The 72,089-nt window shown below is 41.1% G+C and overlaps 1 pseudogene; it reads right to left on the reverse strand.

Annotated features, from left to right (window-relative positions):
• Nucleotides 1-31,937: 31,937 nt before the first annotated feature.
• Nucleotides 31,938-36,813, reverse strand: LOC107531330 (PRELI domain-containing protein 1, mitochondrial pseudogene; annotated as a pseudogene).
• Nucleotides 36,814-72,089: the final 35,276 nt, after the last annotated feature.

A 72,089-nucleotide genomic window follows, 5' to 3' on the forward strand; every position in this document is an offset into this window, starting at 1 on the left:
ATGTGTGTACAAAGCCAATTAGAGTGCAGAGGGCGACATAGTAAGTAATCATATAACTTTTTTTCCGGTCTTTTTATTGTGGTAAAATATACATAACAAAATTTACCATCTGAACCATTTATAAGTGTACATTTCAGTAATACCAAATGCATTCGTAATGTTGCAACCATCACCACCATCCATCTCCATAACTCTTTCCATCTTATAAAACTGAAACTCTGTACCCATTAAATAATAACTACCCATTTCTCCCTCCCCACGCCAGCCCCCAGCAACAACCATCCTACTCTCTGTCCCTACGGCTTTAACTACTCTAAATACCTCACGTAATGAGATCTCACAGTATTTGTCTTTTAGCGACTGGCTCACTTCACTCAGCATAATGTCCTCAAGGTTCATCCGTGTTGTAGTCTATGTCAAAGTTTTCTTTTTAAGGCTGAATTGCATTGCACTCTATATGTCATACTTTGTTTATCAATTCACCTGTCCGTGGACTCTGGGTTGCTTCCATGTTTTAGCTGTGGTGAATTCTGCTGCTGTGCACATGGGGGTACAAATATCTCTTTGAGACTCTGCTTTCAATTTGGGGGGTATATATTCAGAAGTGGAACTGCTGGATCATATGATAGTCTTGTTTTTAATTTTAAAGCACTGTCATACTCGTTTCCACAGAGGCTAAACCCATTCACATCCGCACCAATAATGCTGCACCAAGTTTCCAGTTTCACCACATCCTAGTCGGTTGGATGGTGTTGGTGTGGCCATCATAATGGGCGTGAGGTGGTATCTCACTGTAGTTTTGATTTTGCATTTCCCTGTGATTAGCGATGCTGAGCATCTTTTCATGTGCTATTGACCATTGTATAACTTATCGGAGAAGTGTCTGTTCGAGCCCTTCACCCATTTTTGAATTGGGTTGTTCTGTTGGTTTTTGCTGAGTTTTAGGAGTTCTCCATACGTTCTGGATATTAACCCCTAATCAGATATAGGATTTGTCTAAGCATAGCACCATTATAATTATTCTGTGACTTTTCAAGTTGGACCGTACAGAAAATGTTATGAGGGTGACAATATCTAAAAGTGGTAGTTCTACCTTTACTCAATCCCAATTTCACCTTCCTGTCAAAATCCCAATTTCACCTCCCTGTTGCAATCCCAATTTCACCTCCCTGTCAAAATCCCAAGTCCTTTCTTACAGATACTGGCAGCTGTGGTCCTCGAGAACAGTGGCAACTCGGCTCACATTTTCCTCAAATGCTCTGGGTGAAAGGGTCAGCGCAGGGGTCACGATGGACTCGCAGTCTCTGGGCCAGCCTGTGGGGAGACGCCTCACAAGGGGCACGGTTCCTGGAAGCGCGTGGGCACCCATAAATCAAGCTGAAAGGACTGGGCGGAAACAAACGAAGCCTAGGGAGCAAGGGCCTATGCCCCCAAAGCCACGCTTATTTTGCACTCACTTCTTTATACAAAGAATAGCATATGAACATGCCAGCCCCCCAGCTCTGCCACCCCCGATACCATCGGACTATCTTGCAAAGCGACTGAAAAGGAGCCGTAATCCAGCGACAAGGCCTGAGCAGACTGTACGAGATCCACTGGCTTCTCAGAGCCTGGGGACCAAAGGTACAACACACCCAGGAGCGCTGTGACTGTGTGATGCCCTGGAGCCGGAGGCCAGTAAAACTAATGCTGTGCTACATGGAGAGGAATAAAAAAAGTAAGATGAAATCAAAAGCCATTAAATCCTGGGACTCCACAAGGCTTCTCTCCCAGCGAGCCCACTCTAAGTGTCCACGTGGCAAGTGGGCTTTCCAGCACTAAGCGCTGTGTCGCAACCGATCACCTGCTGTCCGAGGGGAACAGGCTCGGCCAACAAATCCATTATGCCTTTTCCGCTTCCAAAAGTTTCCCCGGTATCAGAAGCCAGAAAACCCTACAAAAGACGACCAGCATCTTATCAGAAGTCTCTGCAAATGACTGGTCTTGGTGTTTTCCCGAGAGCCAGGCAAATCCAAGCGAGGCACACCTGGCCCATAGCCGCCCCCTCCTCACCCACACCATAGCCCCGCTCAGCCGGGGTCTAGCACCCCTGGTTTATTCCCGATTTCCCTGCAAACCGACCGAGGCCCCCAGCTAATTCTCACACGTCACTGGAAAGTTGGCCACAAGGGTACTATGTGCATTACCATCTGAGAGACGGTTCATTCCTAAACCTGGGTATTTATCCAAAGGAGGGGAGGGGGGGAAGCTTCTCACATGAAGCATAAGGGCTGAGGGAGGGAAAATTTGCTTTACTTTTCTTGATTACTTGAAACAAACCAGATCATCTAACCAATATCCAAAAAATGATAAATTTCATAGCCTTTACTTTGATTTGGGAATAATTCCACAGAAGTCTCTTGTTTCATTGTTTCTCAGTCTAGGTTCATTCCCAGCCCAGCTCTCTCTAAGCCCCTCACCACATTTTTTAATTCTCCCTCTGGCGTCCTATAAGCCTGCCCACTCCCTCTGGCCAGAGGGCCCAGACGGAGACCAGCAGGCTGGGGCTGGTGCACCCCCGGAGAGGAGGCAGGAGAGCCTGGCCCTTTGGCTGGTGGCAGCTGATTCAACCTTAGCAGGCAGGTTTGGTAACAGCCTCCTGTCTGAAGCTGGGGCAAAAAACAGTGATTCAAATATTCTCTTCAGCATCAACCGGCTCCATCTCACCTCTCCTTCCGCCCACAGCACTCCTGTCACACTGATTATGGAGGCAGCAGTTGTACAGTAATTAGGATCCTCCTGGGCCAGCCAATCTCCGTGAGAGCAGAATGCCAGCTGCTCCATCGCCAGAAACGTCTCCCTGGCATCCCTTCCTCCTCAGCATTCTTCCTCTCTCCCAGCCTCTATCCTGTCCCCCAGCCACCAGAATCACTCAGTCAGGTTGAGATCACTGGACAACTTCTCTTCTGCCCCAGATAACCCAAAGGTTATTTATTTGCTTAGCTCACTGGGAGCAGCCCCAGCTCAAGACCAGGTGGAAAAGCACTGGGTGTCAGTCATTCTCAGCAACCCTTTTGCCGAGAGTGAGTTTCAGAAATCAGCTGAGCAGGTTTTGCTTCAATTCTCTACCTCTTGACTTTATTGCTCACATAATATCATAGGTCTTCTGGCCTACTGGGCATTTTCAATGTCCACATTTCTCCCAACAATCGTGATCCTGGGGCTGTTTCAACTCCAGGACCCATCAGACTCAGGATTTGGAGACCACGGCCTCCTTGATGGCATTGTCCATGGGACACCTTCCTTTGGGAGGGCACACTCCAGGGATGCCCAGAGTTGCCTCCCTTTCTGCTTCTTCATTACTCCCCCTTTCTCTTTCTGGGATCTTAAAAGACCAATACGCAGGAGATGGCGACAATCCTCCTACATCTGTCTCCCGACGAAAACCAGGGACTCAACTGGCAGCCTGAGAATTTGTCCCTCTTGGTTTCCTGATTCTGAGAGCCAGAAAATAAATGCACTGATGAAGTCTGATTATGCTGAGGGAAGACAGGAGAAAGCCCACTGCCTGGAAGACCACGCTGATCTAACTGCACTGCCCAAGACCCAAGTCTGTTTTCTTTCTAGCCCCACTTCCATTTTCTCTTCTCATTGTTAGTCAGACTTATCAGAATATAACATTTCTGTGTTACCAAGGATAATGGGTATCTTTAAACCCCATTCCCTTCCCTATGACTCAAAATAAGAACAGTACAAGAATATGCCTCCCTACTCCCTCAAGCCAACCCACCCAGCTCCTTGACTCACTCCAGAAAGCCAGACTTGAAGGAAGAAAAATACAGCAACTTCTGTGAGGTCTGTGAGACCCTGAGTCCCAGGCAGAGTGGAGGGTGGAGCAACAGGATTTTCAAAGGCCCCAGCCTTTCCTTCAGAAGATCTTTGAAGTGCCTAAGGCACCACTTTCATCCCAGAGAGATATGCAAAGGAGCTTGGGGAAGCAGAGAAACAGGAAAGGCCCATAAAGAAAGGACTTGATTGTATTTAAGAAACGGTCATTCTAATAGCTCTATGCCTGCAGGCTCTGCCATATTGTCCCTCACTATGGGAGGAAATGACCAGCCCTTTCCACTATGCAGCCCACAGGCATCTACAAATAAGAACAGACCAGTTACAGGAGGCCAGCAGAGCAGACAAGGGGTCCCTGGCAGAAAGATGCCAGAGGCTTCACCTGGCTCTGAGCCTGGGCTAATCAGCATGTGGCAAATGGCAGTACTGGTGATGAAGCCTGGGAAAAGGGAGACTTAGCCAGTTACTAGGTAGGTCACTGCCTGACCAGCCAGCCTTTATACCATGTAATAGGACACTGGAAAAATGTTGGCCCCTATAGCTTCTTGTGAAATAGAAGCAAATTGCTCAGTTTAGGCATGAAAGCCTAGAATTTTTTTTTTCTTTTGTTAATTTTAAAGACTCAGGCTGAGGATGAGACTTGCCCCTAGCCATCCATGGCTTGAAGACTGTATTGATTCCTAAATGAGAGTATTCTGCCCACAGCACCTGTAAATATTTAGGCCTAAATTCATCATTTAATATACCAGTAGAGACTTTGCCACCACTTTTTTCGGAGGACCTTCTCAAGTAATTATTTTCACTATTTTCTCTAGTGCCCGATGATGGAACGACCCCTCACCGCTGCCACCAGCACCGCCACCAGCACCGTGTGTGCCACTTGGACACACGCGCCCCATCTTGGTGTCGCGACTGACTGTCCCTGTATCTACAGTTGCACACAGGGACCCAAAAGAGGCCCCAGCCCTTTTCAGTCTTGCCAAATATCCTAGTCTTACAAAATGGATCCTAAACAGAACATATCCTTTTGGGGTCAGCTTGGAAAAAAGCAACAAAGCAAAACACAACTGAACTTGACATTGGCACTGACTCTCACTTGGCGAATAAGGGAGAAGCCGTTCCACTCCCTGCCTTTGAACCCGCACCCCTTTGCTCGCTCTCTCCCCAGCCTGCTCTTTCCACTGTGCTAGGTTAATAGGTGATAATTTTCACGAAAGCAAACCTGCTCAAAGCTTCCCAAAGCTTGCAAGAAACTGTTACTGCGATTCGATCTTTCAAACTTTGCTGTGTTAATAATCCCTTTAGACTCATAAAGAGCTTCCTGGAACCGGGGTTAAAATTAATTGAATTTGTAGTCTCACCAAACAACTCCGTGATTAGTATTAAGATAATTACGGTAAGTTTTAATATCTTTGCATTCTCTTTATTAAAGAGACAATATCAAATTAAATACAAAGCAGCCCTAACTCTATCCGTATGTCTTCATTCATAGTTCTTCCCGTGACTCACACAAAAGCAGGATATAAACCAGGTATTTATTTAATGTCTATATCTTTGTTATTAATGGCTCTAAACTAGTAACAACAACGTCTTCTTATTCCGTAGTTTATTCTTAGGCATTTTTGTTTCCTATCAGAATTGAGCTCGTTATGGAAAGCTTACTTTTTAAGCCCTAGCTCATTTTATTTAGGAATATTTTCCAACTGAGCTTCCTTTCCAGATTCTAAGTCCTTACGTAGTTTGGCTTCAGAATCTGGTAGAAAGATCTAAATGCTAGGAGATTTCTGCTATGAGAGGTAACAGAATGGACTCAGAGCCGGGAGACCTGAGCTCTTGTCCCAGCTCACCAATAATCACCTATGTGATTCCTCAGCATCATTCCTCCTTTGTTTAAAGATGAAAAAAATAGAACAAGCAGAAGAAGGGTGATTTTTAATATCGCTATCATCTCTCAACTTTTCTAAGCCTCTACCTTTTATGATTATAATTATATGATATTATAAAAGATCTATAAATACCTCTCTCACTAGTGAGTCATAAATAGTTATTTTTTTAAAAAAAAATGTATTGTACTCCTCCTTATTGCTACACGAGGATAAAAAAGACTTTTTTCCCCCACAATTGCTTGTTGTCTAACACAATGCTGTTTGGTAAAAATGTTTGCCTTAGAACCTGAATTTGAGTTTATGTTTGGTGTGTGGGATATAGGTGCCTATGACAAGTTTATATTTATATTTATATTTATATTTATATTTATATTTATATTTATATTTATATTTATATTTATATTTATATTTATATTTATATTTATATTTATATTTATATTTATGTTGGGAGTGGTGATTATAGTGAGGAGAGAAGGAGTACTATTCCCATTTTGTCTAACCACTACTTTCCTGAGTTTCAAGAAATTAAGAAAATATTGAGTAAATACAGTTACATACCTTGAGAAACTATGTTCCATTCTTTCTGGTGTTCCTAGATGGTAAATAACCTCTAAACCAGCTACTTTCAATCTTTTTCATCTCGTGGCACACATAAATTAATTCCTAAAATTCTGCAGCACACCAAAAAATATATTATAGTTCTTGCAGATCTGACCAAAAAAAAAAGTAGGTATAATTTTGATTCATTAACAACGGACAGCTATTGTTGTGTTGGCTGCTGTCATTTTTTTTTATTTGACAATCTAAGGGAAAAGAGGTCAGTGTCCCCGACTAAACAGTCAGGTGTTGAATGTTTTAAATTCGGCAGCACAGCAGCGTGCCTGAGGCAGCACTGGGCCTAGAACGGCTGATTGAAATGAGCCAGCCTTCCCCCTCGCCTCAATCAGGACTCTTAGCGAGCGGCTCCCAGGGATCGGCCTGGGGAGTAGATGTTACATCTGAGTCATAGTCGTTACCCTCAGGAGGTTAACCCTCCCCTTGAGGAGAGAGGAATCATAGAATTTTAGGGTTGGAAAAGTTATCAAAGTTCTTCTGGTCGAAACATTACCCCATGAAATTGTCCTAAAGATTCAGTTCTTTAACTCAAGACAGATCATCTTCGGGTGGAAAACCCGGGCACACTGCACAAGATGTGGCAGATTAGGAAATGGCCATGTATCCCTTTCATCATTCAACACGATCTGTTCCGTGCTCACTGAGGTCTGTAAAAACAAGAAAATATTCACACCATAACCCCACTGAACGTAAAAGACAGGACCGATATGCACTGATAAAACTTTACATTCCCCTACATTTCCACTCCCTTGAAAAGCCAAAGAGAATCAGCTTCTGTGACAGGCTGATTGGCTGTGAAGACCGGGCCAGGAGGCCAGGATGGCCCTGCGGGCGGCAGAGCCCGAGCCCTGGGCCGCGCAATTCCGCGTAGTTGCCCTCCCTCTGGTGGTCAAAGCGGAGATGGCAGGTTCCCGTTCCCGGGAGAGTCCGGGTGGAAAAAGGGAACAGGGGTTACCCCACCCCCAAAGCTTTGCCTGTGTTTCAGAACCTCAGTGCTGTTACAGAACAAGTTGTCTTACAAAGACTTCTTCTTAATTAGAACATCTTGCTTGTTTATAACGATCATGGCACTTACAAAAGACCATATGTCTTTGAGATGCTGCTTGGCAAGACTTTTCCAATGTTTACCAAATCTATTTTGTATCCCATGCTAATAATAGTGCAGCGGGTCCCCAGGCAGAGCATGGGGACTGAGGACTTCTTGTTTCTTCTATTACTCAGTATTCCGCCTTCAGAATATGAAAGACCTCTCAGTTCCTGTGAAGGGACTAAAACAGAGCTCAGAGTTTCCCAAATGCTGTTATTTTGGGAAACGTTTATTTCAAGGACTAAACTGTAATCTTTTGTCAAATCAACATTAAGCAATGCTCTGCACTTCGTTACACACACACTTTAAACTGTCCCTTTTAAAAGAAACTCCATTTCTTCTGGAGTACCCATGTAAGTCCATCCTCTAGAGCCATGGTTAGTTCAGGAAGGAACCGCAGAGGTACACTCCAGTTGTAGAGGGTGGAACTTGTGCCCAGTGTTGGTGATCACTGGTTCAAGGTCACCCAGCCGGACTCTTCCCCCCATAACATCCTGGCTATGCCATGCAATTAAAAAGAAATCTAAAGGGAGTGACTGCACCTACATGATCTATCGCCAACATAACACCACAAAGGACAATTAAGCGGTTTGTTTTATTTTGCTGACATAGCAATAAATAACATGCTCAGTTTACGGTTTCACTCCTCAGGCCCGATTTCGGTCGGCTGGGAGACTCAGCTCCTGTTGCTCGTCTTGGTCAGCTTGGGCCGAGAACGGCTTCTCTTAACGTGAGCCTCTGAAAGCCCATCAGACACTTGCTGTGTGCAGAATGCGTCTGAAGTAAGGCAGACTTCCTTTAGTTACGTTTTTGTGAACAGGTAATGAAGCCTTAAGAGTTTTTCTTTTCTTATTTAGAATAGTTCTGTAGCTCTAGGTGGCATAATCCTTCATTGTAACATTCTTTACGATGGAGGTGCTATTGGAATTGGAATGACTATTAGCAGGTCCTTCTCGCTATTGGGGAGATGAAGACAAGACAGCAACCATTTGGAAAGAGCTCTGAAATAACTCATAGATGAGAAATGACCATTGAAAATAACTGCCCATGTGCCAGCCAGTATTCCAAATGCCTTATCTCTATTAACTCATTTATTCCACACAATAAACTGATGGTGAAACTACCATTGATGTCCCCACTCAACAAAAACGTTCATTTTCATCAAGGTATCTCATTAATTGTGCCCATATTCTTGTGCACCACTGAATGCCTCATTTTTTATTTCCTTTACAACACATTCTATTTTCCTCTTGACACTGTACTGTGTTTTAATTTTTCAATATCTGTTGATGTCTTAGGTTCCTTAGGCAGGGTCTGTGATTTATTTCTGTGGGTTTTCTTGTTATAAATAACTTTATTATGTGCAGTGAGTGGGTTTTATGAATAGAACGTGTTTCTTTATATCTAAATTTACTACTAAAGCTTTATTAATCAGTTGGAAGGGTTTGTGCCCTTATTTCCCAAAGAGGAAAGCAGAATTTCATTGGAAGTTTATGAAATAGCAATTAAATTTAACTCTGAGGCTGTAGAGCTGTTTCCTTCAGCTATAAAATAACTTTGAAATTAGTGGGCACTGAGGGGAAAGAAGTTGGACCAAGTTCTTCTCTGATGTGACTATGTATTCTTTGGAGACCAAAAAAAAAAGTCACAATACATGTGCGGGTGCCAGAAAATTTAACAAGAGTGAACGGTGGTGATGAGTCAGCACCTAAGGGGCGCAGCTGTAACTCTAGGAAATCTGAATCGAAGCCAAATGTAGAGGGGTGATACGAGTCTCAGGTTTCAGAAAACACCAACACAACCTTTCCCAGGGCACAACAGATTTTGCCTAAAATAACAGGCCACACACACTACGAGGCTATTGTTCTTTTTAATCAGTTTGCCAAAACTTCAACTATGTTTCCCCCTAAGCACAGGCCTGCACCTACAAAACACTCTTGTGCTTCTGTATACGTAGGATTTTAACGGTTTATACATTGTGTTTGGGAAGAGGGGAAACTTATTTTGCTTTATAAAGCTGGCTGTAGCTACATCATTTCAAAATCCAGTTGAAAAATGGTGAAAAATTTAATAAATATATCATTCTATTCCAAGGTATATTTGTGTCTTCATCAATAATTTGAGCAACTTCTCTACAAGGGATCTTGGTTGGAAACCACTGAGGAGGCAAAGTCTCACCTCTTGAAATGGGCACAGCCTAGGAATCCTGAGGCACCGTAAGGGTGATGAGCTGCAGCGTGTGGCCACGGCCACGAGGAGCCCTTGTGTGGCTGTGGGAATGCAGAGGAGGGAGAGCGTATCTCCAGCCTCGGAACCCAGGATTCCCTGGAGAGGGTGGACTACCAGCTGCTCCCTGAGGAATGGTGAAAATTTAAATAGGCGGAGCTGGGAGAAGACCTTCTATGTGGAGTTAACCAGTGAGCCAAGGCAGAGAGGAGAATGCTCGGGGCACAGACAGGAAAAACAGTCACGCTCGAAAGAAAGAGGTGAAACATGATCGTCGAAAAGGAGTCAGGCTAAATTTCTCAATCCATTTTCATGGTGTTCTGCAGTCACGGCTGAAAACCTCTAGGAACAAAGTCATAGTGAAAAGCCAGGTTCAGAAAGGATCTGACAGGTGACAGACATTTAAATCATCCTGGGGGTTAGAGGCAGAACATAGAAAAGGGATCCTTTCCAAATAAGTTAAAGTTTGGGGACATGAACACAAACAAGGCAATTAGGACAAACGCTGCTTAAGAGCCTGTCTCTGTCCCTTGAGACGGAGCAGGAAGACTCAGCTAATGATACCAAGTGGAACTCGAAAGAATTGGATGTGGGCGTTTTAAATGAGGACCCTTTCACTCCAGAACCATCTCTAAATGAGCGCAACTTTATTGGTCCTTGGGGCACAAGGTCAAGACCGAAGTCCTCTGCAACTATAATGAGGATGCTTGGGATTTACTCGTGTCATAGATTAATTCTGAGCGAACACCCAGTGGCTGGCAGGATAATGAGAGCATCTTCCACTAATCAAAGAACTACAACATTGGAAGGAGGGTTTCACTCTTTTCCCAGAAAAAGAAAATAGGAGTTTGTTTTTCCCTTGATTTTTAAATGACTTAATCTTGAGAACAACAAAAAAAAAACAAGAAGAAAAAAGCCTAAATGCAAAGTTTGAGTACAATGAGACAAAAACTAAGGAATCCTTGGTTAATTCTTTCATTCCAATGCTCTTTTTTGTAAAAAAAAATATATATATATATCATTTTTTTAAATCTCAAGGGTAGAAAAATTTGCCCGGCCGGGTGTGGCTCAGCGGTTGAGCATCGACCTAGGATCCAGGAGATCGCAGTTCAATTCCTGGTCAGGGCACATGCCAGGTTGTGGGCTCGATCTCCAGCCAGGGGCGTGCAGGAGGCAGCCGATCAATGACTCTCTCATTATTGATGTTTCTATCTCTCTCTCTCCCCCTCTTCCTTCCTCTCTCTGAAATCAATAAAGATACTTTTTTTAAAAAAAAAAAAAGGTAGGAAAATGTAATACGAAGAAAAATAAAAGCTTGACCAAAACACAATGACAAGATTTTGAAGCTGAAGTGTCATTTGAACAGCTACAACCATGATCACTACTAACTTCTATCACATCACATCCAGCTAGCTCTGTTCTCTTCTGGAAGGTTCTCTCTGCATTTCAGAAGAATAAACTGAGTCCATTTGAGATTACTTCCTACACATGGCATTTTGTCACCTGTATACCTCAGTGCCTGGCGGGTCTCAAATGTGGCCTGCAGGTGTGATTCTACACCCCTGCTTTGGTTTCGTACGTGTGTGGTCAGCACCCTCATTCATTTATGAAGCTCCCAGCTACTGAGCACCTACTATGTGCCAGGTATGCAATGTACTTGTTCATTCTTTCTCTATTAGTCTTACAACCCTCAGTTCTTCTGATGTTTCTATTGACGCAATTTGCAATTTAACTTTCAAGTGATCCAAGACTACGTGTTTCACAGTTTGTTCAAAGCAGTACTTTATTGGGGAAAGGCTAGAGAAAAAGTGAGAAGAGACATATACTAAAAGATAAGAAGGACTGCTGTGCCACCCACTTTATACATAAGTGTGTTACTTTTTTAACAGAATTTTCAAAAGCACTGCATTTTACCCCTAGCTCTAGCTTTAAGCAAATAATATTTGGGAGCATCAGTTAAAGTATTCATCTTGTTATGACTTTACATTCAAATAATCTTATGTTGCCAAGGATAATACTGGGTTAGCATGAGCTATCTGCCATCAAGATGGGAGAGAAAGCACCACCTTTTCTGTTTCTACACAGAATGAAGTTAAATAAAAATCCGGCAGTGAGCTGCTTTGTCTGCTGATCCATGTAGAGGACCACATAAGAGAGGTTTCAAGGGAACAGATTCTCTGCACAGATGAAATAAACTGATGACTCCCCATCTGTCCCCTCCACAGTCTCAAAGCTAATATTCATCCTAGCCAGGTTTGTCAGTAAATACATACTCAATGTGTTAACTATACTTACAGTCCAGTTCTTCTAAGCTCTGCTCAGAAAAATTGAGCAAATTTTTTAAAATATTTGCTTACAAAAAACAAAACCAAGAATTATACGTCACTGAGAAAAAATGGATAAGGTTCTCATGGACCAAAAACTGTGGAGCCGGTGATATTTAAATATGTTATTAGTGACTCTTAATAAAGTTATTGAATGCCTACCATATATAGCATGGGGGAAATATTTATCTATTTACTCAGCAATATATATTAACAGCTAATTATGTTTCAGACTCTGTGCTGTGCCAGATGCTGGGGAGATGCGAGACAATCTTTATGTCTGAAAGAACTTCAAGCTGACTGGAGACTCGAATACAGACCACATTTCAATTAACAGAGGAAAGACATAAACAATAAATACTTCAGGGTTTCTGAGCAAGTCTCCCAAGGCTCATAAAGAACAATTATGTTCACAAATGAGACTGGAGCTCAGTGGGTGGGCAAAAGGGACCATGCTCTGCTCTGCCTCCCCCACCTGCTGCGCACTTCACAAAAATGAAATAAGCTCTTCCTGGGACAGAGTTCAAGGTTCTTCTCTAATTGTCCCAACCTCTCTGGCAGGGAGACCTGTGGCCAGCAGAACCATGCTGAGGGGAAAACAAGGGAGAAACTGACCAGCGAGTCAAAAATGGACCAGGAAGCTTTGGGGACCACCACACACACGTATTCGAGCCCATAGATCCCCCGATGAAGAAGAAATGAGTATATAAGCACATCTAAAAGGTCTACAAACCTGTGGCCTGAGGGCAGGAAGAGGCACTTATGCAATTGGGGATTGCAACAAAAGTAAAAATACAAATTACAAAACAATAAAAAATATATAAATTGCAAAACAAAAGGTTGAAATCCCAGTGCAAACTTTCTAACCATAGTGAAGCAAAAATAAATTAAAAGAATTATGAAAGAGACCAAAAAAAAAGACATGGACAAAGTAGATGTTAGATGGCAGACGAAGTCTGAAATGGAGCTTTTAAGAGGAAGCACAGTGAAACCCGTGGGCAGATCTCAACACGAACTCACATGCCTCCCAGCCCCTCTGAGAAACCCACAAGAAAAAGAATCAGCATTTATCGACTTGGAATCTAAAATAAGAATGCTGTGGCCCACTAAGAGGTAAGAAAGCAAAAGCATTTCGGATTTAAAAGGGGCCCAAATCCACCAGAAAGATTTAGAATGAAAAGCAGAGTTAAATAAAAAAGAAAAGTAAGTAGCAAAGCTGGCAGTCACTGTTGACTGAGTGATGCATTTTCAAAGCTTTAAAAATAGCAACATGGGCCCTGGTCGGGTAGCCTAGTTGGTTAGAGTGTTGGCCGGATACACCAAGTTTGTGGGTTCAATCCCCAGTCAGGGAAGACACAAGAATCAACCAAGGAATATGTGAATAAGTGGAAGAGCAAACGGATGTTTCTCTCTCCCTCTCTCCTTTCCTCTGTCTCTACAATCAATCAATCAGTCAACTAATCAATCAATCACTAAAAATAGCAAAGGGAAAAATGTAGTCTCAGAAACTTTTTTAATGGAAGTAAATGTCAACTGAATTCAAAAAGCCAAATTCCAACCCCAAAAAAGAGAAAATGTAACCCACTGATTCAAATGTAATTGATTAAGAAAAGCAAGGTCGCTCTTGAGGCCGGGCAATGCGGATATTCTGCAGAGGGCAGTCACTTTCCGATGGTGGGAGAGGGAACTGCGGGGGCCTGAAGGGACACACGGAGAGGGATCCTTACAACATCGTCAGCCTTCTGTCTCCAGTTCTTATGGAGAGAGAGTGTTTTCATGCTGATTAATTCCCTTTTTCTTTCTCTCACACATACACACCTGATGCTGACCTTTCCCGTTCCTGCAGGTAAATTCACTTATTTTGCCCATTCCCACGCCTGTGCCACCTGATTTGTGTCTAATGGTGACAGTAGAATCTAGTTCACCACAGCGTTCCTGCAAAAGTAATAGATTAGTTCCTTTAAAAACACTCAGGTTCGTACGGTACCTGGGAGGGCCCGTCTTTAAGGTGAAAGGGGGAAATAAAAGAATGTGCGAAGTGTCACCAGCACCTACACGGTGTCAGCCCCTGCCTTCCGCAGCCTTGCTCCTCTGAGCTCCCAGAGCTCCCAGTGCCCCGGGTGTGGCCTTGCTTGGGCCTTCAGCCAGCCCTGCCAGCAGGGTAACCGCTGAAATCAGTCAGCCTGCTGCCGAGTGTCCTACGCTAACTTCTGGCCCCAGAGCAACGGCAGGACTGGAGAACAGTGACATCTGTCTCTGAAACACTGCATTCCCCACTTGCTCGGAGCCCAACCGAGAAGGGCCATGCAGACACCCGCCAGGCCCGCGGGACCCTCGCCCACAGGGCTCAGAGGTGGTCCGCGGCAGGTTTTAAATCCGTGTCTCTCTACCTTTACCTGAGGACTCTCACGCATCGCCCCATTCCACGCTCTACCCTCTTCACCGGCGACACTGCGTATCGCTCTCTCACTGCGCACGCTCGGGTAGCTGTTCCCCTCTGCCTCGGGTGAGCGCTCAGGCGCAGTGTCCGCTCCATGGCCTTGTTGCCCTGTTATACGGGTCTATCGACAGTAGCCATGTGTCGGTTGTATTTTTACCGCTATGAATCCACCTGCCTCCTGGCATATCCAGCTTTTGAGCAATAATTTGCTCGCACTGGTTTCCTTCTGTGAGGTTTATCTCCTAAGTCCTCAGTCATTCCCCTGCTGTTCCCATGGAGAGAATATGCCTCTGTTTCCCTGGCACTGGCTGCACCAAACATGTCCTTACAGATGTGGAGATGCGTCCCCCAGTCCTCGCCCCAAGGAGACACCTTCTTTATATGAACATTCCCTCTTTACCCTCCCCCTAAAAGTCCCTCCCTCATCTGCTGTATGAAGCCTTAATTCCCTTGCCCAACGCTCCACGCTCCTCCATGAAAAGTAAGAGGAAATACTTCAACTACAAGAATAGAAATACATTGCCTGAAATTTTTGCACGGTCTCAGATCAAGTCATCCTCTAAGAGCAGGTTGTGAGGAAAGGAAGGTGAGAGGATAGAAGTCATGTGTTCTTAAAGAGGGGCACGGGTCACTTGCACCTTGCCTGGCACAGAACCACAGTCCCTCAGAGGCACAGCCCCGGACTGGCCTGGGTTCCAGTCTCCTCTGAACAACTATGTGACTTCACCTCTGTCAGCGTCCACTTCCCAATCTGTGAAATGAGGGCTTAGAGAAGATGATCTCTGAGGTCTTTTCCATCACACAAACCTGCAATTCTGCTCATTTTTTAGGGGAAGAGACGAGACATTTTCACAGAGCCTTTGAGGTCACTGTGCAGGAGGAATGCACCGTTTAGTACATGAAGGGAGCAATTTATCTCATTTTATTTACTTATAAGCTTATTTACTTATTATTTTATTCATTTATCTTTTAAAAATTTATTGAAAGATGCCCTGGTAACATTTCCTGGAAGACATAAGAAAGGTCTTCAAATATATGGGAAGCTCTCCCGTGGACACCCTCTTCCTCAAGTAGATTTGTTCTATATAAACCCATGAGGCAGAAATGAAACAGACCAGTAGAAGACAGATTTAAGTTCAATGTAGAAGAAATGTTTTACTCATTTGGGGGATAGTCCAAATATAGAATCAACTAAAAGACTTCCACAAACACACTGCTTTCTCCCAAAAATGCCTGTTGAGAATGGGAGTGCTCGACCGCAGGTATTATCTGGTGGCTGCTCTTGCCCTGACTTTCTGGGAGAAAGCATCCTTCCCAATGCTTCTTACCGCCGCCTGCCTCGGCCAACATCCTGCACAACAGAAGGACTTTTTAGCTCCCAGATCAAAGCCTCCCTGTGTGCAAAGTGCCCATTGTTCATTAGTGAAATGTGACTTGCACCTGCTCGGCTGAGAGGTACCGCTTTCACTGTGTCCCTCTCGGTTTCAGCAGGCTGTAGCGAGATCACAGGGACAGTCACTCTGGTGACGAAGGAAGCCACGCTTTGCCAGTCAAAAGCTGGACCAGCTGTGTTGGTCCTGTGTGAACCAGGTGCCTACTGCTTCCCCAGGAACCTGGTGCCAAGCCTTGGCAGCAGGGTGGACCAGCAGCTGCTCCTCCAGCTTCAGTCTTGTTTCTCTCTTTCCTCCTCGGTCTGAGAATCCAAGAGCAGTGCCCTGGGAGGCCTGTTACGAAGAGGAAGAAAGAGAACTTTGAAAGGAGATGGAAAGGTGATGATTACAAAAGCTTGGCTGGGGGCAAGAAAAGCAAGAAATGCAGTCAAGGCATTTCAGCCAGTCTAAGCGTCTCATATTCTGAATTGCATCACCCTCAAGAGAGGAGAAATTTATTGCAGGAAGGCAGAAATCACAGTGAGAAAATAACCTGTTTATTAATAATATCATTGATATTATTGTTATTGACTATAGATTTCAAATCAATGTCAACATTGATCCAAATAAAACAGTGATCATGATAGAAACTAACAGCCTCAATTTAGATTATCAGGCAACGCCATGTGCCCTGCCAGGCTGCTCATTCGCTTGGTGCCTCATGGATTAGTGTGGAAAATAGCAGCCGGAAATAAGACTACCATTGGTTCCTATGAGATTTCCTGGCTGTATGTTCACTTGGTGTTGTGACTCAGAAAATACTATTAGGCTATAACTAAACTGTATGGATTTGGGTCTTGAATTGTATGTTGCGTGTTCTTTTTCTAGAAGATTTAAACACCACTAAGCCACTCAGTCAATTGTCTATGCCCCTTAAATCTTACCATCTTCTCATTACTCAGCTGCATGGAGCAGGAGTGAACAACCCATTTGCCAAATAAGTTGTTTCCACCCCCAAAAGGCTCTACCTTGCACACTGTCCTTGGAGATGTGGCCAAGGGCTCCTTCCCAAGCAGTAAATCCCCGTTTGGCGGGGGGGGGGGGGGGGATGGAGAGTAAATGACACTGTTGTGCAGTGACTCATCCCCTCGCTGACTTCATTCACTTCTGTGTTTGCAGCCAGTTGGACAGCTGTGCTGGCCATGTGAAGTCACAGAATTTTTTTGTTCCAAAGACAGGAAGATGGGGGAGAAAGCAGATAAAACAGTGGATTCGTGTGTGTGTGTGTGTGTGTGTGTGTGTGTGTTGAGCCATAATTACTGCATGACTTCACTTCTCTGACCAGCCACAGTCACCGCATTAGTCACCAGTGCTCAGAGGATGAGACAGGCCTGGGTGGATTCAACATGAAGTGGGACAGGCCTGGCAATTAGGGCTCAGGTCCGGGAAAGGGCTCCCACTGTGTCACAGTGAGGTGATGGGCAAATGCCTACGGCTAAGGGATATGGTCATTAGCTGGAAACTGAGAAAAATTAGGCCCTTACAAAAAGTAAACAAGGGCCTTGCTCTCAAAACGTCCACAGTCTAGGGGGAAACCTATGATTACTCAGAAATGGAAAAAATGCCCTCAGATCACAGAAGAGAAAGTAACTCAGAATTGCTAGAGGCTTGAAAACCAGTGCAAATGGGGCCACCACCTGCACACTCTTTCTAACGTCAGTTGAACCCTTAGCTCTGCTGGTGCAATTTTCCTCGTCATCAATTCATACTCACTTTCTCCTGTTTCCCACAAAGACTATTCAAAACCTCCAGCATTCACCCTGGAGCCCACACCTCAACCCTCTAAATAATACAGAGTCAAGACCAAATTCAGCCCAGTGGACCCAGGTACTTTCTCTCCTATTCAAGACTGGTCCATCCACTCTAGCCTTGATACCATCCGCTCTTTCTTCCAGGTGTTTGTTTGCATGTCTTTAATCTAAAATCAGAGGATTTATCTTCAGCCCACTTTTTACTGTCAGGGTGAGAGCCTGCTTCTCTGATAGAATTTCTAAACTATCTCTAGCTCTTCCTTCCTGTAGCTTTTGATTTGTAGTTCCAATGGATCCCTAACCTCTGCACCTACATATCCTATGAGAACCACAGAAGTATCGTGTCCAAAACTAAACCAACATCTTTCTCACTAAACCTTCTTCGGATCTTTCTATCTCTGCTGCTAACATCGGCATCTACCTACAAATCAGCAAGTCAACTTTCACCACACACACCCCCTTTGCCTCGTATCATACATTCAACACAACAAAGATGCTATTAAATCTACCTTTTAAATTTGCCCACCTCAAGGAAATGTTCAGTGCTTACTATCCTACCTCCTGCCCTAGTCAGCCCCCTCTCCTCTCACCTGAACGGCAACAGCCCCTTAACCAGGGAACCTCCTGCCTTCTGTTTCATTCTCCATCAGTCCAACCTCCAACCTATTGCTGGAAGGTTCCCATATGTGCAAATCTCAGCATTTAACATTCCTTTTTAAAATCCTTTATTTACTCTGTATGGCCTATAAAATGTTACAAATCCCTTAGCCAAAAATTCTCCATGATGTGATCTATAGCTCTCTCTGCATGCTTTTCTCCTGTGTGTCTGCCCTGCCCTAGGCCTATAATACACCTATAACTTTTTCTAACCCATCGGTTTATGAGGACAAACCAGAAATGCACCCTAGCTATACAGCTCTCACTCTGGACTCCATCCAGACCCCTTAGTTGATCTCTACCTGGCCTTGCTCTAATGGTTCTGTGACTTTGACCTCGATCCCGCTATGGCCTTTTAAGTTTGGTATTGATAGTTGATCTTTCTAGTAAATCTAGACTTTCTTCTAACAGGCTTTGACTTATATTGATGGTCCAGTTCATTGAATCTCTGTTTGCTTTGGGCATAAACACCAAACACCAACTCTTAAAAACTCGTAGGATCCAAGTCTAAGTTGTAACTCAACCAACACCTGACAAGACAAGCCCCAGCACCCAGGATCAAGACATGAAGACACCTTTGTTTTATATATGTTCCTCAGAACCAAATTATTTATAGTCCCTTTAACACCCCCTATGGTGTTTCATGCCCATGCTCTGTATGGAATAATATTTTAACTTGTTCACCTGGATAAATAACACTAGATCTTCTATATTCATCTCAAGTGTCCCCTCACCCATATAACCTGCAGTGTAGTGGAAAGTGTTGACCAGAGGAGAAATATTAGAGCTATCCAGGATGTAGGCAGAGGAGAAGGTATCAAAGCATTAAATTAATAAATTCAGGAGACATTGCAGGACAGCCACACCTTGAGGAGGAGAGAAAAAGAAAATGAGAACTGAAAAAGTCATAACTGTAGAATGGCTCACATGTTTTTAACTTTAAAAACTGAAACTAGCAAAATACCAGAAGGACTCTGACCAAGTAGAGGTAACAAATGAGGTTAAGGGTAAAAGCATTTTCCCTAGCAATAAGATGCAAACCTTATGGTAATGGCATTGTACAGGCAGGCACACCTCAGAGATATTGCAGCTTAGGTTCCAGATCACCGTAATAAAGCAAATACCACAATGAAGCAAGTCATGAATTTTCTTTAGTTTCCCAGTACATATAAAAGTTATGTTCACGCTATACCGTAATCTATTAAGTGTGCAATAGCATTTTGTCTAAAAAACAACATACACACCTTATTTAAAAATACATTATTGTTAAAAAATGTTAACTATCATCTGAACTTTCAGTGAGTAATATCTTTTTGCTGGTGGATGCTCTTGCGTTATTGTTGATGGCTGCTGACTGATCAGAGTGGCAGTTGCTAAAGGTTGGGGTGGCTGTGAAAAGTTCTTAAAATAAGACAACAAGACACCTGGCTGGGTGTGGCTCAGTGGTTGAGCATTGACCTGGGATCCAGGAGATTGCTGTTCAATTCCCGGTCAAGGCGCATGCCCTGGTTGTGGGCTGGATCCTCAGTCAGGGGTGTACAGGAGGCAGCCGATCAATGACTACTCTCTCATCATTGATGTTTCAACTCTCTCCCTTTCTCTCTCTGAAATCAATAAAGATATTTTAAATAATAATAATAATAAGACAACAAGGAAGTTTGCCACATCAGTTGGCTCTGCCTCTCACAAACAATTTCTCTGTAGCACATGATGCTGTTTGATAGCATTTTATTCACAGTAGAACTTCTTTCAAAATTGAAGTCAGTCCTCTCAAACCCTGTCATTGCTTTCTTAACTAAGTTGATGTAATATTTTAAATTCTTTGTTGTCATTTCAACAATCTTCAGAGCACCTTCACCAGGAGTAGTTTCCATCTCAAGAAACCACTTCCTTTACTCATCCATAAGAAGCGATTCCTCAGCCATTAAAATTTTATTATGTGATTGCAGCAAGCAATTCCGTCACTTCTTCAGGCTCTACTACTAGTTCTCTTGCTATTTCCACCTCATCTGTAGTTACTTTGTCCACTGAAGTCTTGAATCCCTCAAAGTCATCCATGATGGTTGGAACCAACTTCTTCCAAACTCTTGTTAATGTTCATATTTTGACTTCTTCCCATGAATCACAAATGTTCTTAATGACTGAGTCCTTTCCAGGAGGTTTTCAACTTACTTTTCCCTTTTCCAAGATTTTTAAGAGGAATCACTATCTATGGCAGTTAAAGCCTTACAAAATGTATTTCTTAAATAAGACTTGAAACTTGAAATTCCTTATTGACCCATTGGCTGCAGAATGGATGTCATGTTAGCAGGCATGAAAACAATATTAATCTCTTGTACATCTCCATTAGAGCTTGTGGGTTACCAGGTACACTGTCAATGAGCAGTAATATTTTGAAAGGAATCTTTTTTTTCAGAGCAGTAGGTCTCAACACTGGGTTTTCAATATTTAATAAACCATGTTGAAAACAGATGTACTGTCATCCAGACTTTGTTGTTCCATTTATAGAACACAGGCAGAATGGATATACATAATTCTCAAGATCTCTAAGATTTTCAGAATGGTAAATGAGCAATGGCTTCAACTTAAAGTCACCAGCTATATTAACCCCTAACAAGAAAGTCAGCCTGTCCTTTGACGATTTGAAGCCAGACACTGGTTTCTCTCCTCTACCTATGAAAGTCCTAGATGGCATCTTCTTCCAATATAAGGCTGTTTTGTCTACATTGAAAATCTGTCATTTCAAAATCTGTAGCCACCTTCATTAGTTATCTTATTTAGACCTTTTGCATAGCTTGCTACTGCTTCTACATCAGCACCTGCTACTTCACCTTGCATTTATATGTTATAGAGATGGCTTCTTTTCTTAAACCTCATGAACTAAACTCTGCCAGTTTCAAACTTTTCTTTTGCAGCTTCCTCACCTCTCTCAGCCTTTATAGAATTGAAGAAAGTTAGGACCTTGATCTGGATTAGGCTTTGGTTTAAGGGAATGTTGCTCGGCTGGTTTGATCTTCTATCCAGACCACTAAAACTTTCTCCATATCAGCAATAGGTTGTTTCACTGGAGTAGGACTTATAATTTCCTTCAAGAACTTTTCCTTTGCACTCACAACTTGGTTAATTGTTTGGTGCAAGAAGCCTAGCCTTTAGCCTAGCTTGGCATTCAACATGCTTTCCTCACTAACCTTAATCATTTCTAGTTTTTTGTTTACAGTAAGAAACATGTAGCTCTTCCTTTTGCTTAAGCACTGTGGGCCATTGTGGGATTATTAATTGACCTAATTTCAATATTATCATACTGCAGGGAACAGGGAAACCCAAGTTGAGGGAGAGAAATGTGGGAAGGGCTGGTCAATGAAGCAGTCAGAACACAAACAACACATCCATTAAGTGCCCCATCTTACATGGGTGCAGCCCGTGAGGCCCCAAAACATTTACAACAGCTACCTCAAAGATCACTGATCACAGGTCACCATAAAATATATTATAATAATGAAAAAGTTTGAAGTGTTGTGAGAATTACCAAATTGTGACACAGAGACACAAAGTGAGCAAATGTTGTTGAAAAAATGGCACCAAAAGACTTGCTCAACACAGAGTTACCACAAACCTTCAACTTGTAAATATTCAATACCTGTGAAGTGCAATAAAGCAAAGCACAGTAAAAATGAGGTATGCCTGTAATAACAAAAAATCAAATGTAAATGAACATAGTGTAACTAAAGGCATCACGTTTTCCATTTAGCTCTACTTTGCAGGAAGATCTGGAGAGAAATTTGTGAGGTGTTTGGAACATAGACAAAGAATACAGAAATAAGAATAACATACATAAAAGAGTTAATTTAAGATTGTATATTCAAGAATCTCTGGTCTGAGCTGTGCTAATTAAAAATTATGAAGAGCCTGGCCGGTGTGTCTCAGTTGTTGAGCATTGACCTATGATCCAGGAGATAGTGATTCAATTCCCCGGGACACATGCCTGGGGTTTCAGGCTGGATCCCCAGGAGTGGGCGTGCAGGAGGCAGCCTTTCAATGACTCTCTCTCATCATTTATGTTTCTGTCTCTCTCTCCCTCCCCCTTTCTCTCTCTGAAATCAGTAAAAAATAAAAAATAATAGTGCAGATGCATATCCTCAATGTCTCATCTTTCTTTCATCATGGTTTGAAAGAAAACCCCAGGTGTCAGGAACCTGGACTGAGAAAAGGGGAATGGTTGGTCTTTGGTTTCCTGTTCACAGTAACCTAGGAAAACTGCTGCTTAGAGTGGCCCTCTCTCCCCTGGCATCTCCTTAAAGTTGGGCCCAGGGACAGAAGGAAAATATGGGTAGAGATGAATTAGACCAGGAATTCACACCTTCCCTACAGACTCCCCACTCAGAAGGAGTTCACTGCCTGTCCTCAACGTACCAAAAGCAACCTCTGATTACTCGGTCATAGCACTTTGCATGTTTTCCTGGTACTCTGTTTGTATCCACTTACCCGTTTCCTCCAAGTATAACATACTATACTAGATTAGGATAGGATTGGATACGATCAAATAGGACGCAATAACAGACTCTGAGATTTCAGCAGCTTAGTGCAAATTTTTTCTCAATCATACAAAGTCTGATGCAAGTCATCAAGAGTTTCCCCATCTGGCAATCATGGGCCCAGACTATCTCCACTGTGTGAAACTGTTAGGTCAACACATCACTCCTGGGTCATGGCAGCATGGAGGAAGAGAGAGGGGGTGGTGCACTGGCTCCTAAATGCTTTTGGCCATGATTTGCATTCTCATCATTTGCATTCACATCTCATGGCTAGAGCCAGTTACACAGCCCATCGCCTGCAAGGGGCTGAATGGTATAACCTCCTGGAAGGAGAGACTTCAGTACAGTAAGCACTGTTTCTACCACTTCGATCTCATTTGTACTTGTGACCCCAAAACCTGGAGAGGGGCAAGTTCGTACTTAGTACTGAGTAAAGATTTGCTGAATCGTGTTGACTCTGCCCGATAAGCTTAAGGGAAGTCTCCACAGAAGATGGTATCAGGAAGTCCCCTTCAAAATCCTAACCCCAGGACAAGGGTCTGAAACAAAAGAGGAACCAAGAGAAAGCATTGCTGAGGGATCCAGATGAATGAATTAAGACAAGAATAGTCAATAGCATCACATGTCACAGAGGAAATAAATAAGAACATGACTGAAAACAGGCCATTCGATTTGACAATTAGGTCATTAATGGCTTTTCTCTGGTGCAGGCCAAATCTCATTATGGTGAGTTTTAAGAGGGAATCCAAGTCACTTCAGTGAGCTAGAGTTTCACAGTAGGAATGTTGCTCAAAACAGATGGCTGTTTGAGATTTGTAGATGTTTTGTTACTCTGAGATTTTTAACCCTAATAAAATGTCTTGCCATGAAATAGCAATAATAAGAATAGCTACCACTCACCACGTACTTGCTATATGTCCAGCACTCTGCAAAGTACTTTATTCACATTATTGCTAATATTTAATAACAATTCTAGAAAGAAAGTGTTGTTATATTCTGATTCCACAGTTAGTACGTATACAGTGAGGATGAGGGCCCAGTTCTGCTTGGTTTCAACATTTGTGCTCTTTCATCTACATCTCAGTCTTGTTCACCAAAACGTGCAGTGGTTAATGCTGTAGATATTAGATCTGGGGCACCCTGTCACAATGGAATGGCTCTTTCATATTGAATTAGGCTATCCTTTTATTTTTAGCCTCAGAATCATTCCATACTGAGGCAGAGTGATTATTATTCTGAATTATCATTCTGAAATTGCCCTCACTTAAAGAGATACATTATGTAATGTATTATGGTATCCAAACTTTCTTCAGTTCTTCCTTGGTTTGCTTACTGTTTATCATTTCAACCTTCCTTTTACTTATGGAAATAATAATTTGATAACCATAAATGATTTTTGACATTGGTTAATCCTCAGATGTTTTCTCTTTGACACAAAATTGTAAACAGTGTGCTATATTTGGATAATGATCTTTTCACAGTAAATTAGCAAAAAAAGTAAAATGTATACTTCTCAAATTTTACAGGGAAGACCGTGTTGAGTGTAGTATATTGGTTTAATTGCAATTAGATTGAGAGATTATCTTTGGAAAATTCTCTTTGGAGTCAGTAGGGAACCAGTAAGGAAAATTTGGAAATGCTCTCTTGGCCATACCAATAGGTAAACAATTCAAAACCATAGTTCATTTAAAGCTGCCAGAGAAAATAACACTGTTCTCACCCTTAATTAATATAGTCCTACAGTTCTATGGTGCTTGATAGTTTAATAATTCCTAAAATGACTGGCCAAATTGCCTTTTTTTAAAAAATATATATATCTTTATTGATTTCAGAGAAAGAAAGAGAGAGGAAGAGAGAGAGAGAAACATCAATGTTGAGAGAGTCATTGATCAGCTGCCTCCTACATGCCCCCTACTGGGGATCAAGCCCGCAACCCAGGCATGTGCCCTGACCAGGAATCTCCTGGATCATAAGTTGATGCTCAACCACTGACCCAAGCTGGCCAGGCCCAAATTGCCTTTTTAAATTAGTACCTGCAATTGAATTTCTACCTGGTTGGTCTATCTAGAATATGACTTATGATCACAGTGTTCCATATACTCTTTCATATATGGCTTTTTATTTTATTGAAAAATTCACTGGACTTTCTGTATGGGGGACACTGAGACACCTATTACACCTTGCCTATTAAATCAGACACGTATGCAAGTTAGCATTTATAAAGTTCATTGTAAATTTTATTCCAAGCTTCACCAGGAATTTCAAGTTTGTATATTACTTTCTCAGAGCCTGAAAACTAAATAATTATTAAAAGTAAGAATTATTTCATGTGGATCTTTAAGGATGAGTGTTGGAAAATAAACATTAAGCAGAATGAAATCTTATAGGTGTGTTTCATTTATTAATTTATCAAATATTTATTGAATGAACACTTGAAGTGGGCAGAGTGCTGGGCTGGATGCAACAGGAAAGATACTCCATATCTTCAGTGTCATATATTGCAGTAAAAGGAAACTAAGTGGATGGATTTGCTTAAGAAACATGCAAAGCAGTATTTCCACAAGTGGAAATAATATAATAATGCTCATTTCCAGTTTTTCACCAAAGTTTCCCCAGACATTGTTTGGTTGACAGGAGTACAACCTCTGATCGTTTCCTTAAAACAAGCTTCTATGAATATTTCCTGGGTTCTTGCACATTCGAAACTGCTTTTCTGTAGCCTCAGACCGGAAAGACATCTTGGCCATAAATGAAGTCTCTGGTTCGTTTTCCCCCCCCCTTAAATATCTTATAATGATTGTTCCATTGTCTTCTGGGATTGATCTATATCTTTAAAAAGTCTGACACTTGCCAACTTTGTTCCACCATTGGTGACTTGATATTTTTACCTGCTGGCTCAAAATATTTTATAATTTATTCTAATCACTTTAGGTTATGTCTTGATGTTGCCTTTTCTTGATCAATTTCCCCAGAAGCATGGTAAGTCCTTTAAATATATAGATTCATCCCATATTTTTATTTGTAGAAATGTTTCCTTGGATTCTATTTTTAAGTATGTATTCTGTGGTCTTCCTCTTCGGAGATTCCATATATATGTTTCCTTGGTTTTATGCCTATAAGTTTTACTCTATTTCTTTTCATCTCTGTATTTTATTCATTTTATTCACTTTTATTAAATAAACTTCATCCCTGCTGTGCTTTCAGTGATGTCTGTTCTTCTTGTGTTCTATCTAACTTGGTCTTTTTCTTTCCTTCATGATTCTGACAAATCCCATTGCTCTGCCTCCTTTAACTTATCTGTCATCCGTTATCCAGGCCCGAGTCATTGTATTTCTGCTTCGTATACCTTCATTAGTCATTGTTGTTACACTATTAACAATTTTTATATGTGGAGTGCTTTTACAGTTTTTATCTGCTTCTTGGCAATAGTTCTCTGGTGCATTTCATTCATCTACAGAAAAATTGTCCTGTCCTCCGTAGTTAATAGTATCCCCATATACGTGCTCTTCCAGCTCCTTTGTTCTTGCTGTTGTGACTCATATTTGAATGAGTTTAGTCTTCCTGGACCAGCTATTTGCAAAGGTTCCTAGCAGGCAGAGAAGGGCTGAGGAGCTACAGCCTGCCAGGCTGCACAGAGTCTGTGGCAACACACTGTTCCCTTTGCCTGGAAGGTTCTAAGCGGCTTCTACCAATGTGATTCTCCAGTTTCTTCACCAGCCGCTGCCACCAAGAACACATCTCTTACCTTTCAAGATAGTAGCCCCACTTTTTGTTGGTGCATCTTGCCTTGTACTTTCTGTAGTCTGCCATCTGTGTGGCCCCCAAGCCCTTTGCATCTCCCCACAATGCCACACCCTGTCCCGTCTCGTCTAGGGTAAATAGACCTCAGTTTTTCCAGGGTCAAGGAGGTTCCTAGGGCATGGGACATACGGTGCTAAAGCTAGGAAAGGGCTAGGCGAATTTCGACAAGTTGACCACCCTGAGTTCATTCTTGCTCACTGCAGCTTCCATTGAAGATGAGGTCTACCCCCTGCTGGAAGTCACTACTTACTGTGTTTTCTGTAACTCACCATGGCGGATGCTCTCGCCTCACCATTCTTCTCATTGCCTATCACCACTCACCATGCAGCTCCTTGCTGGCTTCTGCTAGCCTCAGTTGCTTTTGGCAGTGTGTGTGTGTGTGTGTGTGTGTGTGTGTGGTAGTTTAAGGCATTTCTAGGTCTCCTGGTTTCACTGAAAATGGAATTTGTGGATTTTTTTTTTCCATTCAACTTCTTGTTCTATATAATTCCCAAGAGAAGTAGAAAAATGCAGACAAAGCCTCTACCATGTTTCCTTGGAGCTCAATAGATATTTTCTGTTGTCTTTGTAGAGTCCCAGGTTGAAAAGCCCCACTTTGTGGCAATTGAATTTCTTGACCAAGTGAACACTGCAGGTAAGAAGGCCGGGAAGCTCAGAACAAGATGATCATGTAAGCAACACCCCATGCAGAGCAGTGAGCCTACAAGATGAATTTCAGGCTGTGTATGCTACACATTACAAGAACACATTAAGGCACATAAAAACACAAAAGCACATTGTAAACATCAAGTGCTATATGGATAAATAGTAATAATAAAAATAGTATAGGAGACACCTAAGAAATCCCAATGGGAGTCACTAGCCTACAGAAAGTGTACGTAGAATACAGAACTAAGTTTTAAATAATCCCTCTTTAAATAAGAAATTCCTGTTTCTTGATTATGACCAAATACATAAACAAAAGGGGGAAAAATAGGCAGAATGATTTGCTACATGCAAATCATTGTGGCAGATGCTGTTGCATGGGTTATTTTATTGAATCCTAACAACTCTTCAAGGTAAGTGTCGTGGCATTAAGTGTCAGAAAAGTTAAAATATCCAAGATCATGCAGCTAACAAAAGCTAGAGCTAGGATTTAAACCTGGGTGTCTCTGGGACCAATGCCCTTCTTGCTATACCACCCCACCTCTTTTCAATCCAAGAAAGAAATTGATGGAAGTTCAATGCATGGAAGAGAAGACTTGAGGGAGGTGATAACTTAAAGCAGGGGAGTGGAAAGGGCATCATTGAATTCTAATCAGATGTGACAAAAGCTCAAGTATAAATAGTGTAACTGCAACAGGAACACAGAGGGAGCAAGAAAGTCAGCAACCATATTTATTAAGATTTTTAATGCAATTGCTTCAACAAGCTGGAAAGACATTTAAGACTTGAACAACTTGGTGCATCTGGTTTCATCCCCTGACAGAAGCCATTTTGACGAAGTGGGAATTAAATTCACAAATGTAAGAAACTAGAATAGTTTATCAAATTTCTTCCTGCTGTTATGAAAAATAATGTTGTGATAGGGAATGAGATTAAATCTCTCAAAAATCAAATTTAGTTTTAAAAAAGAGACAGAATGGCAGGTTAACTGGTCTACCAGAGGGAACAGAAGTATGAGGTCTAATTCTTAGAAAATGATTTGCAGAAAGAAAGTCTGATTCTTCATGTCACTGAAAAGCTATTAAAATTAGATAAGCTCCGAGTATTTGAAAATGCTTAGCCTACAGTCCCTTCCCAAATTACAGGCATGCAGAAACTCTACTGTTCAGGTTGACATCATTGCAATCATCTTTGTCTTCAGTCAACCCGCCTAGAGACTCCAATGGGAGCAAAACCCTGTACATGTTTGACCATGGCTTCTACATAGTGCCCCCATGAACAGGAAGAAATTTGGGGCTGTGAGCTTTTAGCTGATAGGAGGAAAGTACACTATGTAGGAAGCTAAGTGATTTGAGGAGCTTATATAGCCTTGACCAGAAACCTCCTTACAATGCCATATATCTTATTTTGTTAATTTCCAGTTATTCCTGTAAGTTATTCAATAAGGAAATAAAACATTAATTCGTCATCTCCAGACACTGGTGCATGTGGATTCCATTCATCTTTCTCTAACTGCTCCAGCACATACTGACCTCTTCTTTCTCTGAAAATTAGTCCTATGGCTGATGTGATAGAGTTGACCCTTAATTGCTTTTTTTGTGATTGTTTATGTAGGGAAACTTTGACTTAAACTAGAGGATAAGTTCTGTAATCATTAGTTGTAAACATTGGGATAAGCAAGAGCAGACACTTAACATCTATTAATTCACTGAGCACAAGGGAAAGGGAATGTTAATGGAAGGATTGAAGGGAAGGAAACAATGAAATGCAAAGCATGAAGCTTGTTGAGGAAGGGGAAGCCTTCATGAAGCATTACAACACTGAATACTGGGCAGCCAAAAATTTACAAGGAATTCTGGACACCTGGGAGAAGTGAGGGCAGAAGTACCAATAAACAGAAGAAAGCATGAGAAACGTTGACTGCTGCATCTATTTGTATTCACTTAACTAAACAACGAATTGAAAGTCATCGTCTTCAATATCCTCATGCACAGCTTCAGGAGGAAGAAATATAGCCATCAAAGAAAAGCACAGAGTCAACCACAGGGATCAATGTAATGACAGTTGCCAAAGGCAACTTACTCTTTTATCCCAGAAAGGAGTATAGGAATATACCAAAGACAAATACAATTTGTCCAAGAAAGTAGAAAGCAAGCCCTGGTTATATCTTTAGGCCACAGAATTGAATATGCTGTCTTTTCCTCATTCAACTTACTCCACCCTCATCCTTCATTGCAGCCTCTAGTTACCAGGTTTAAGAAATAAAATTAACATTTACAAGTGGTACAATGTGAAATTTCATTACACGCGCACACAGGCTCTGGCACACAACAGGTTCTCAAATAACATCGTTTCTTTTAACAACAGTTCGTTATAACATTGATAAGAGGCTGTAGGAACTTAAGTCTTTATATCAATTAGCTTATGGTAAAATTGGTTTCATTATATGTCATTTCGAATAAAGTCACAGGACCGAACAACAACATTAAGTGAGGACTTACTGTGTATGTGTGTATAGCAAATCATTCTCCATTTTCATGATTTTTTAATTACACAACATTAATAACACTTTGGTTAAATGAGCAGAAATGCTAAGGAGCAGACAAGTCAGACCATATGGAAAACAATTTTCGTTCATAAAAAGCTTAATCGTTACAAGGAAAACATTAGAAGATGGATGTGTTATAAAAGATCCAGATGACTCTAATTTGTCTCTTTATTTATTTTGTGCTCTCTAAGCCACCTATTGGCTTTCGGAGGGGAAAGTCAATCCATGATAAGGCTTTTAAAGCTGAATCACACTAAAGTCTGTTTGACAACGTGATGCTTGATGCTTAGAAATTCTGAGTTGCAATGTTGAAAGGCAGTAGAAAGACAAATAGGAAGCAGCCAATCGAAGGTAAGTAACAGGCAAGGCTTTTTTCTTTTATTCAGTTTCACCAGTGTCTCTAGATTTTTTCTAATTTTTTGAAAAGTATCTGACTGGTTAGCCTGGAGCTGGGGAGAGATGAGAAAGGGACCTGTGATCAACTAAGCCGCACTGGGGGAAATGAAAGCTGGCCTCTCTACCCTCCAAAACGGTGCCTTTTTGTTCACTTTTTCTCCTATTCATTCAATCAATATAAAATTTATTGCATATCTGACCTGGATAATGTCATCTGAGTCACTCAATGATAATTAAGACACTGCACTTGAACTTAAAGGAACTTATAATCAGATAAAGGAGAGATTCTACCAATAATCATAATGTAATTGAAGGTGGTAAACACAGGAAGAGCAAGGCAAGAACAGTACTGAGTATAATTTGAGAATGTACAATCCAGGGCTCCAGACTCAAGTTCCAGTATATGTTCCACTGTATGGGTTGCACTTAAGTGAATTATTTGGGAGCTGGCTTGCAGTTTTTTCTCTTGACCCTAAATTCTGCTGTCATCATGAGTGACTTTATTATCTTCAAAGCCAATCCAACTTCATGACTTTGGAAACTTCCTCTTCTGTTTTGTTTTGGCTACCCCCTCCCATAACTGACATAACTCAGGACTGTTCCATCTCTGAATCTGTTCATTAATATAAGCCACCCCTGACCACAGACTACTATCATTCCAGCCGACACACAGTTACTCCCAGCACACATATTCGTCAGTCCTATCAAAACCTCTGGGGCACTAACTATCCTACTTTGCTCTTTTCCACCACTTCCAGGTTTCATTTCCTTCCTTTTTCATCTAAGAGTCTGTGGTTCATAGCCTCAACTCTCTTGCTAATCTTTTTTTCCATCTTTATTGAGATATAATTGACATATAATATTGTATAAGCTTAAGGCATACAGTGTGATGATTTGATACTTGCATATATTGCAAAATGATTAGCACAATAAGGTTAGTTAATACCTCGATCACCTCACATAATTACCATTTGTGTGTGTGTGTGTGTGTGTGTGTGTGTGTGTGTGTGATGAGACCATTTAAGATCTACTCTCTTACTAGCTTTCAGTATATAATCCAGTATTGTTAACTATAATCACCTTGCTGTACATTAGATCCTAGAACTTATTCATTTTACAACTGTAAGTTTCAAAACACCATATTAGTATAATAAAGGGTAAAAAGCCACAAGGTCATCTAAATAGATACAGAAAAAGCAATGGACAATATCCAAAACTCTTATATGACTAAAACATTCAACAAACTAGAAATACAAGGGAACTCCTTCAATCTAATAAAGGGCATCTACAAAAAAACCACAACTAACATCATATTTAATGGTAAAAGCTTAAAAGATCAGGAACAAGACAAAGATGTTCATTCTGACTACTATTTTTTTTTAATTCAACAACTATTTATTGAGTGACTATCATGTGCTAGATATTGTTCCAGGTACTTGCAACATATCAGAGAACAGAACAAAGATCCCTACCCTTGTGGAGCTTACAGTCTAGCATTTATGAGCACTTTGCCTGCATGCTGTCTGTGACTCCAGGCAAGTCAGGTCGCCTCTCTTCACCTCTGTTCTCAGCTACCAGGTGCAGGAAGAAGCAGGCCCAGTCCAGGTCTGAGTAACCTGTCTGGTGCAGTGTAGAGGCCAAACAAGACATAACCCCCAACCCACTACCCAGGCAGATTGGACTGGAAGTTGACTTTTGATAAAGTATAAGGGGCGAGAACAGGGGGATTGGAGCCAGATGGTCTGGTGTGCTGCTTCACCAGGGCCTGGGCTGGCTACACACACTGCTGCTGCTGTTGCTGCTGCTTGGTGGCTGCCTTGCTGGCAAGGTCCTTGGCCTCTGTAGCTGCCAGTGCCGTCTCCTTTGCCTTCTCCTTGGCTTCTTTTTTCTATCTCAGCAAGGGTTTTGGAAGGGACCTCACCTTGCAGCTTAGCCAAGGTGTATTCAAAACCCTTCATTATCTTGGTCACATTGCTTTTGAACCAGGTGAGGCCAAATTCCTGGACAGCTCTGAAGATGCCAAATAAACTAGAGGAGACCTAGGCTTTCTGGTGGATTTCAGTCCAGCAGCTGTTCTCAGAGTTCACACAGTAAATACATCATTCCTCCACCACCTTAAGCTGGGCATGGTTGATGTTTCAGGTGAAGGTGGTAATGGTCCGGTTCTGTGGGTCCACAATAGAATCTTCCAGGATGTACACCAAGTGAGCAACATTGTCAGGAAATAGTCACTCAGCCCAGTGGGGCATCCTGTTGGTCTTGGTCTGGAGTCTCTGGGACAGGACTGATTCTTAAAAACTTTTTATATCTTAAAGCTATTAAGTTTTGTGGATTGTCTCAAACATTGCAAATATTTTTTAAATTTCAAGCCATTAAAGTATAGTTGATACAATATTGGGTTTTATAGCCAGGAAGAACTGAATTTGAACACCAGTTCTGCCTCTTCCTAACAGTATGATCTTGGGCACATAACCCTCACAAGCTTCCATTTCTCATCTGTGAAATGTGAAGAATGATACCTACTATGTAGGATTGATGTGAAGATTAAGATAGATTATATATATCTAGTCACTTAAGTAAGGTTCTTTGGTTTTAGGCAACATAAACTAACTCTGACTAATTTAAGCAAAACAACTAATGTGTTGGAAAGATATTGAGATAGCTCACCAAATTATGGAAGAGGTGGACAACCAGGCCTTTGGAAGGACAAAACACAGGGGCAGCCCCAGGGGACAGCAGCAGGAGCCCTTCCATGGACTACTCAGCTAAGGTCCAGCCATCACATGTACCAGCTCCATTTACTTTTTGTCTCTGGTGTCTACACTCAATATTCAAACTCTCCACTGAAAGAATTTGGCAGGCCTAATCCAGATCATATGCCTTCCTCTATAATCAGGGAGTGGGTTTAATTACAGAAAGGGAGGCAAGCAACACCCCCTCCAAATAACAAAAAAGAAGGGAAGGAGGGAGGAAAAAGAGAGAAAGAAGGGAGGGAGGGAGGCCAGCTAAACCTGCAAAGTGCCAAGTGCTGTATCTGCTCCTTTAGTAAACTCAAGAAAACAGTACTCATTCATTCCAGGAGACATTTTTATCAAGATTTTATACATACTTAAAAAAAGATATTTCACTGACATCAGAATCTTAAATGAGTTTCTCAAGATAAGTTATATTTTGCTCTTACTGAACTCATTCCCAAGAGATCCAGCCCTAGAATCAAGCTGAAAATCTCAGTACTCAAAGGGCTCAGTGCTTCCTAGTCGCCATAAAGCAGCAGCAGGCCTCTTTCTTGGCCCTGCCTCCTGAGGATATACTATGCATGGTTAATTGTATTCTTGAATAGAGCAAGATCCTGAATGGAACAAGTATTTGAAGATAACCTTCTAAAAGATCCAATATGTCAAAACCAAAATAGAAATGCGGGAAAACAAGTTTTTAAATTTATACAATAAAACCATGATGGAAAATCCTCCAAAGATAGTAGTATTCTTGGAAGGTACTTAACCTTCTGAGACTTGATTTCTGGTCTTTAAATGTGTTTGATGGTATCTACCTCTCATAACTACTCTGACGATCTAAACAAGATGAAAATGAGACTTAAAGTATAAGTACCGTATCATAGGAATCCACATTTCCCTATCTCTTTTCCCTTTGAGCCAATTGAAAGCACTATGAAAATGTTCTTTGCCTGATTTTATATACACATATGCATTTATAAATATATAGAATTGTATAATATGTAATGTATAGGAGTATAATAATTGATGTATTTAAAAGGAGGCCTGCAAAACATCCTGCCAGTATCCCAATATGATGCCATTCCTCACAGCAATCCTGCAAGTTCCACTTTACAGATGAAGAAAGTAAATTTCAGAAAGTTTAAACAAGGGCCATGTCAAAATTCAAACTTAGCTCTGACTCCAGAACTCATGGTCTTTCCCCTAAGCCACATTACCCCCCAGGAAGGTAAGATGTTCCATAAAGAAATCATTGTAGAACTAGACAACACGGTAATCAATTGCTAAAGAATGTGATTTCTTCAGCCAGTGCTCTGAAAGGACATGAAGAAACTCATAAGGTGCTTATGTATCTAAGCCCAGCACCTGGCTTAGTGCACAGGAGGTGTTCAATAAGGGTGTATGGAATAAATCTTGTCTCCAGTTTGGTGGGGAAGATTCCATGGAAGAGAAGAGATGCCAAATACCTTCAAACACTTCTGGGAAAAGGGTTTGAGGGGGAAAAAGTTAACAGATTTTAGGTTGTGAAATTCTTTCATCCTCTCTTCCCCCATCCAGCCACCCAGCAATTGTGATTGTCATTTTTTTAGTTAAAGAAGAGGAAGAAAAATAATGAAGAGGAAAGGAGGAAAGAGAAGAAGAGACCTATGAGTCTCTACAAGTCTGTTATTAATAGTTTTCATCACCAGTAGCCTTTCAGCTTTGATTTTTCTCTCTGATGGGCCACAGTATTTGAAATCAACCTTTCAAAGAATCTGATATTTCAAAGGTAAAATGAGAACTTCAGGTTGCCAAGATTTAAAACTTTGTAGACATTGACACACCATGATCAAGTAAAATTTACTCCAGGGATGCAAGATTGGTACAATACCTGCAAATCAATAAATGTGATACATCACATAAACAGAATGAAGGGGGAGAGGGGGACACATAATCATATCAATAGATGCAGAAAAAGCATTTGATAAAATCCAGCACCCACTGAAGATAAAAACTCTCAGCAAAGTGGGAATAGAGGGAACATACCTCAACGTAATAAAGGCCATATATGACAAACCCACAGCCAACGTCATATTCAATGAGTAAAAACTAAAAGCATTTCCCTTAAGATCAGGAACAAGCCAGGGATGTCCCCTTTCCCCACCTTATTCAACATAGCCTTGGAAGTCCTAGCCACAGCAATAAGACAAGAAGAAATAAAAGGCATTCAAATTGGAAAGGAAGAAGTAAAACTGTCATTATTTGCAAATGACATGATACTGTATATAGAGAACCCTAACAATTCCACCAAAAACTACTAGAACTGATCAATAAATTTGGTAAAGTAGCAGGATACAAAATAAATATCCAGAAATCTGTTGCATTTTATACACCAATAATGAACTATCAGAAAGGGAAACTCAGAAAACAATCCCATTTATAATTGCTTCAAAAGAAATGAAATACCTAGGAATAAATTTAACCAACGGTGTAAAAGACTGGTACTCAGAAAACTGTAAGACACTAAAGAAAGAAATTAAAGAAGATACAAATAACTGGAAGCATATACCGTCCTCATAGATAGGAAGAATTAACATCATTAAAATGCCCATACTACCCAAAGCAACCTATAGATTCAACACAATTCCTATCAAGATACCTGCGGTATATTTCACAGAACTAGAACAAATATTCCAAAACTTTATATGAAACCACAGAAGACCCTGAATAGCCACAGCAATCTTGAGAAAGAACAAAGTTGGAGGAATGACACTACCTGATGTCAAACTATACTACCAGACCATAGTAATCAAAACAGCAGGGTACTGGCATAAAAACATACATATAGATCAATGGAACACAATAGAGATTCCAGAGATAAACCCACACCTTTACAGTCAATTAATATTTGACAAAGGAGACAAAAACATACAAAGGGGTAAAAATAGCCTATTCAATATATGGTGTTGGGAAAATTGTAGAGATACATGCAAAACAATGAAACTAGGCCACCGTCTTACACCATACAAAAGAAAAAACTCAAAATGGATTAAAGACTTAACTGTTAGGCTAGAAACCATAAAAATCCTAGATGAAAACATAAGCAACAAAAACTCAGACATTTCTCAAAACAATAATTTTTCTGGTATATCTCCTCAGGCAAGGGAAACAAAAGAAAAAATAAACAAATGGGACTATATCAAACTAAAACAGTTTTACACAGCAAAGGAAGCCATCAACAAAATTAAAAGACAACCCACTGAATGGGAGAACATATTCACTAATGATACATCAGATAAGAAGTTAACATCCAAAATTTATAAAAAACTTATAAAACTCAACACCAAAAAAGTAAAACAGTCCAATTAAAAAATGGGCAGAGGACCTGAATAGACACTTCACCAAAGAGGACGTACAGATGGCCAACAGACATGAAAAAATGCTCAGTGTCACTAATCGTCAGAGAAATGCAAATGAAAATTCAGATCACAATGAGACATCACCTCACACCTGTCAGAGTGGCTACCATCAATAAATCAACAAACAAGTGTTGGAAAGGACATGAAGGAAAGGGAACCCTCATGCACTGTTAGGAATACAGGCTGGTGCAGCTACTGTGAAAAGGAAAGCAGTAGGGAATTACCTCAAAAATTAAAAATGGAACTGCCTTATGACCCAGTGATTTCACTTCTGGGAATATATCTGAAGAAACCGAAAACACTAATTTGAAAGAATATATGCACCCCTATGTTTACCGCAGCATTATTTATAATAGCCAAGTTTTGGAAGCAGCCCAAGTGCCCGTCAGTAGATGAGTGGATAAAGAGCTGTGGGACATTTACACCATGGCATACTATTCAGCTGTAAAAAAAAAAAAAAAAAAAAAAAGAAGGAAATCTTACCTTTCGAGACACCACGGATGGACTTGTAGAGCATTTTGCTAAGTGAAATAAGCCAGTCAGAGAAAGACAAGTACCATATGACTTCACTTATATGTGGACTCTAATGAACAAAATAAACTAACAAAATAGAAACAGACTCATAGATACGGAAAAGAGACTGACGTCTGTCAGAGGGGAGGCGGATTGGGGGGCTGGGTGAAAAAGGTGAAGGGATTAAGCAAAGAATAAAAAAGAAAGACTCATGGACACAGACAACAGCGTGATGATTGCCAGAGGGAAGGGGGTGCGGAGAAGAGGTTAAAGGGGAGAAAATGGGGATGGGAGGAGACTTGACTAGGGGGTGATAAACACAGTATAATATACAGATGACGTATTATAGAATTGTATACGTGAAACCTGTATAATTTTATTAACCAATGTCACCCCAATAAATTCAACTTAAAAATTTTTTTAAATAAAGATAATTATTTATAAAGTAAAAAATAATAATAAATAAAAATAAAATTGTATAGACATTGAATTATTTGTATGATATAAACCTGTTGGAAAACCCTCCAAAGAGATCTATCCGAAAGTATATCTGATTTGGATAAAGCCATAGCCCTAAAAGATATTTCCTCAAATTCTCTGAATTGGAGCTGAAGAAGTATATATTGCAGTTATCTAATTTTTCTTTTCTTTTTTGGTATTTAGAGATAATTTTTTTCAATGAAGATTAGGAAATAGAATCAATCAGATTCTTAAGGGGAACACCACGAGGGCTTCACAATGCACACAGCAACTCTCCTCCCTTTCTAAGGGACACCATCCAGCTAAACTCTGAATGAGGGAGGGCTCCAACAGGATTGGCATCACCCCACCCACCCCTGGAGGAGTCTTGTTATTAAATTATTTTTCAAAGATTCGCCTTCCCCTCGTCTTCAGAGGCATACAGCTGGGAGTCATTAGCTGTAATCAGTGGGCAGCCAACAAAAGAGGAAGCAGTGGGGGAATGCTCTGTCTTTCTGTAGCAGCCATCTGGGCAGAGGGAATTTGGTTTTAAACCCTAGGGGGTGGAGGAAGTTATTGGGATCTCGTTATATTTGGACTTGACTTCAGACCCTAAACAAAAGATCTTTTTTCCCCTCCAGCTTTGCTTTCTGGAAATGGGAGTAAAAGATACCCATAGGAAGCTGGTGGCCATCGCACAGGACTTTACGGGCAGAGTGGGCAGACAGTCTGGCTACAAAAGCCAAACACTGGCTGGTTGGGAGACTGTTTCCAGAGGGTCTGAAAGAAAGGAGGAGCTCGTCCTACTGTGAGCAATCGCCCTTTCTCTTTCCTTCCTCCCCCAGCTCACAAAGAAAAGCGCGCCTCGTCCACTCACACAAAAAAGAAAATTATGGGCGTCTTTTAAGATCTCCACATTGAGAGACCATTTTTCACTAGTTTCAAAATAGAAGACCACATTTTTCATTTCATCATTTCTCTCCCTTCTCTGAGGACATTGGCAACGTGATGTAACAAAGAATCAGAACACACTCTGAGGCTAGAAGCCTGAGTTTTATCCTGGTTCTGTTGCTAACTGAATGAGTAGCCTTAGCAAATGAGGTCAGCTCTGGGCCTCGGCTCCTTCATCTCTAAACTGAAAATAATGATAGTTATTTCTCATAAATTTGCTAAGAGAAATTGTAACGATGGGTATCAAGCATCTAGTATCCTCTCTAGAACCTAGCAGCCAACCACTAATTGATTACAATTTTTCTTTGTGATATTTATAACAAACTTTTAATAAAAGTGGCAAAATACACCAAATCATTTCAGAGGATTTGGGGGGAGAAACTTAACAAAGTTAGTTAAGCACGCCTCATACCTCCAAGTCAAAGGTCCCTAACTTGGGAATCTATGGGACCAAACACCACAATAGAATGTATGTTTTAGCTTCACAGGGTCTTTAATTTTAAATTTTATTTTCAGTGTCTTAAAATGCAGATTTCACATTAAAATATATATTTCCGGCATCCCTTGAAAAACGGAAAATTTAGCCACCCTGGGCCAGCATTTCTGAATAGCAACAGAGGGCTAGGGCTGAATAGGGGCTTTCCTTTTCAGATAAGACCTGTGCTCTTCGGTGTCCCCTTTCTCCCAAATGCAGGATTCTGTCCCTATTTCACTAACTTACCCTGCCTGGCCCATTTAGGCATTTGAATCTGTGATACTTTATCTAACCCTCTGCCTCTATGAGAAACAAAAGGTGTTTCATGGAGGATGCTGCTGGTAGTTGCTGGGCATGGAGTGAAAGGAAAATCATGTCACATCTTGATTACTAGGACAAGGGGCACCAGACCCAGTGACTTGCACAGGAATTTGGAGACTTGTCATTTAACGTCCACAAGTCTCAAGTCCCTAAAGGCACCTAATATTTACTCTGCCATTTCACAAGGTGGGTGTGAGGATCTATTAATGTAATGGATGTGAGCAAGCTGGAGAATGCTATGTACAAGTGTAAGGTAAGACTATCAAAGAGAATGGACACAATATTTAGAGGAAGGAAATTATTTACCAGCCCATCTCTAATATTATATCTTCCTTGGAAATCACACAACTAAAAGGGATGTTTAAAACAGTTGTATCTAGCCCTCGATTCTACAGATGAGCGATCTGAGACATGGGAAGCAGCGTTTAAGATGCTTACAATACAGTGAAGAACAACAAAAATATATGAAGAGGGTGCTCACTGAACCGATACCTAAAACCATGTCAGCCTCCATGAAGCCCAGGGAGGGAAATTGCAAGTCACCTGAAGGAGATATGTTTTTTTTGAAGGGAAATAAACTGCTTCTGCCTTGGATTTCAAACTGTAAGGATAGTAGGTGCCTCCTTGCTCTGAGGAAAGGCTGTAACAGGACATATGTGCCATAAGCAGACACAGAGATGTCTCTCCCTTGTTTGCCAAGCCATGTGGATGGAGCGAGACATTTTTCAGAAAGAAACTAGGAGTCTTCTGGGGGGGGGAGGGCTCCTTAAGATTCAAACTCCCTAAGATTCAAAATAAGGACATTTGTCAGGAAGGACCAAAAAGTCCCTCACCCAAGGTCTGCTGGCAAGAAAGGGAAGTCCCAAAGGGGAGCGCACAGGAGAGCGGGGGTGCAGGGCCAAGGCAAGTCTAAGAGTCGGGTAAGCATGGGGCGCGGCTGGAAGCTGTTCCGTGTCATTTTGGATCTTCCTAAAAACAGACAGAGAGAGGATTAGGCAGGCAAGGGGTTTGTTGGGGGAAACTCTCCTCAGTAATAAGGGGGAAGGAACAAGAAAAGGAGAGCAGAGTCTTCAGACCATGATGCAGGACCCACACATGTGAAGGGACAGAAGGAAGCAAGTGGGACTAAGTCCTGAGGAGGCCTCGGCCAGGCCGACGGGGGCCAGCTGAGCCACAGCTGCCCGTTAGGAGTATCTGTGTCAGGCGGAAATGTCCCGGTTCTAACGCCCTGTCCCCAGCCCTATCTCCATCAGTCTAAAGGTGGGACAGTGGAGGTGGCTATCGATCAGCTGTGCTCCCCACAGCGATCTCCCTGAAGGGCGGTCTGACCAGGTCACCTCTGTGATGGCCATAGACAATCTGGCCAAATGGCACGCTGCCATGCTTGGGGACTCACAGCGTCCACCATGTAGATGGGCATCTGGGCCTGCAAAGGATTATTCCTGAACCAGGCTGGACAAAACTAATGTTCAACAGCAGACTAACTTGGATTTTCAGTCCTCTCCCTCTGCCGCCCTTTTAGAAAAAAGGCTTGCCCTTTGGGGACTAAATAAATCTCTTTAAAAGTTTATTTATCTTTATTAAAATATAGTTGACATACAATATATTAGTGCCAGGTGTACAACATAAAGACTGGACTTTATATGTCTTATGATTAATCATAGGAAATATATTCAATAATAAACCCCTTGATTTTCAAACATAGAAGGGGTCTATTGTAAACTCCAAGAGGGCGATAACAGATTTCCTGCTCATAATATCATGGAAGGGAGGGGAGTAACCAAGCAACGAATTAAAAAAATAACATGTCATGTCAATATATTTGTACCTTGGGTAGGAAGGTACATATGGCTGATTACATATGGCTACAGGAAGTTATTAAATAACAGAGGATTTTTACAGAGTCAATCAGTGACAGAGATATCTAACAGCAGTTATGATAACTTATACCTGTATAGAACTTTGTAGATTAAAAGAACTTTACATCTATTACATTCATAATCCCATGACAACCAGAAAGAGGAGACAGAATAGTTTGTCTCCATTTTAGGAATAAAAAAACAGAAGCCAGTGGAGATTAACAAATTTTTCTGAACTCCATTACCTGTAAGTAGCAAAGTTCATACTGGAATCCTGTTTTATCCCCAGACCCTCCTGTCTAGGTTGACTCCCTAGATTGCCAGGTCAATGCACTGGACAATAAATTCATAGGATGCTAAAGGAGGGAAGGATCTCATTTGGCTGCAGTAGTCAGAGAGGTCATTCCAGAGCAGGAGAGATGGGCTCTGTTTCTTTTTTGGGGTGTGTGTGTGTGTGTGTGTGTGTGTGTGTGTGTGTGTATGTGTGTGTGTGTTTCTGCGTCTTAAATAATGGGTGGGACTCAGAGAGATAGAGAGGAGCGAAATGACATTCTAGCTGGGGAATGCAGGACATTGTAGGAGAGCAAGTAAAATAGCTTGACAGGAACAGAGGAACCTTAGAAAATCCAGAATGGTGAGTTGGGACTGGGTGGGGAACTTTATCCAGAAGGAAGTAGAAAGTATCAGGTTTTGGAGAAGGGATGATGCCATCGAGGCCATTGGGAAGAGCACTGTGCCCAGAGCCCTGTGCCTGGTGTTTCAAAGGCAGAGAGATGGACCTAAGGATTATGAAATTAGTTTACCAAAGGACTGGGACCTGATTATAACAATAATGAATACAGAAGAGCTGAGTGTTAAGGAAGTAGAGAATGAGACAGTTCCCATCTCAGAAATCACAGAGATGGTTTCCAGAAAGAGAGTCTCAGGGGACAGGATCAAAGAAACAGATAAGAAACCACTTTAAACAGCTTTTATCATAAGGATCCTATTTCAGACCAATCCCAAAGTAAATGAGGTTAGGAAATGTTTATGTTAGAAGATTTGCATGTAGAACACTGTTTTCCTCTTCTTGGTTTCAGGGCAGCCAGACAGAAGAAATTAAGTGTAATTAAATATAAAAAGTATCAATTAGCACTGATTCTCCCATCTATAGAGAGAAATGACCAGTTGGGAATGAGTGATCTAATCTTTTCTCAGACCTCAGAAGGCGCAGTAACCAGACATCCATCTAATCAAATGGAAGAAGACATCACAGGAAAGAAAAGGGAGGGTTCCCAGTACACAAGGGAATTTTTCCCCCCAAAGTAGCCCCTGTTCAACAGGTCATTATAACCTCTAAAGGAGTAATGTCTGATGTTCTGCTAACTTATACTCACACAAATCTGACAGTCTTGGTCGAGACAGAATTTTAGTCTTGAGTGATATTTCACCTGCATCACTTAAATATTCAAACCTTTATATACGTGATCATCTGTCAGAATAAACACATTTAGCATTAATTCCCACTTACATTGTTTTGACCAAGTAGATTCAAACCAACCACTTCTCCATTCTCTAAATGACTTTATATTTCAGTACTGAGTACAATATTTCCGGATTATAACTTTCTGTTCCCTTTGCAATCATACACAGGGGGTCCCACCGACACTTTTACCATTCTTCCTGCCCAATTTCTCTCTGCTCCTTGCTCACTGAGAACCACATCTATGCATCACCAGTCAATGGTTTTAAGGCATTTTCTAATTGGCATGGTTTCCCTCCACTTTCCCCTGTCCTTAATATCCACCCTCTCCCCAAAACATACACTTACACATACACAGCCTTATACATACAGATTCTGAATATAGGGTAGATGCCTTGCCAAACAATTATATTGAATTTCACAACATAAAACAATTAATTTGGTGATTTTTATAATAAGCTGCTAAGTCTCCTCAGTCAAGCACACCCAAGTCCTACCCACCCACCCCCATCCTGAGCGTACCTGACTGTACCCAGGGGCCCAGACACCTCCAGTAGGAATAACCTCCATTCCTCTGGGATAAACCGTCCCTTACTAGCTAGATAAAGCTCCCAGGCCACACTCGACAAGAGTTCTAGAGTCTGCCTCGGGACCTGCCCTGCCTTCCTGGAGCCAGTCCCCTCCACCACCTGCCACCCCCTGCCCCTCTGTGCGGGCTTCTGTGAGGGACGTCCTCCCACCAGCCCCTTCCCCTGTATCCACGCTGGACACTGCGCTTTTCCTGTGTTTCCCGAAGCAGCTCTAACCCAAGGCTGTGAGTAGTAGAATTCTACTGACAGCTTGAAAGTAATGGAGGGCTGTACAGGGCAGAAAGCAACTTCCTTTCAACATCAGGCAAAGGGGGACATGCACTGGCCAATCTTGACAGCGAGAAATTTTCGGGAGCCATATCCCTCCATAGGCCACAGGCATCGTCCTCCGTGTTCCTGGGAGCCCTCACTCTTCCCGTGCCCTCCCCACACGCCCCCTTCCCTCTCCATTCACAGACCCTACTTCACTTGATTATGCAGATCAACAAAGCATTATCTTTGTCTCATTCTGATTCCTCCCCAATTTGCCCAGGAAGTCTTGTCTTTCTCAATCTAAAGGCCTATCAGGGCTTTTCGAAAAGCAATAGAATCATTCCCTTGGGAATAATATATTATGTGATTTCCCTAGAAGACAGAAACAGGAACAGATTTTCATTTGTTAGTAACTTTTCCTTGCTCTATTCATAATGGCTAAATATTTGGAAAGTCTTTTAATTAGGGCACAACTCCTTGGAGCTCACTGCAGTGTCCCCAGGAACGCTCTCCTGCAGCCTTGAAAGCTGTGGGGCCAGCAGTGGTCATGAACCCTGCTAGCGGTGGGCTGACTTCACCCTGAAACTCACTCACAAGACCACCAACACCAGTTTGCTCCCAGGCAGGGGAAATGTACGTTATTGCTTAGCCGGGCCATGTTTTACTGCTCTCCCAGAGGTTCCCTGTTCTAACCCTCCGCTGGCAGCAGAACATCCCTCCCACCTCCTGCGGTGACCTTGCTCTCCAAACAGCCCACGTGCACCTTTCTTTCAGTTCTCCCACAACACACTGCTGGCCGTGAGCTTGCCATTTATGTCAGTGTGACCATTATTTGCACTCCCTGGGATGTCCTTGCCATCTGACCTTATCAGTCTTCGACTTCTAACTTTGCCTGCTTCTCTGTCAGTTTTCATCTTTCCTAATCAATAGCCTTATATTAGTTTGCTAGGGTTCAAAATTCAGGCCTCAGCAGGACTTACACTCCCGCTGAAGGCTCTCGGCAGAATCCTTGCCTCTTCTCGCTTCTGATGACTCCAGGAGTTCCACTGTCGGTGGCCACAGAATTCCAGTCTCTACACCCATCTCCACACAGTCTTCTATCTCGGTCCTCTGCCTTTTCTCTTAGAAGAATCCTTATCACTGGATTGAGTACCCAATCCGATAACCCAGGATGAGTATCTCATCCGGAGATCCTTAACTTAGTTACATCTGCAAAGGCCCTATTTCCAAGTAAGGCCACATTCAGAGGTTCTGGGTGGGCATAGCCTTTGCAGGGGAGGAAGACCACCATTCAGCCCACTGCAAGCCCCACAGTCCTAAGAGCCTGCCCGCTGGCTGCGCAGGGCACCCTTCAGAGCCCCCAGGTTCAGAAAGGGATTCGCTGGGCTGCCCACATGGACTTGAGGGAACTCCGCTCCCTTTGCCTTGGGCGGGTACATACTATCTCTCCACCAACAGAACTGCCGCCAGAGGGCCAGTTCCACCTGCCAGAAGTCCGCAGCGGTTGGTGTAAGGCGGGAAACGCAATCAATCTCATTGGACTTTTCCATCCCCACGGCAGAATGGAAAGTTTAACTTTCTCTCCTCTCACCCTCCCTGAACTTTGTACGTCATACTGCATGACAGCATCTTCCAGACCACGATCTGCGGAACGCGACGTCACTGAGCGCTCCACGGTCACATGCCCCGAGAGCGACCACGCACACAGCGTCTCCGTGGCTCTGAGAGGCCTACGGCAAAGTAAGTAGACTTGAGAAAGGAAACCTGGTTAACCTCATCTAACCCAATGTTTCAGAAACTCTCTTCCTCTTAAAGATCTTTCTTTAACAGAGTATCTTTTAAGATCCCATGGAATGCTAATGTCCGGCAGAACACAATTGGGAAATGTCTTTGGAAAATATTGGGAGTGTCATAGATTAATATTGCATAAGCAACAGTTATTGTCTTCTCATTTCCAACATTAGAACATGCAGCTGCATCTTGTCCTGTTGGTATTCTAGAGCTAAAATTAAAGTCTTCTCTGACCAATTTCGGCTTTTCTACTTAGAGCTGAGATCCCTGAATTAGTTGGCATCTGTAAAGGATGAGGCACCAAACTAACACACAATAATCCTTGAGATCTTTTTGAAGACAGTGACCCACCTCCTGTTCATCCGCCTTTCTCCACCCTCCTCCTAATGCTGGTACCTTGTGTGTAACGAGCACTAACTGGATGTTCTCTGAGAGCAAAACCGTGCATTTTGATGTCCCTTCTTGCACTAAAGTAACCATTACTCAAGGGTTCTGCATAAATAAATTATTTTTCCTTTCTCAGACACAGGAGGATACTATTTCAATGATTATTTATGTTTTAATAGAACTGAGAAACATTACATAACAGATAATTTGCAAGAAAGTTTTCAATGAGTCATTTCAACTTAGAGAACTTGATAACTTTAAGCACGGATACCACATATTGTTCAAAAACAGGAACTATATCCATGTGCCAAAGAGCCTGATTCTAGGTTCAGGGGAGTCTCTTTCTGAGAAGGTGGCCTGAATGTTAGAATGGACACTGACCCCCGAGTCAGAAGAGCCAGGTTTCAGTTCTACTTGCAATACCACAGACAAGACTTTCTGAACTTGGAGTTTCATTCTTGAGTTTCCAGATACATCAAATGGACATGCTAATACAGTCATTCCCCATTACTCAAGGGTTCTGTATTTGTGAACTCACCTACTCGGTAATATTTATTTGTAACCCTGATATCCGTACCCATGGTGCTTTCACAGTCATTTGCACACATGCACAGAGTGGCAAGTAATCTGAATTGCCCAACATGTGTGTTCCCAGCTGAGGTGGAATAAGGGGACACTCTGCCTTCTGGTTCCAGGTCTCATACTATAAACAAGTGTCCTTTTCCTGGTCTATTTAATGCAACATTTTCACACTTTTTGTGCTTTTGTTAGTGATTCCACTGTTTAAAATGGCCCCGAATGTAGTGCTGCCCAGTGTTCCTGAGCACAAGAAGGCTCTGATGTGACTTAAACATGTGTGTTGGGTAAGTTTTGTTCAGGCATGAGTTATAGTGGTTGTGGCTGTAAGTTCACTGTAAATGAACCAACAATATAGAAATAAATAAGGTGTCATTACACAGAAACACACATAAAACAAGGCTAAGTTGATGAAAATGTTGTGAGCAGAAGCTCTCCAGGACTTAACCATGTATTTGCCTTCAGAGCAATGGTTCAGTATTTACTAATTCAGGTCAGAAATAGGGGAGCGCTCAGAAAGTGATAAAGCCTCAAACAATATGTTATTATGTTAGCTTTATGTTAATCTTAACAAATTTTCCTAGTATTAAGACTGTTTAAGAATCCTTTGCCTTCCAGATGCAGGCTTTGTTTTTATAGGGCTAGAAATGAATTTAGAAAAATAATGATTTCACAAAATGCTCCTAATTTAAGCCATAAAGGTGAAGAAAAAACAAACCTGAAACATTTCAAGAAAAGTTTAGTATTAGATTTGAGTTTATAGGAACTTTATAATATAATAGTTATTAAGCACAAAATCTGCAGAGCATTTTATAAAGAGAAAAAGATCGAAATCCCCACCAGTCTTAGAAAATTGAACTTGCCTCAGATAGACAAGGGATGTATAGCAGAGGAATATTGGATTACTGAAGGGTCACTTGGTCCTAGGTGTTCACAAAGCTAATCAAATATATAAAACAAAGACAATTCTGATCAGGGTAGAGAGTTATGAGAGAAATAGCAGCTGCCAAGACAGGCCGAAAGGTGCCCAGGCAAAGCCAGTGAGGGTGTTTTATCCACTGAGCCGTTTGATTGGGTCAGTTTTATCAATGAGACCATTGGCTCTATTTAGAAGAATTCGGCTGAAATGTTCCAGGTGTTAGAGTATCATCTGCATGGTTACATAGCTTCCCCCAATCTGTCTCCCCAACTCCACTATCAACGGATTGAAAGGACTTTGGGTTTTGAAAATCTGATGTGCCTCATTCCCACGGGTGGGTATGTTGCTATGTAACAAAGAACATGCCAGTTCATCTTCCCCTAGCACCAGGCACAGCTGGAAGGAAAGAAAAGGAAACCCATTTTAAAACATTTTAAAGCTCCTCTCTATTCCAGACTATGAGACTGCTCTGTTTAGGATCTAAAATATGCTTACTTTAACCCATCTTTGTTGACACAGCCACAAACTTCAGCAAATACTGGAACCAGACTCAACTAGATTTCTTAGAAACTTTCATAAGTGAGCAAAATCCCCCTTTGATTTTGCCTGATGTTCATCTGCTATAACTTTTACCAAGTTCTAAAAAGGAAATCTTCTAGCATTCTTTATTCTGTATTTTATTGTTAAAAAAAAAAAGTCAATTGGACATTTATCCATTTCAAGCTATAGTAAATTTTGTCTCTTCACCCTCTCCAAAGCTTTTTTCTGATAGCCCTTATTTGTCTATATTTTATAAGCAGTCCTTCTAACCCATGGAACTCTCCCTGACTTCCAAAGTAATGAGGATAATTGGACTTGTGCTTGCAGGGGAAGAAAACAAACAAACAAAAACCAACAATTAAAAACAAACAAACAAACACAGAAGCCAAAGCTTAAGGTTAGAGGAGAAGGGTTGGGTCCAGGAGACCATCTTTTTTCTCAAAGAGCCCCAAATGTGTTCACAATCTGCTGACTCTCTATTGGGAGGACCATAACTGTGCTCTCCCAGGTGCAAAGCTGGGGGCTCATGAACTCTGGCCTTTGTCCCCGACCTGCTCTCCAACCTAGCATCATGCAGAAAGCCAGGAGCCCCCTCTTTCTCATGTGGCAACCAGCTATGTAACCTTGGCCCAATCTCCGGTAATTTCTCTGAGCTCCAGAATCGTTGTCAGTAAAGTCTGGGTAATACCTTCTCTGCCTGAAAGCTTGGAAGTAGACCTTCCCATTTCACATCTAAGATCCCTAACCATGTATTCAAGGCCCTAACACCCCTTCCCTCCTCTTTGCCCCTTCCCCCATGAATGCCATCCTGTCTCCAGTGGGCTGGAGGACTCCCTGACCCCCAAGTTTGCCCCATACGTACTCACCTGCATGCCTCTGTTCCAGCCTGCTTCCACCTATACTATTCAGACCCAGCTCCCCACTCCATGAGCCTTCCCTGATTTCCACCAGGAACAAATTATTTCTCTTGTCCACTCTTTCCTTTGGAAAATTTCACATTTGTTGTGGTATTATTTATGTACAGCTGCATCTTCTCTATTAGATGTAGGCAGAAACCTCAGTTTACCAACATTTCTGCCTCTGCTCCTTTCCACCTAAGGCCCAGACAGCGTCTTGATTTTTAATAAAGGTTCATTAAATATTTATTAGATTAATAAATGAAGCTTATCAATTTACTTCACTATGATAGTCTGTCTTCAAATATAAGTGGGCATAGAAAGGAGTGATCATATTTGCTAACTAGCTTGAGATCATTTAAAGAAAAAGGAAAACAAATATTCACTATGAAATTAACAGTTTTCTATGATAAGGATAAGCCCAGATACAGGGACATCAAAATCGTGTGACCTCTTCTAGTCCCTTGATTCTAATTATAAAAACGTTTGGGAAAAGCAGTGGGTATGTCTTGCAGCTGGCCTCCCACACTCAACCCCTAGCGACCGGGTTCTTCAGTGTGTCCCCAAGGTTGAACTTAATCAGCATGTGCAAGGTGCTCTCCACTTAAAACAGCTGAGACTACCTCAGCCTCTTTTGGTATCTGAAACTCCTCTCTCTGACATTATAATAAAGCACATTCACTACTACAAGTATTAGGAAAAAGGGAAGGACCTTAAATATGTGATAAAATATCAAGCTTGCAATCAGATGGAGGAATTTGTACATTTTAATGTGCCTACATATGAATCCTCAAGTTTTAAAAATCAGTCTCCTTGCACATACATAATGAAATTTCCAAGAAACAAGGGCTTCAGAAAGAAGTGGACTTAGGAGTCCTACATCTGAAGCCTTGAGCTCACAGCACACGTTCACAATCCTATTCTAGTTATTAGTGCAAGAGGCACAGCCCAAGAGCCCTCCCTGATCTGGTCTCAGTCACCCCACATTCTCAGGCACCTGACACATGGAGCCACTCACCATTGTCTCAACAAAGTGGGCATCTCCTTAGCTTTATGCCTTTGCTCAGGCCTGACACCCTTCTTTCTCTTCTCTGCTAGACAAAGCTCTTTATGTCTCTACTTCAGCATCTGCTCTTCTGAGTCCACCGCTGAGTGAGTTATTTGTCCCTGCATGTGTGCTCATATACAACTTTAATTAGTACTTAGATATCATGCTTGGTTAATTGGGTACCCATCCTAAAGGACATCTTTTGTCTCCAGAAATTAGCATAGTGCCTGGCGCATAATTGTCTACTCTTACCTGTCCTCCCACTTCCCTGGGATAGAACTGTCACTTTGAAGTGTCTATTCAGCCAAGACTAAAAATTTTGAAAGCCCCCTTTCATCTACATGGGAGCATATAGGCTTTCTCTGTCCATCAGCTGGAAGCCAAGGATTCCAAGACCTGGCAGGGTCACAAGATGGAAGGAACCTGAGTCCCTGAGTCACTGCATGGAGGAAAGTCTCCCACCAGCTATGAATACCCTCATTAGATTGTTACATGAGCAAGAAATAAACTTCTCTTGTGTTAAGCCACTGGAAACTGGGGCTTTATTTGTTACAGTCACTTTACCCTAACTAATACAGATTCTCAAAAATGTATATTTTATTTAACAAAATAGTTCTGTGGAATAAACAATGTTTAGTCCCTCTAAGGTCTAAATCATAAAACATGGATACAGGAGAGGATAGGAAAGGAGAGAGGAAGCAAAAAAGGGAAGGGAGAAGGCAAGAAAGAAGAGAAGGGAAAGAAAGAAAGAAAGAAAGAAAGAAAGAAAGAAAGAAAGAAAGAAAGAAAGAAAGAAAGAAAGAAAGAAAGAGAGAGAGAGAGAGAGAGAGAGAGAGAGAGAGAGAGAGAGAGAGAGAGAGAGAAAGAGAGAGAGAGAAAGGAGGGAGGGAGGGAGGGAGGGAGGGAGGGAGGGAGGGAGGGAGGGAGGGAAGGAAAGGAGGGAAGGAGGGAGGAAGGAAGATAAAAAGATATATACAGTGTATACACCTCAAATGTAAGCTGCCTAAATCCTTACCATCAACCGGTACCTTATAACCAGGTCATTTGTTAATTCTGGTGCCGTATCCATGATGCCTAAACATTCCCTGAGATACAGGAGGTGGTCAATAAATATATGCTGAATTAATTAGTAAATAAAATTATAAATTACTACCATGTCTTTGCTTCCTTATAAAATGACCCCAAGAAATCACATCTCCTTAAGCCTACTGTATGGTATTTAATCCAGTATGAAATAATATATCTTCCAAAAGTTTAAGAAGCAACACGTAAGGTATTGATACGCATCTGAATGCCTATGAACATGGATTCCATGTGCCCCATGGAATCAGTGTTCCCGGCAAGCTTTCTTCTGAAATAATAGCGTGTCGCTTGTTATTAAAGAGCTGACACTTAATGGTTGGCTCTGAACAAGATAAAAGGCAGAATTTTTCTCCCCTTCTTATTCTAATCTCCAAACCAAGTTACTTATTATTATAAAAATTTTTAGGGGAAAAAAAAACTTCAGAAGATATTTTTGGGACGAGAGATCAGGAAGAAGGAGAAAAGAGAGAAAAAAATAATCCAACTTTAATATCAAGTAAAGGAAGAAGAGACCACATGTGGTGATGAGACCAATTTAATCTGCATCCTATGGTCCTATGGTCCAATTATTGCAGCATACATATATAACGCTAAATTTTGCCCAGTCCTGCTAATCAGACAGCAGCTCAGTGTGTCTGTTTATCTCTAAGCCATTACCCAGTTGTACAGTAAATCTGCAATTCCAGGGATGGTCGAAAATAGAAACCCATGCTGGCTAAATTTGTTTTGGGACATATCAGGCAACAGCTAGAAATTTTTAAATGACCAACTTGTATTCCGCCGAGGCACTGAATGAATTGATTAGGGAAAAGCTAAAAATTGAATAGTATTTTCTGGAGTAGGCTAAGGTTAGTGCTGCCAGTGAAAATATGTAACTACCAAGAGAATGGCGATCAATCAGAGCTGATTTTATAATAGCAATGTGAAAAAAAATCCGATTAAATCGGGAAAGGGGGAATGTCTTATTTTCCCCTCTCTAAGCCCCTTTCCGACTAGGTCAATGATATAATTAAGTCCTCAGGAATACACGCAAACTCCCACCAGTACAGCTATGATAGGAGATAAGTTTTCCCACTGGCCAGAGGTTATTTCTCAGTTGAGACAACCTTTGATCAGGAGATGGGGACACACACTCTGGAAAGGGCTGACACTCCGTGGACCAATACCGTGTGATTGATTGGTTTCTAATATGGAGTGTGTGGCGCTGCCTTTGAGGAGAGGGCTCCCTTGAGAGACAAGCCCAGCTATTGTTTGGCTGCTCTCGTGTTAGCGAGTGCCCTGCGGTAACCCTCGTGCTCTGAAATACTCATATTGGTTATTTCAAAGTTGGGTGCAGAATTGTGCTTTCCCGTGTCTGTCACTAATGACTTGCAGCTGTTGCTAATCTGTGCCTCTGATTTCCTTTGATTACTATGTGTATTGATGCCTGTGGTAAATAGGCATCTGCCAGGTGCCAGCACAATCAGGGGAAAATATAAAAAGTTCCCTGTTTCAAATTCAATGTGACATTGTGCAAGTTGAGAGGCAGCCATTTAACTATTCAGAGGAAACAGCTTCCTGGGGCACCTCCGGCCTCCTGGCCAGGGACATTCCTCCCGTTCTCCCCCCTCCCCCAATGATGCTGGTTTTCTTTAGGATTGCTTTCAGGCACAAGAAGAGGTTTCCATGCCACATGACATCAGCAGAGCAAAATATCTAAGATGAGCGCTTATGACCCAAGTCTCCAGAGAGCAAGGGTCTCACCTTTTGGCTGATTTAAGTTTTAAAGAACCTCACCTGCCCATCAAGTTCCCAGAAACTTCTCCATAACAGTGGTCCTGGGTTTCTCCCTTTGAGGAGCACACCTTACTCAGGAAGGGCCCTGGGCAGCACCACCTTCTCTTGCAGGAGAGCCAGGTAGTAATCTGGGGGGAAACAGCAAGGTGGAGGCCTTCCCAGGAGGGGTGCAAAAGTGATCATGATCAAAAACCCACAGCTGCTTGTCTGGAGCATTTTTTCTTACTGCTTTTTGGTTCTTAGGGAAGCTACAGACAACAGTAGAGTTCATCCACTTCTTACTCTTACACAGAAATCTTAGAGCACAATGTGGGAGACAGGAAGGAGCCTCTGGTGTCCCCGTGGGGGTTCCCTCCCGCCTCCCCCCCACACCCGCCCTTCTTGCAGGGTGAGAGCGCTGTCTGGGGCAGCAGCAGACACTGGCTCGTCCCAGCCAGGACGGGGCGCAACTCTGCTTTGCACTGGCATCTCCTCCTTCCCACTGTATATCATGAAGACAAAGACACTCTGACAGGTTCGTTGTTTCCTGTTCCAAAAAGAAAATCTTCGGCGTTGATGCCCATCCATTATTTTATCATTGCTAGAAATAGAGTGAGGCAGGTTGTTAGGTTACAAATTTAGGAACCTGAAGGGTGACCAGATGAACCTTAGAATATTGAGATAACCGCCCTCAAGATTCCAAGATATGCTGACATTAAATAGGTTATTTAAATCTTTCAAAAACCTAATATAAAAATGAGCATCTGATAGATTTTTTTAAACCCAGCTTGGCAAATTTTAAAACCCAGGCCGTGGCTGGGACATTGATATAAAAGCAGATCTCAAAAATGTTTGGTCTTGCCTGGCCAGTGTGGCTCAGTGGATTGAGTTTAGTCCCATGCACCAAGAGGTCACCGGTTCGATTCCCAGTCAGAGCATATGCCCAGGTTACCAGCTTGATCCCCAGTAGGGGGCACACATGAGGCAGCCGATTAATGTTTCTCTCTCATCATTGATGCTTCTTTCTCTCCCTCTCCCTTCCTCTCTCTCTCTAAAATCAATTTTAAAATATTTTAAAAAGAAAAGAATGTTTGGTCTTCTTCCATCAAACTGGCAAGAAGTGTCCACTCTCAGCACTTAACCACTAAAGCCTCAAAATCTGTCCATAAGACAATACAGACATACCTCAGAGATATCGTGGGTTTGGCTCCAGACCATAACAATAAAGCTAGTAGCGCAATAAAATGAGTTGTAATAGTTTTGTTGGTGGAGGGTCTTACTTTCATTTTGTAAGAAACATAACATCAGTGAAGCACAATAAAGTGAAGAACAACAAAATGAGGTCTGCCTGGGTGCCCCAACAGTAGGTAGATAAAGTCAAAGTTTGAAAATAAGTAAAAGAGGACTTCATATCTAAGTCAGAAGAGATCATTATAAGTCAATGCCTCTTAGCCCGATGATTAAGGGAAACGGATGGGTCATAATAATCACCTGGGCATTGACTGTAGGATTCAGAAAGAAACCTCTGGGTCAGGCGAAGTACAAGAATAAAAATAAGGGGACATATGATAATAAATCAGCAAAACTATGAGTCAACATTCTTGGAAAGAAATATTATATCATTCCCTGGCTATTCAGACAACAAATACTTCAAAACTATTTCACTACACTGCATTTTATTTATTTCAAGACAGTGGTTTAAAAAGAAAATTCCCAGATCCAAACTCTAAAAGCAAGTCAACATCTAAAAGAGTCTTGATAGCCCGGCGTGGCTCAGCTGTTGAGCATCGACCTAGGATCCAGGAGATGGAGGTTCGATTCCCATTCAGGGCACCTGCCCGGGCTGCAGGCTCGATCCCCAGTAGGGGGCATGCAGGAGGCAGCCAGTCAATGACTCTCCCTTCCTCTCTCTGAAATCAATAAAGACATATTTTAATTAATTAATTAATTAATTAAAAGAGTCTTGATAGATTGGAAAAGGAAAACTTTATTGAATTATAGAAAATGCTGCCAAGGAGACTGGTTGAAGGTAAAGACATTAAAGAGATTTGAATCCTTTTAAGGTTCACAAAGTATGCAAAAGCACCTCTCTTTTCATTGACAGAGAACAGATGGAATTAGATGAGGTGTAGAGGTGATAATCTAGAAAAGGTTGGCTGGGGACCTGTATTACTCTCTTAATACCAGTCCACACAGCCACCTCCCCACCACCTCCATTCCCCCAAGAAATGCAATGTCAGGAACAACATACTAGACTTCACAAACTGCATAGCAGAGAAATCCTTGGTTTTCCAGCTCCTTGATGTGACCTCTTACAATTACCAGTATTCTTAGTAGCTGGCTTTAAATTGCTATCAACACATCTGAACACACCATATTCCAGAGAGACCTGTAAAAGGAGCCATCTTGTTGGAGCTCTGTCAGCGGCCTGGAGCCTGCTCAGGCGATGAGGTCGAGCAGAATCCTGCACTGGCAGCGAGAGCTAATTGCAACCTAATGAAGCAACCAGCTGGATCTTTGTCTAGCAACTTCCAAGCTACTCCATCCTCAATAAAACTCTTGCCCAGTGACTTGGAGGAATCAGAGAAATCACAAAAGAAATGCACTAAATGTGAACTCGAAGCTGTCTCCCTGAGTATCACTTTCATCATTGAGTAAAGATACGTACATATCAAATGCTTAGTGGTACCAGTTTCCCATTTACTTCAGGTCATTGGAATGGCAATTGCCTCTTTTCCAAACATTTACATGGGAGTGTTGTAACTGGGTTTCTAAATAGTGTTACAAGGGGAGTTATCACTGTAAGCTGCTGTGCAAATTAAAATAAAATATAAATAATTAAAACACAAAGAGAATTTTGAAAAAATGCTAAATATTGTATGTTCCCTTTTAAAGATTCCTGAAATACATTAGCATATTATGGACTCTGAGGGGTCCTGAAGTTCAATAAAATTAACAGTTCAATCTAGAATTTTCTAAATGTATTTGATGGAAAATGTTTTTACAGGCAACCCCTATAAATACACCAGAAAAAGTGTTTCATGGCCATGTTAACATACTCGTTTGTTTACATCAAAACAGAACATTTTGCCCGGCCGGGCGTGGCTCAGCTGTTGAGCGTCGACCTAGGATCCAGGCAATCGGGGTTCAATTCCAGGTCAGGGCACATGCCCGGGTTGCGGGCTCGATCCCCAGTCGGGGGCGTGCGGGAGGCAGCCGATCAATGACTCTCTCATCATTGATGTTTCTCTCTCCCTCTCCCTTCCTCTCTCTGAAACCAATAAAGATATATGTATAAAAAAACACACAAAACAGAACATTTTATCATTTACAAATTGACAAATGGAAGGAGTACTTCTATGGCAGATTGTCATCTATATAATTTGGTCCACAAACTGGCCATAATACTTAATAAGCCTTGGCAATAATCAAGAAGAGACAAAAATTACTGTCTAGTTGAAATCCTGTGGCATGATGGGTCTTTATTTGGGTCTTTATTTCCTAATTGCTTACTATATGTTTTGTGGAATATTTTATTTGTATTAGCAAAAGTGGCAATGTTATGATTTTTGCCAAACAAAAGCGATCTCAAGGAAATTTTACAAATGTTTTATAATAGCATTCATCTTCTATTCCCCAACCCCCAAAATCTCCATATAAATAGCTAGTGAAATGAATATTAAAAAAGACCTATGTGAAAAAGCATACAATAGAGTCTAAGGATCTGTGCTCCTTGTTTTAGAGCTCGTTAAATTCAGTTGCTAAGACAAGATAATTATGCTAATAATTAAAGGCATAACACTATAGATGCTATAAGAGAATAAAAGAGGGTTAATTCAGTTTCAACTGGAATATCAGGCAAAGGTTCATGAGGTGGACATCATGTGCATAGAGCCTTAAGAGAATCAGGTGATCATTAATAAGTAGAGATGAGGGAAGGAAGAGAAGAGTATCGCATAACTAAGAAGAAATATTAGGAAATAAAAAAGACAAGTTGCATTTAGATTTTTCAGGGTCTTGAATAGTAGGTAGGACATTTGAGATGTGAAAAGAAATTCAGTAGACAGTGAAGAAGGGCAATGAAGTTTTTGAAAGAAATGCCCCTGAAAAAGTTACTACGTGGGAGCAGCATGTAGAATGGATGAAAGGAGCAGTCCAGAGCAATGGTTCTCAAAGTGTGGTCCCCAGGGCAGCAGCAGCTGGGACCTTGTTGGAAATGCACATTCTTGGACACAGGTAGTGGGGCCCAAGAATTCGTGTTTTAACAAGTCCTTCAGGGGATTCTGATGCAAGCTCAAGTCGGAGAACGCCTGGTCTAAAGACAAGAAAATCAATTACAAGTCATTTTAATTGCCCAGATAACTGGTAATGAAGACTTAATCCAGGTAAAATAATCACAGTAAGAAAGTAACGGATACAACAGATTGGAAACAGGCAGCAGATTTCACCAAACGATCAGTAATCTGAAGGATGTAGATCATCAGGTCTATTCAAATGCTGTCCTAAATTCCTAGACAGACGACCACTGTTTCTTTTTTATTCCCCCAGTGTGAAAGTGATATTGTAGAAACACTATTGAAGAACTTCTGAGGACTAGCTAGATATAAGGAATGGGGAATAAAGAGAGTTTAAAATAACTCCAAGTCTTAAGCCTCTGAGACAGGCAGTTTAAAGATGTCTTTAACAAAGAGACGAGAAAAGCAGAAGGAGATGCAGATGGAAAATGGAATGGATCCATGTGTTTAGTTTTTAATTATTTATACCCCTATCTAGTGAAAAAAGAATTTACAGAAGCTATAAACATGTACACTACACAGTAAAGTAAAATAACATAAGATAAAATAAAGATGAGAAAGAAAAAAATGAGGTCAAAGAAAAGTAAGGGTAGAAAAAGAAAATGAAGCCATAAGTGAGCCAGAAAAAGGCCAGGTATGTACTTTTAAGCTTCCTTGTAATCACAACCCTGAAAGATTCACAGGATCCGTGAGAGCAAAGCAAATCAGTTACTTAGGAAAAGCCCATTTCTCCTTTGTACTGAAACCAGGGAGAAATGTCTACCCTAGACCATCAAAGAGAAGATTTATAATGTAGCAAACAATGGTCTCAATACTGCCCTTGGAGATAAATAATTTGGTTTGAGAACATCACATGGAACCGTATGTGCCTTTAGAACAATGAAGTGAATATATCTTGCAGGAAGTTGAGAATGTGAATCTGAAACTTAGGAAGAAAATCAAGAATAAAAATGTGGATGAATTTGGAATTTTTCCACATAGAAGAATTGACTGGTGCGTAAATGACAACACAGTAAGAGAAATAGAATTGAAAAGTCCTGTTGCTATTAGGGTTTATGTCTATGGTGTAGAAAGCACTGCCTAAATAAAAATAGAGTATTTTCACTAAGATTATATATTAGTAGGTTTCAAACATAAATGAATTTTTAATTGAAAATATAAAAAGTTTCTCTCTTAGAAAAAAAATTAAATTCATCAAATTTTTAATTTATAAAACAGCTGAATTATTAGCATTCTAATGATTCAACATCAAGACAGATCTAACTCTCAAAGTAGGTGGATGTTACACGCACTTCCTCCCAGGACCAAACTGTAATTACGACTAAAATATAGAGCAATCGGCCCTGGCTGGGTGGCTCAGTTGGCTCAGTTGGTTAGAGCATTGGCCCAATACACCAAGGTTGTGGGTTCAATCTCCAGTCAGGGCACATACAAGAAGCAATCAATTAATGTATAAATAAGTGGAACAACAAATCAGTGCTTCTCTCTTCCTCTCTCTCTCTCAAATTAATGAATAAAAAAATTAAAATATAGAGCAATCAACCTGAATAACCAACTGGAGACTAGCGGAAGAGCAGTCTTATAACCAGGGATTTCTAGAAGAAGGCACATTAAGACTGGTACAAAGTGCAAAGATGCAGAAAGGCCTGGCCCTGCTCCCTCAAGCAGCGGCTAAGACTGCTAAGGTTCTCCCTGAGGGGCATGGGGTCTCAACCCCAGGATGGACTCCCTAGTCCAGGGCACCAGAGCTGGTAAAATGCACCCACATAACATCAGCTGTGAAAATCAGCAGGGATTCTGTCTTCCAGGGAGAAGATCTTGTAGAGACACAGGCACTCTCTTAAAAGGCCAATGCACAAAGTCTCATTTGCAGCCACTCACCCTAGGCTCCAGCATAGGGAGGGTGGAGCAGGCTAGAGTTGTGTGAGGAAAGTAGGGTTTGTGGCTCTGGCGAAAGAGCTGAAGGGATAGCCACCATGATACCTGTGCTGGGTTACTCTCCCACACTACAGACACCATGTTTCTTGGGTGGAGCACTCACCTCCTTGCAGCATCAGCCTTGGGGAAAGCAATAGCCCCAACCTCTGGACTTCCTATTGCCCTACCATGGGAAGCTTTTACCCTGCTGAGGAGTCGGCTGCCTAGGCTGGGAGTAGAGGTCTGAGTTGACTCAGGGTGTGTCAGTGACTGAGTTGTGTGGCTTTGAGGCAGGGGCCATTCCCCCCACTTTCTCATGAACCTGACTGGTGCCTCCTCCTTACAGGAGATCCACTAGCCCCAACCTCCCAACTTCTGGTGACTCCAGCCTACAGAGGTCTGAGCAGAATCCAGGTGAGACTGAGTTGTGTGGCTCTTGGGTGGGAGCCACTCCCCCCACCATCCCCCAAGCGTGACTGGCAGCTCTCCCTCACAGAAGATCCACTATTCCCATCCTCCCAACTCCAGGAGGTCCTGCCCTGCTGAGATCAAGCTCCCGGCAAAATCTGAGACAGACTAAGTCTCTAGGATGGGAGCCATTTCTCGCTCACACACCCAAGCAGTGCAGAACATGCCCTTCATACGGCCAAATATTGGTCTGTTTGGGCCTGATAAACTCTGCTGACTTCATCTCAATGACTCCCTAAGACCCTGTCCCAACACAGAGGTGTGTGAGCACCCAATGGGTGGTGCTAAACTTGGTATGCCCTGGGACACTTGCTAAGCAGCCTCAGACCCAGCACCGGCACCAAGTTTGAACCTGTATCAATCTGGTGAGCACCATTTGCCCCTACCTAGTGACTCACTGAGAACCTACCTCATACAACTCACGTACCCCCAGAGCTACGTGAGTCACAGCCTAACAGGCAGCCAGCAGGAGAGGCAGGTGAAGGGAGATCTCAGGGTGCCTTGTGACTTTTGCTGACCTGCCCTCAAGCCTGGTGCTGGTAAAAGCTGGCCTGGGGGCACAGTTTGATCATTCCTGTGCATACCCAGGCCCAGCAAAAGCGGCCACAAACTGTGGGTAGCTTTGTAGCTCCAAACAAGTTGCCCAGGGCCAGTCACAAGCACCATCTGACATTGGCCAGCAATAGATTTCCTCCCAAGAGGCCAGAGAACCAATATACCCAGTGGCCAGCTTCAGACAACATCAGAGCAGGATCCAATTAGCTCCACAAATGGGATATCCAAGGGAGATCTTGGCAGGCACCAGACCCTGCTGAGGCAAATTCTGCATTGTGTGGTCAGCATCTACACAGCCTCTTATACACTGTGGTCGGGGTTGATCCTCATAGTCAGCCAGCCTGAAGGTCAACCTCATGCAAGAATGGACAAATAGCAATCAAGACTCAGTTACAACAGGATGACCAACATAATCCACAGAGGGACATTCCTAGAGCACCCAGATCAGGTGATTAAGGAGACTGTGCCTCTGGGCCCCAAAAAGAATCTCAAATAAAAAATATAACTTTATACTTAAAGAAGCTAGAGAAAAAACAACAAAAGAAGTCCAAAGTGAGTAGAAGACAGGAAATAATAAAGACCAGAGCAGAAGTAAACTAAATGAAGTCTAAAAATAAATACAAAAGATCAATGAAAACAAGAGTTGTTTCTTTGAAATGATAAACAAGATTGACATATCTTTAATCAGATTCATCAAGAAAAAAAAGAGAGGATCCAAATAAATAAAATCATAAATGAAAGAGAAGTAACAACTGACACCAACGAAATACACCAAGGATTGTAAGAAAATATTAGGAAAAACTATGTGTCAACAAATTGGACAATACAGAAAAATGAATAAATTCCTAGAAACATGCAATCTTCCAAAACTGAATCAGGAAGAATCAGAAAATCTGAAAAGACAGATTACAACTAATAAAATTAAAGTAGTAATGAAAAAAAAGCCACACCTCCCAAGAAATGAAAGTCCTAGACTGGATGGCTTCATAGGTGTATTTTACCAAATATTCAAGAAAGAACTAACATTAATCCTTTTCAAACTATTCCAAAAAATTCAAGAGGAGGGAGGACTCCCAAGTTCACTTTATGAGGCCAGCATTATCCTAATTCCAAACCCAGATAAAGACTCTACAAAGAAAGAAAATTATAAGCCAATATCCTTGGTGAATATAGATGCTAAAATCCTCAACAAAATATTAGCAAACAGTATCCAGCAATATATTAAAAAGATCATACATTATGATTACGTGGGATTTATTCTGGGGATGCAAGGTTGGTATAATATCCACAAGTCAATAAATGTGATATACCACATAAACAAAATGAAGAATAAAAATCACATGATCATATCAATAGATGGAGAAAAGCATTTGATAAAATCCAGTACCCATTTATGACAAAAACTCTCAGCAAAGTGGGAATAGAGGGAACATACCTCAATGTAATAAAGGCCGTGTATGACAAACCCACAGCCAACATCATACTCAATGGGCAAACTCTACAAGCATTTCCCTTAAGATCAGGAACAAGACAGGGATATCTGCTTTCACCACTCTTTTCAACATAGTACTAGAAGTCCTAGCTGTAGCAAACAGACAAAAAGAAAAAATAAAAGGCATTCAAGTTGGAAAGGAAGAAGTAAAATTCATTATTTGCAAATTATATGATACTGTATATAAAGAACCCTAAAGATTCCAACAGAAAACTACTAGAATTGATAAATTAATTCAGTAAAGTAGCAGGATAAAAAATAAATATGCAGAAATCAGTTGCATCTTTATACACCAATAATGAAATACCAGAAAGGGAAACTCAGAAAACAATCCCGCCCAGCAGGACGTGGCTCAGCAGCTGAGCATTGACCTAGGATCCAGGAGATTGAGGTTCTATTCCCGGTCAGGGCACATGCCCAGGTTGAGGGCTCAATCCCCAATAACTCTCTCATCATTGATGTTTCTATCTCTCTCTCCCTCTCCTTTCCTCTCTCTGAAATCAATAAAGATATATTAAAAAAAGAAAAGAAAAAAGAAACCATCAGACATGAATATAACTTAAAAAAAAAAGAAAACAATCCCATTTACAATTGCTTCAAAAAAATAAAATACCTAGGAATAAATTTAACCAAGGATGAAAAACACCTATACTCAGAAGATTATAACATTGAAGAAAGAAATTAAAGAAGGTACAAATAAGTGGAAGCATATACTGTGTTCATGTATGGGAATAATTAACATCATTAAAATGTCCATAGTACCCAAAGCAATCTAGAGATTCAACACAATTCCTATCAAGATACCAATGGCGTACTTCAAGGGACAAGAACAGGGATTCCAAAAATTTATATGGAACCACACAAGATCTCAAATAGCATTGGCAATCTTGAGAAAGAAGTACAAAATTGGAGGAATCATGTTACCTGATATCAAACTATATTACAAGTAATTAAAACAGCATAGTACTCATATAAAAACAGACATATAGATCAATGGAACAGAATAAAGAGCCTAGTAATAAACCCATGCCATTATCAGGCAAAACAGACAATGAAATAAAGGTAGTATATTCATTCACTTAATGGTGTTGGGAAAATTGGACAGATACGTGTAAAAAAATAAAAATGAAATCAGACCACCTTCTTACACCATACACAAGAATAAACTCAAAATGGATCAAAGACTTAAATGTTAGGCTAGAAACCATAAAAATTTTATAAGAAAGCATAGGCAATAAAATATCATATATTTCTTGTAGCAATATTTTTTTCTGGTATATCTCCTTGGGCAAGGGAAACAAAAGAAAAAAACAAACAAATGGGACTATATCAACAAAAAAAGTTTTTGCACAGCAAAGGAAACCATCAACAAAATGAAAAGACAACCACTGAATGGGAGAACATGTTCACCAATGATATATCTGATAAGGGGTTAATATACAAAATTTATAAAAAACTTATAAAACTTAACACCAAAAAATACCAACCAATCCAATTTAAAAAATGGGACAAAGGAGGCCCTGGCTAGGTGGCTCAGTTGGTTGTAGTGTCATCCCACGGACCAAAGGGTTGTGGGTTTGATTTCTGCTTAGGGCACATACCTAGGTTGTGGTTTCCATCCCCAGCCTGGGCATGTACAGGAGGCAGCCAATCAATGTTTCTGTCTCTCTCTCTTTCCTCTCTTTCAAATCAGTAAACATATCCTCAGATGAGGATTAAAAAAAAAAAAAATGGGCAAAGGACCTGAATAGACACTTCTCCAAAGAAGACATACAGATGGCCAACAGGCATATGAAAGATGCTCAATGTCACCAATCATCAGAGAGATGCAAATTAAAAGGACAGTGGGACATCACCTCACACCTGTCAGAATGGCTGCCATTAATAAGTCAACAAACTACAACTGTTGGCAAGGGTGTGGAGAAAGGGGAACCCTCGTGCACTGTTGGTGGGAATGCAGACTGGAGCAACCACTGTGGAAAGCAGTAGGGAATTACCTCCGTAAATTAAAAATGGAACTGCCTTATGACTCAGCAATTTCACTTCTGGGAATATATCTGAAGAAACCCAAAACACTAATTCGAAGGAATATAGGCACCCCTATGTTCATCGCAGTATTATTTACAACAGCCAAATTTTGGAAGCAGCCCAAGCGTCCATCAGTAGATGAGTGAATAAAAAAGCTGTGGGACATTTACACTATGGAATACCACTCAGCCATACACAAGAAGAATATCTTACCTTTTGCAACAGCATGGATGGACCTGGAGAGTAGTATGCTAAGTGAAATAAGCCAGTCAGAGAAAGACAAGTACCATATGATTTCACTCATATGTGGAATCTAACGAACAAAATAAACAAAAAATAAAAACAGACTAATAGATACAGAAAACAGACTGACAACTGTCAGAGGGAAGGGGGTTGGGGAAATGGGTAAAGAGATTAAGCAAAGAAATTAAAAACTCATAGTATGGTGATTACCAGAGGGAAAGGAGGGTAGAGAAGTAGAAGAGGGTAAAGGGGGATAAATGGTGATGGAAGACTTGACTTGGGGTGGTGAACACACAATACAATACACAGATGATGTGTTATACATCACAGAATTATACACCTGAAACCTGTATAACGTTATTAACCAGTCACCCCAATAAATTCAATAAAAAATTTTTAAAAGAAAGAATAAAAATTCAAATTAAAAATAAAAGATTCGACATGGAATATCCATACTGATTTTTATTGACTAGCAATTGCCCCTAGCAAAGTCAATTTATAAAATTTCACTTATCTCTAATTTTTGAAGAACACATCTATTTCATTAGATGTGGCAAATATATTTTAAATCTATAATCCCAAAAATGTGTTGGAAAACAGTTTCAACAATAAATGTGATATTAGATCAATACACTCTGTTGGTCAGATTAGTTATTCTGTTACGTCATTAACAGTAGACATTTCTGATAGGGCTATTTCAAAAAAGTAAATATATTCCAGATTGGTGTATGACTTGAAGACTATTTTGGTTGCAATTATCAGAAACTGATTTGGACTTTTAAAATAATATTTATGCATATATATATATACTCATATATCTTATTGTAATGATATATGAAGTGTCTCAGATCAAAGGAAATATTGAAGAGTAAGGTCACAGGATTGGGACAGCAGGATCTAATGGGCAGACTGCTCAGGGGGCAGTAATGTCATCAGGATGAATCAGCCTCCAAGTTTTCCATCCTATACCGCTAAATCTAGATCCCCCATCCTTGGAGAGGGAGCATTGCTTCATACACCCATCTCTTGGCTAGAGAAAGGCAGGGCCCCTTGAGCAACAGCCCCTCTCAGGCAACCCTTTTTACAGAGATGTCAAAGTTGAATTATGGCAAAAGATAATGGGAAGGAAAAAAATGTCCACCACATGCAACAAGTATGCATTTATGATAAAAAAGCTGAAACACACATGGGCATTTACATATAACATGAATCTTATCATCATCCGGAGCTGGAGTATTTTCACATTCACATCCCTTGACTATCTTAAGAAAATGGGCATTTGCTATAGGTTATAATCAACTCACAAGGACTCCTCTTTAGATCAGGAGAATTTTTTTTTCTGTCAATAAAAATGTGACAGGTTCATTTTGTCTTGTTCTTACATTTCATAGAATCTAAAAGAAAAATAAGGTATTGTTGACCTCATGTTTGAAATAAGCCAACATTATACTAAAATATCAATGCAACCTTAGACAATGTTAATGGAAAATTAAGTCCAAATGACAGTAAGTATAGTTTCAGTGCCTTCTGTGCTGTTTAGACAGAGCACTGTTTTGAATTCTGAGTTTTATAATTTAGAAAGGATGAGGCAAATTAAGAGTATGCTCAGAGGACATGACAGGATAGTAAAGAAACCATCAGAATAACAACGAAGGGAAATGGGAATATTTCAGAGAGAGAGAAGAGGGTTTGAGAAGAATATGACTACTGTCTTGAATGTACTATGCTGTAATGCAAAGAAAAACTGAACACATCTCCAAGATCTAGAATTCAGTTCCCTGCCCTGGCAGGTGTGGCTCAGTTGTTGGGGTGTCATCCAAGCACCAAAAGGTGGCCGGTTTGATTCCCGGTTGACGGCACATGCCCAGGTTGTAGGCTCAATCCCCAGTAGGGAGCGTGCAGGAGGCAGCCAATCAGTGTTTCTCTCTTACATCAATGCTTCTCTCTCTCTCACCCCCCTCTCTTCCTCTCTCACTAAAAAAAAAAATCAATAAACTATTCTTTAGAAAAAAAATAGAATCCAGTTCCCACTCTTTTCCAATTTTGCTGTGTGATCCAGAGCAAGTTGCTTACTGTCTCCGGGTCTTTGTCTGCACATCAATAAGACGAGATGTTGTGTTGTGGCTAAATGGCATGGATTTTAATCACACAGACCCAGATTCAAATCTCGCTTTCACTGCTTATTGCCAAATGATTTTGGTCTGAGACTCTATAAAATAAAGATACATAAAGATGAACTCTCAGAGTTTATTGTGAGCATTAAAAAAATAATGTAAGACACCTAGTACAGTGCTAATACATAGTAAATTATATTCAATTACCAACTACCTACATGTTATAATTGTAACTATTCGGTAACACAATTACATGAAATAATTGGAGTGTCCTTACAAGAAAAAAAATTAAGTTGTCTGTGGTGTAGGAACAGTGGGTGAAAGTTCTATGTAAAAAGATTTTTCTTTAAATAAAGAAATAACTTTCTAGTAACTAGAACTAACAAGAGAAAAAGCTGACTTGTGAAGCAGCAAGGTTCCCAACATTGGAAATATTTAAAAGGGGAAGATGAATATCAATCGGGATACTACAGAACAGCTTCCTGTATATTGGTATAAGTGTAGAAGGACATAAGGCCCCTTACTAATCCAAATGTGAATTTCAGCTAAGTGCAATACCAACTACATTCCTAGCTTATAATATTAATGTACCACTGCCCTCTAGTGTATAACCTAAGAAGATAAAATCATGGATACAAAAAAGAAAGAAAAGAAAAAAGCAAATTGCACAAGCACCATACAAAATTATTTTTATTGGCAAAAAGTTATCTCTAATTGAGTAGAAACTTCTCATTGTCAGATAAGAAAACTGAAGAATAGAAAGTGAAATGATTAGCTGAAAGTCAGCTACAGAGTGGAGACTAGACTGCTGGTCACTCACTCTCAGGTTAGGGTTCCCCCTTACGTCACGTTCCTGGTACCACAGTTCTTCCCCCAATAGCCAAAATCCGTGCCGAAAATCCTTGGTTCTAGCCATGCAAAAATTAAAGTTTCCCCAAGCACCACAAGCCCAGCTTGTCCTCAATCACAAGTTCAAACACTTAGGACTATTTTGCAGGAAAAAGCAATTGTTAATGAGGCATTGTTGACAAGAACAGCCCGTTATCAGCAAGCTAATGACCACTCAGGCTGCAGCAGGGCTGCCAGCCTACAATTAGGTCTGCAGTGATGTACACACAGAAAGGAACTCTAGTTATAATTAAACCTGATCCTTTAACCCAATTGCTCATTAGGAAAGAAAACAAAACAAAACACAGATCCCACAACAAGAAGGTCTAAAATGAAAACTTTCGTCCAGGGATGAAATTCTAGGCCATCGATTTATTTAGCCCATGTCAGAGTATCTTCTCTGGGTGAGCACTTAAGCTTATATTCTTCTTCAAAATACTTTGTAATGAAGGGGGGTTGCTTTTTTATCTTAGTGATTTTTAAAGTCATGGCACATAGCATAGCGATACTCCTTTATTTTCTTCACTTTGCTTATCAGTACTTTCCCATTGTATTTCTATGAAAATGTATAACTTGTATAATTAAATACATTAAAATTATACTGAATCTTGGCAAAATCTCTTTAAGTGATAAAAATATCTAGGTGTTAAATAAAAGGACACATAAAAGAATTAATCGTTCATTATTAGAAGAAAGCAATACGCTCTATTAAATAGCAACGTGATATAAAAAGTCAGTGTGGGTTCTGGGTTCTGGAGCCAAGCAGACCAGAGTTTGCATGGCAGCTTTGGACAAGTGTCTAAAATGTTTAAGGAAAATGACTGATAAAATGAAAGCTCATGTAAAAATCCTAGCAGATTATTTTTTAAGTGACCTATAGTTATAAGCTTCTTCCTCTTCCCAAAATGCTCCTGTGTTTCTATTTCTTTCTCCCAATAGTATTAAAAGTATGTCTAAATTTAGAAAGACAGATGTATTACTAAGAAAATCTACCTTGCCCGGCCAGGCGTGGCTCAGCAGTTGAGCATCGATCTGGGATCCAGGTGATCAGGGTTCGATTCCCGGTGGGGCACATGCCCAGGTTGCGGGCTTGATCAATGACTCTCTCATCATTGATGTTTCTATCTCTCTCTCTCCCTCTCCTTTCCTCTCTCTGAAATCAATAAAGATATATTAAAAAAAAAAAAAAAGAAAGAAAGAAAGAAAGAAAGGAAATCTACCTTTTTAAAGCCTTGGGTTGCTGAGGAAAGTAGTAAGAAGAGGTGGAAGGAGATTAAAGATGGCAGCAGACTGAGAGGAAGCTACACAGACACTCTCCCAGGACCAAACTGGAATTACAACTAAAATATAGAAAAACCATCCTGAATAATCAACTGCAACTGAAGACGAGCTGCAGAGCACCCCCATAACCAGGGAGAAAAAGTGGAGACCACATAAGAGACTGGTAGGAAGTGTGGAGGCACGAGCTAAAGTTCCAGAAGGATATCTCAGCTGTGGGGGTTCCCACTGAGGACTCTGGGGTCCAAACCCATAACAACTGGCTGAGAAAATCATCAGAGTTTCTGTCTGCCAGGGAGAGATGACTGGAACTGCAGGCACCCTCTTAAAGAACCAACGCACAAAATTTCGTGTACAGACACTCACCTTGGGCTCCGGCAGAGGGAGGGCAGAGTGGACTGAAGCTGTGTGAGGAGAATCTAGGGTTGTGGGCTCTGGAGATAGAGATCAGAAGGCACCCCTCTGGATTCCTGGGCTGAGTCATTCCCCCATACTGCAGAGGACATCTTTCTCTGGCAGACATTTTGCTGCTTTTGCCGGGGGGGGGGGGCGAGAGCAATTGCCCCACTCTGCTGGAAAACCTCTCGCTCTACCCCATGGAGTTTCTACAGCCTGAGGCTCATTAGGAGAATCAGATTAACCAGCCTGCAGGCAGAGGCAGACCTCAGAGTGCTTTGAATCTTCGCCTGATCTGCTTCTGGACCCAGGCCTTGGAAAAGCAGACTTTGGTGTGCATCTTGGTTCTGTCCACACTCACTCAATCCCAATAGAGGAGACTTCAAGCAATGGGATGTTGATAGCTCCAAACAGGATATACAATGCCAGTCACAAACAGCATCTGACATTGGCCTGCACCAGAGACCTTCCAAAAAGACTGAGTCCTAGCAGGCCTACCTAATACATAGAAACAAACCCAAATAGGTAGCCAAAATGGGGAGACAAAAAAAAAGAGCCCCAAATGAAAGAACAAGAGAAGTCTCCAGAAAAAGCTAAATGAAACAGATAAGCAATCTATCAGATATAGAGTTCAGAATACCGAATGTAAGGATGCTCAACAGCATGAAAAAAGATATGGAAACTATGAAGGAAATTAAGAATGACATAGCAGAAATAAAGAATACATTGGAAGGAATAAACAGCAGGTTAGAGGAACCTGAGGATTGGATCAGTGAATTAGAAAACAGGGTAGAAAAAAATCACTCAATCAGAGATCCAAAAAGAAAAAATTGAAAAACAGGACAGTCTAAGAGAGCTATGGGACAACATGAAACATAACAATATTTGCATCATAGGAGTGCCAGAAGAGGTTGAAACTAAGCAAGGGTTAGAGAACCTGTTTGAAGAAATAATGGCAGAAAACTTCCCCAACCTAGTGAAGGAAAAAGTCATACAAGTTCAGGAGGCACAGAAATTCCCAAGCAAGCAGAATCCAAAGAGGCCCAGGCCTAAACACATCATAATTAAAGTGTCAAAAATTCAAGACAAAGAGAGAATATTAAAGGCAGCAAGAGGAGCTCCCAGAAGGCTGTCACCTGACTTATCAGAAACTCCACAGGCCAGAAGGGAGTGGCATGAAGTATTCAGGGTAATGCAAAACAAGGATCTGAAACCAAGAATACTCTACCCACAAGGCTATCATTCAAGATAGATGGTGAAATAAAGAGCTTCCCAGTCAAAAAAAGGCTAAAGAAGTTTATCACCACCAAACCAGCATTGCAGGAAATGTTAAAGGGACTGCTGTAATAAGAAGAAAAAATAGAGAGAGAAACATAGGCATAAAGAATTATAATGGCAATAAATAAGGACCTAGCAATAATAACCCTAAGGACTTTAAGAGAGAGATCAACAGAAATACAGTCATAGTCATGGACCTGAACACCCCACTGACTTCACTGGATAGATCTTCCAAACAAAAAGTCAACACAGAAACAGTGACTCTAAATGGCACACTAGATCATATGGACTTAATTGATATTTACAGAACATTTCACCCCAAACCTACAGGATATATATTCCTCTCAAGTGCACATGAGTCATGCTCAAAGATAGACCACATGTTAGGACACAAATCAAGTCTCTACGAGTTCAAGAAGACTGAAATCATACCAAGCATCTCAGATCACAAGGGCATGAAATTAGAAATCAACTACAGTAAAAACACTCAAAAACATTCAAACACATGGAGGCTAAATAGCATGTTATTAAACAATGAATGGGTTACCAATAAGATCAAGAAAGAAATCAAAAACTTCCTGGAAACATGAAAATGAACACACAACAACCCCAAATCTATGGGACACAGCAAAAGCAGTCCTAAAAGGGAAGTTCATAGCACTGCAGGCCTACCTCAGAAAGCAAGAAAAATGTTTAGTAGACTATCTAACCCTACAACTTAAAGAATTAGAAATCTCCCCTGTGAAGCCGTATGGACCAGGGATTTTGTTTGCTGGGAGTTTTTTTTATTACTGCTTTGATTTCATCAGTTGTTATTGGCCTGTTCAGGTTTTCTGATTCTTCCTGATTTCGTTTTACAAGATCTCACTCATACGTGGAATCTAATAAACAAAATAGACTGAGGAACAAAATAGATCCAGAGACATAGAAGCATAGAACAGACTGATGAATCTCAGTGGGAAGGCGGGGGTGGGACAGAAAGTAGGGAGAGGTCAATAAAAGAACTTCTATGCATATGTGCATAACCCATGGACACAGACAATAGTGTTGTGAAGGACTGGTGGGGGGCGGGAGCGGAGTGGAGGGGATCAATGGGTAAAACGGGGGGATATCTGTAATACTTTCAACAATAAAGATAAATTTTTTTAAAAAGAGACAAGCAGAGAAGAGGGAGTAGGTGCTGACTGAAAACAAGAGAGAACAGCTTCATTTGATTTTAACTCTGGAGTGTTGAGAAGACGGTGGGGAAAAGAAAGGGAGAGTGAAGCTAATGAGATTAGAAGAGCCTTGTTTCATCCATTTCTTTTCATTTAGTGCCCTTCTTTCCTTATTGACTTTAGATTTTCCTAGGGAAATACATGATGGGGCCCTTCTTATTCCTGCCCATTCACTCTTCATCTGCAACCCCTCCTGACTCCTTGATAAGCCTGCCCCCTGCTCCTGTGCTCCTGAATCAATCTCGCCAGCATTTTCTGGAACTGTATGTCATAAATTTTCTTCTCATTACATTACACTTTCTCGCACATCCCTTCAATCTGTTTGTCTCTATTGATCTCTTACCCATCTGTCTACAAACATTCTTAGGTTCTCTCTGTGCTTAATATTCAATCCTGCAAGTCCTCCAATTGCCATGTTCTCCTTTCTGGGTAATAGAAAGGGAAAGCACTGTGAAGAATACATAATTTTTTTAACTGGTCCTGTGCTCGAGGGGCTTATAATTTAGTTGTGGAGACAAGACTGCTACTTCACTAGAAACAATGGTGATCAATAAAAGGCAATATATAATTAAGTCCTGAATTGTGTTGTCAGGCTCTGAGTTTCTATAGTTTGGGAGATGCAGGAGGGGGAGTTCCCCAAAGTGATTTGGTCAAGGATGGCTTGAAGGAAGTACCCGACCACAATACTGCACAGAGCAATCAATAAATGTTGGTGATTTGATTTTAACTTGATTTGAGATGAAATGTTAGCTAAACTTTGAAAATAATTATCATATGATCACCAATTCTCCCATCCGTATGACAATTATCTGTATTCATTGAACTTAAGGTGTATATTATTTTACATTTTAACAACTCTGACACATGCATCTTTTAATCAGTATCTCAACAGGCATCAAATTAATTGGCAGTGCTTTTCTTTCATATAAATAATGGTATATAAGATCATGGTATAGTTTACAACTGATGGCTTCTTAGATTCCATACAATACAATATTTATTGAGCATCTAGTATATTCCATGTTATTCTTCTGAACCCCAGGATATGTGAACAATGAATGTAAAGTTTCTCTCTTGTGTAGCTTGCATTGCAGTGAGGTAGTGGAGATATGTAATAACCAAATGAATAAACATATATAATAATCTACCGTGTCAGAAAAGAAAAGGTATCCAGAAGCAAAGTTTTAAAATTCAGATTTTATATAAGGAGAAATTGCAATTTTCGAGGAATTGAATAGAATGGGATAATGTAATAATGTGAACTGGATATAACAATCAAAGTAAGGGATTAATGGAAAGACGGTAAATTTGGCAACTGTCTTTAAAGCCACAGTACAGCCCTACTCTGCCTTGTCTTATTCAGAAATTTTGTCAATGACTTGGGCAAATAAGAAATTACATTAGTATCTAATTTATCAGATGATAAATCTTGGAAGGATAACAAATACATTAGCTGATGACGACAGAATAAAACAATGGACTAAACCTAACAATAAAAATTAACCACGAAGTCCTGTTTTCAGATTAAAATTTTCATTTGCAAAAGAACAGATAAAAGATATATGATGTAACAATAGTATATGTAAAAAAAAAAAATTGGAGATTTCTGTTGCTGACAAAATCTACATGAGATAAAAGTTCTGAGGCTAAATTTTTTTTTTACGTATTATATGTTAAATACATTTTGTTCCACTCATACTGTTCTGGAGTCAATACTGTATCCCGTTTTGGCTGGCATAATTTAGAC

The sequence above is a fragment of the Miniopterus natalensis genome, chromosome 9, assembly GCF_054644295.1.
Source record: "Miniopterus natalensis isolate mMinNat1 chromosome 9, mMinNat1.hap1, whole genome shotgun sequence".
Classification (NCBI taxonomy): domain Eukaryota; kingdom Metazoa; phylum Chordata; class Mammalia; order Chiroptera; family Miniopteridae; genus Miniopterus; species Miniopterus natalensis.